This window comes from Danio rerio, chromosome 12, assembly GCF_052040795.2.
Source record: "Danio rerio strain M-AB ecotype USA chromosome 12, GRCz13ab, whole genome shotgun sequence".
Lineage (NCBI taxonomy): Eukaryota > Metazoa > Chordata > Actinopteri > Cypriniformes > Danionidae > Danio > Danio rerio.
The window spans coordinates 18,208,940-18,281,028 of NC_141032.1; the positions used below are offsets into that span (position 1 = coordinate 18,208,940).

Sequence of the window (72,089 nt, forward strand, 5' to 3'; positions counted from 1 at the left end):
AGAGTAACGCACATGCAGATTATTTCTGCGGTTGATTTAAATGTTGAAATATATGATCGTAAGTGCTCTATTTTTACTAAAGCTCTATTTTTGTGAATATTCAAGGGTCATTTGATTATTATCGGTATTTTGTTGTACAAATACTTCTTCGTGGCTTACACATTATGCTAGTCGTGTAATTATGATCATTTTGCTAATATTCGATTCAAATGGTCTCATTAATAGATTTTCCTAATATGCATATTAAGATTTGTAAAAAAAAAATGTGCATTAGGAAAATTTTACTGCTGGCTGAATTGAACATGTTAAAGTAAAAGTGAATATACTCAAACTTTCCCCCTCTTTGTTGTAGTTTTTTAATAAAGAATGATATTGAGACGAACAAATGCAAGTAAAGTCAACAAAGTCCACCCAAACTCTTTTCTGCTGTCTTACGCTATCTGTTAAACTTTTAATTAAGCAACAATCAATTATAACATTATTATTATTATTATTACTATCATGCCTATTATTAAATTGTAGTATTTTCATAGCATATTAAACTACCACTTCAATACAGCATGTACAACAAGAAACAAAAAGGAGCTTTGATACTCTGGGGAAGAAGTTCATCAATTACATCAGGTTTCCACTTTTTTCTTGTGCTTGAATGTTAAAACAGCCCTTTGATGAATTGTCAGTCACTGATATGGCCAATCTGAGTTTAAGACCCGTGCTTTAGAGAGCAACATGAATTGTATATTGAAAGAATTAGACTTTTGCCAGTCTCCCTTGAATCCTATACTAATGGTGGATAATCTGGATGGTTATACAGTAACAAATACTGTGCATATACTTTCAAGTTAAACATACATCTTTCCGCAAGGCCCTAAATGGATCTGACAACTGTTTTGTGCAGTACATATTTACATCCTAAACATAAAACATCTTAAATCTTGAAGCACAAAATTGCCTTTTTATAATAACCTAGTATTATATCAAATAGTATGTTCGATGTTTAAGTGCAATCTTTTAATAAGGACTGACCTTAAGTCATTTGAAATATACGCCAAAAGTAAGCCAAAACTCATTCAACTATACAAATCTAAAGTTTAGGTTGATATTCTGAAGCCAAACAGTATATTTTGGCCATCCACTTTCTACATCTCACTGTGTTTTTGTTTTATTTTTTCCTTTTCCGTCAATTGTTGGAGTTCTGGTTTCTTGCCACTGTCACTGTGGTTTAGTTGGGGACAGTAGAGCTGCTCTGCAGTAATTCACATCCTTCAATAATGACACTTGCATTGAACTGAACTGATTCATCACTAGAACAAAGCAACAACAAAATTAGCTTTTGGACTGAATATGACTAATAAAATTTGAATTTTATGAAGCGTTATAGAAATAAAGGTGACTTGACATGACTGTCCTCATGACAGTTTTCGCCTTTTGTGGCTAAAATAAACAAAATACAGTATAAGATTGCCCTCCTGCTTAAATGCATTGCATCTATTATCCCGAGATACACTGCATTCATCATTCTTAGTATTTTAATATTAGAATAACATGAAAGAACTTTAAAGATGTGAAACCTACCTTATTCAAATAACAATACATTTATCAGAAATATCCCAGGTAGCACAATCTTAATGTCAACTTGCACTGGTTGCCTCATAGTTTTTATAATTCAACTTGGTTTCTTTGGCATGGTTAGGTTCCTGTTTGGTGGATGGTCAAGCTAAATTTGATCACAAATGGAACTTGTTGTAAAAAGCAGATTTCTAGCTTTTTTTTATTTTTATGAATAAATCAAACGTTAATTGACAATGGATCAAATCGTGATCTGGAATAGTTTCTGTGAATTTTAACGCTTAAATGACAGGACTGACTTGGAGAAATATTGTAATGATTATCAACTACAGCTATGCCAACCGTGTGACCAATTTCAACCCAAGGGTGGGATGAACACAATTTCACATGAGGGGAACAGAAAGAATGTGACTATGGTTGTGACGGCATCCTTTTGTAAATTTCGAGTAGCTCATGAAGGCAAATGTCATTATTCCATCTTGTAAAAAAAAAAAAAAAAAAAAAATCTAAATAAAATGCATAACTTAACACATGGAACGATCAACTGGCTTAGCAAAACACTCTAAAAAATTTAAGGGATTGTTCACCCAAAAATGAAAATGTCTTGGTCTTTTTGAATTTGTGAATTGTGCCATAAAGTAGTCTATTCATTTATTTTGTTTGTTTTTATTTCCACTAACAGAAAACTCTCAGTAGATTTTTTTGAAAAAAGTGTGTTATGCTTAAAGGTATGATGCATGAGACTTTGACATGGAAATAATAATAATAATAAAAAAAGTGGTTTTATTTTTGATCTCAGTATATGAACTAGTGGGATAAGGTGTGAATGTACAAGCTTATAATTTGAATAATTCAACTGAAAAGTAAATTGTTTTCTGTTTACTCACCCTAGTTTTTTAAAGCCATTAGATTTTTGTTCAGCCTCAGTCACGATTCACTTTTGTTGAAAAGGTACACAAAAGATGACTGTGAATGGTGATGACTTCTTTTGTGATTCATGAAAATAAATTAAGTCACAGTTGTTGTTGTTTATTAACACAAGGCTAAGAACAAAGAGTTTTTATGTGTAAAGCTATCATGTAAAATCAGAAAATATGTTTGTATTCTTTATGTATAATGTAGATTAATGCATATTTTATTGCTTTGCTAAGTAATGACGTATTTTATGTGCTTGTTTTTCAGAGAAAAACTCCAGACGGCCTCCTCAAGCTTACCTGATCCTGGCTGGTGCAGAGCCACTCACCTTTACCAACATCTTTCCTTACTGGGAGAAAGACCCAAGTATTAAAGTGCAGGTATAAGCCACCACATTTAGCTTTCAGAACACCAGAGATGTGAAGCATAGTTAGTTGTAAACTCCCAATGGTGTGATTAGCTGACAATTTTGCATATTAAAACATTTTCAAAATTTCACAAGGATCCACACCAATATAAACATCTATTTGTTTGTTTGATGGCCAGTATCCTTTGTGGATAGACAGTGCTGTTGTAGCAGAGGAAAACTGGCTAAACCCCTTTAGCATCCTCAGCTCGCCACTTCAAATCTGGCTCAGAGTGAGTCATTATAAAACCCATAAGGAGTCTCTGTGATTTAAGTTAAAACACTATTAAAATACTATAGAAAGGGATCTATAATCAACACACAAGGTGTGAGACCACATAATTAAAGCAGTTGCTCAAATTAGTTGCTTTCAGATCTAATATCGTCAGTACAGCATTGTCTTACTTTATGAAGTGAATGAAAGACCAAGTTCTTACTAACACTGTATGGAACTCTAATAAAAATACAGTTCCTGAACTCTTTCTTAATTCCTGGATCAGAAAGAAGGCTTTGCAAAAACTTGGACTGGGCAGTCTTTTGTCTTTGTCCCAACTTTGACCTTAGTTTTAATTTGCCTCTCTTCTTATTTACCTATGACATGCACTCATCTGTGTAAAAGCAGCCATTGACCTTTTGTGAGCTGCATTGCTATGTTATAAAGTGGCACATTTTACAGCGTGTAGTTTTGACATTTTGGCTTCAAAAAAAGCTGTTTTTAGACTAAGGTTTTGAGATCTGAAACCTGCAGGATGTTTTTATAATGCATTGATCTGTTATATTTAAAAATTAGGTTTGTAATTAGTGAGGCAAAACAATGACAGTTGTGTCATTATTAATTCACCATCATGCCATTCCACACACATAAAACATTCATATATCATCGAAAACCCAAAGGAAGATTTGTTTTATTTAAGAATGTGACATATTGTTGTCCCATTGATACTGCTGACACTTAAAAGCATAAAGAAAATATCCTTATACGTCATGTTTAATCAAGGACACATTGAAAAAACAGTTTGAAGAGATTTCATTTGTCTTTCATTTTATCTATTAGTACTTCTACAAAATAATCTATGTAATTATATTCTCTGTAGTATTTTAAATGCTGCAGATGAGTTGTTGCTTTATTAATTATTGAATAGACCATTGTGTAAATAATGGTCTATTTCAGTACAACCCGAGATGTTTAAATTTGAAGTCTATGGATAATGAAGCTGTGTTTGGATGTCTGTGCAGGTGGAAGGGGCCCGTAATAAAGTTATTCTGGTTAAAGATGCCCTGTCTAAGCTTAGCAGGCAGCAGTACACTGTGGAAGAGCTCACGTCCAAACCCCTGCCAGAGGGAGTGGACCCTCTGCGCCTTGAGTGCTACTTGTCAGATAAAGATTTCCAGGTAATATCCTGCATAAAGATGCTCAAACATGGTCTTTATCGGAGATGTTATCATCCAGACTAACAGTACCACATGAAATTTCGCTGTGATGAAAGAATGAGAGTTTTTCTTTATCCACTTCAAACTTTTTGGTTGATTAATGCATTGTTAATTTTTTTATCAGTATGTACAGTTTTTGTACAGTATGTATGTTTTTCGGAAACACAACATGCGTGAATACTCTAGAAACTTTGAACAAGTGTGGACATTGGAGGGCCCATTGTGCAGCCTCTAAAAAGGTTTTTTCAGGGTTTCTGTAGCTCACATTTTTTGACTCACAGTTAGGCATGGGCCTGTATAAGTTTCTAATGGTATGATAACCTTGGATAAAAATATAATTGTTTCACGATATTGTGATTACTGCTCTAAAATATATTTTATTAAAATGTCTGGGTAAAAAAACAAGATTTTTTTTCAGCTTTGAACACAGTGGTCGCATCCAAAATGGCATACTTCCATACTATATAGAATGCTAAAAACAGTATGCGAGCTGAGTAGTATGTCTGAATTTATAGAATTCGAAAAACAGTATGTGAGAAGTACCAGGATAACCTACTACTTCCGGCGAGATTCTGAAATTTGCACCTGATGCACATTACACTATCCAGTGATGCACCATGTGAGAATATGAATGAGTAAAGCGACACAACTGATGCGGATTTTTCATGTGTTGATGACAAAATGGCATCCATAGTAAGTCCAAGCTCTATTCATACTACATAGAACATATTTTCTAGTGGTCGAGTAGTTAATTCAAATGCACTGAATAGTAGGTGATTTCAGCCAAAGCCAAGATATTTTATTTTGAGAAACATTTACATTTAACAGTAACATTGGAACAGTAAACATGTAAGGCTAAATATTTCTAATGCATCATTGACTTCTGCTGTATTCTTTGGTTTCAAAAACACAGACTTCTTTACAATTTAAAACCGCATCTTTGGATATCTTTTCTGCTGCAGATACTGCTGTGCAAAAAAAAAAAAAAATAACACATGTAAAAAAAGATCTTACATATACCGTAGGAACGGTATAACAAAAAAATTTGGTTTAGTTTTGTAACCTTGACTTTTCCAAACTGTGGTATACCTTGAAAAGGTTGTCATCCAAAAGCCTACTCACAGTCACCAAAATTCACACAATTCTTGATCTCATTATTAGCCATTATTGGCTCAGCATGGATTTAAGACAAGCTAAATTGTGAGCAGATTGTTGATATCTTGACAAGTTTGGCCGTAAGAAGGCAATGAAAAAGGCAAGAAATATGAAACCAAAGGTGTGTAATAATAACTTCTGCATATACAGTAGCAACTGTTAATGATCTGATCTCAGCAGTCTGTTTGTTGGAAGATTTTGATCACATAGATGCGAGCAGTCTGTTTTCAGTCTATATTTATCCAATTTTCTTCAATGCCTGTCAGCTTAATGTCAAAAACTGCAGATGCTGCTTAAATAGTGTGGCCGTTACAACAGAGTTGTTGACTAGTCAGACACTGTCAAAAGATTAGACACGTGTGCAGTAGGGGGATCGCTAATGCCACCTTTCGTCTGAATTGTAAGGTCATGTTTTTAAGTACATTAATAACTCTTTATATAATATTAATATTAAAATGAACAACGTTCTTGTTTAGTCAATTGCTCTGTCCTACAGAAATCCATCTATTTAGATCTAAATGTGAAAATAAAATCTTATACAAAAATAAAGACATTTACTTTTTAAATTCAAACTTCACATTAGTCATTCAAAGTTAACATGAGTATTTTTCCTGAATTGAATTTATTATTTTTTTTTAAGTTGTGAAAATACTAAATAGTAAAGGTGCATAACTAAGGCTTTCCAATAAATGGGGTTATAGAATTAGAAATGTCCTACTAGGCAATGATCCTCCACTCACTCTTCTCCTGGTGTGCGTCACACACTTTCTGAGCTGTAGCACGTTTACGTCATTGCTTGTGTTTTTCATTGTTGTTAGAGGTTGTGCTGGTGCAGTACAGTTTTTCCAAACTGATAACTTTATCTCATTCGTCCTTTTCTTTTTGGCTTAGTCCCTTTGTTAATCTGGGGTCGCCTCAGCAGAATGAACCTTCAATTTATCCAGCACATGTTTTGCATCCTCTCCCACTTGCGATGGCTTCCTGTCACATGAGACAATTATTAGTCTCCAGTTTATTTTTTTTCTCCAATTTCTGAAGCAAATATGTTTTAACACACTTCTAAATATAATTGTTTTAATAACTAATCTCTAATAACTGATTTGTTTTATCTTTGCAATGATGACAGTAAAAAATATTTTACTTTTTCAAGACACTTCTATACAGCTTAACTAGGTTAATTAGGTTAATTAGGCAGGTTAGGGTAATTGGGCAAGTTATTTTATAATGATGGTTTGTTCTGTAGAATATTGGAAAAAAAATATCTTAAAGGGACTAATAATTTTGTTCTTTAAATGGTGTTTAAAAAATTAAAAACTGCTTTTATTTTAGCCGAAATAAAACAAATGAGACTTCCTTCAGAAGACAAAAATATTATCAGACATACTGTGAAAATTCCTTTGCTCTGTTAAACATCATTTGGGAAATATTTAAAAAAGGAAGAAAAATAATTAAAGGGGGGCTAATAATTCTAACTTTAACTGTAGATAGTTCACAAATAAATCAAATATGAGTAAATGTTTAGCGACCCTGATGTTGTGTTCATTTTCTAACAGCTAATTTTTCATACTGTGTGCATTTGATGCTGACAGATTGTGTCTGTTTTGCAGGGACTCTTGGAGATGACTCGGGATGAATTTAATACGCTTCCAAACTGGAAACAGCTGAATCTGAAAAAGAGCAAAGGTCTCTTTTAAATAAAAGAAATGTGCGTGTACGAATGTGACCTCTTGTATATTCATATTATAGAAATATCTATACTTTTTACAATTTATATATGCACATATATCACCTATATGTAAAGATTTTCAAAAGATGATGTTACCGGATACATCAACACTTTTTTTCACGTTTTAACTTGGCAAAAAGTGTACGTTTTGGGAATAGCATAAAGCATTCTGACATAGATCTATATATGCCAAGCTTACATTGTAATAGTGTATCATATTTTTTTATTTTATTTTTTACCGTTTAACTAACTGTGTTGCTATGAACTTAGAATACATTAAACACTAATGCTGACAATTAATGTAGCCAATTGAAAACAAATAGATGCCTTTCGTTAAGTCATTGAGCTTACAAGACTCACAAAAAAAGCTCTTTGATTCATAATTTGAGCTTATATCAAGTGCACTGCTGCCACTGGAACGAATGACAAAATTTAAAATTGTGATATTTTTAAAGTAACAGACAACAAAGGATGAATGTGTGTTGTATTATGCTAGCAAAGCATGTACTATATCAGCTATTGCTTGATAATAAATTCACTTCAAAATCATACCACTTGGTGTCACTGTCCTTTGCTTATATTCATTGTCTGGCTTATTTTTTATTTTTAAGCTGTCATTTCTGTAAAGCATTTTACAGGTTTGCTATTTCAGATCTGTGTTTATTACTATTTGTATCAGTACACTAGTCTAAGTCTTGTCATCGGTCCCCGGTTTAAGAGCAACAAATAATAACTTGACTTCTAGTTAATCATTACAAAAAGTGGTAGAAGGGAGATATTTTAGATGAATCATTTGTTGAACTGCATCCCAATCATCACAAATACTACCTATTGGAGCCCGCATGGACCCAAGATTCTCATAGAACTACGTCAAGTTTGGTGAAGTAAAAATTGTGGTTTGGGGTTAAATTCAGTTTGGAAAATCTACATTTTGGATGGCAACATGCACAGCTTTATGTATCAAAACATTTGTGTTGCCCATTACATTACAAACCACAGGAGAGGGCAAACTCATTCAGCAGGATAGCGCTCCCTCTCATACTTCAGCCTCCACATCAAAGTTCCTGAAAGCAAAGAAGGTTAAGCTGCTAAAGGAGAGGCCAACCCAGTCAACCGTCATGGACATTATTGAGCATATCTGGGGTAAGATGGAGAATCCAAAGAATCTGGATGAACACTGGGAGTCTTGCAAGAATACTTTCTTTGCCATAAACAATATGTTATGATAAGTCATAAACAATATTCATTCTTGTTCCGCTGCACCATGACTTTATATTCTATACTGTACAGTATATGTATTATTTTAAGTGACAGGAGTTTTGCATAAGCAAAGTCAGACCTTACTATACTAATTAAATAATTAAAAATTAAGACATGATCATATTTTATATTGGTAAAATAAGCAAAATCTCGAGGCCTTTGTTTTTGATATTAGCCACATCTGATACTAAATGGTCAACTAAGTTATTAGTCAAGTTATTATTTGTTGTTCCTAAAATTTGCATTGCCGACAAGACGTTTGCCAGGTAATGTAGTAAACACCAGTATTTACATTGTTTGATGGCAATTGCTTTATTAAAAATACAGTAAAACCGCAATATTGCAACTATTAAGTACTGTGGTGTCAAACATAAATTACTGAGTCTTCAATGCGACATAATCTCTCCAAAATAAAGGGATTTAATTTAAGAAGCATGCTGAGTGCTGCAGTTAGTTATTGTCCTTTAAAAACTGTGTTGGAATGTCTGAAAGTTTACCTAATTTACTCAATTATATTTCAGCACCCCAGGTTGCCTTGGTGAACAACAGTGCATTTCTTTTCAGTTATGAAGGCTGTCTCTGTGTAAAAACGTGACCTCTGGTGGTCAACCTTAGGAATGTGATGCAGGGTTGGAGTTATGGAAATCCACATAAGAGTTTTTTTTTTTAGTTTTTTGTGACAAATAATACAAATATAGACATTAGCTGAGCAGTTTACAGCGAAATCCAATAGGTTCACACCAAACGCGAGCATCAAATCACTCTAGTTTACTCACAAGATTTTTGTTCACCTCAAGCTAATTTCCAGTATGTTTGTGGCAGATATGTTGCACATTTTGCTTCAATTGCAACAAACTGCTAAAATGTGCCTTTATTTGTGCATTTTTATTAACTTTGCCTAATCTACTTTTGTGAATGCTTAATTTTGCTCGTTCCTAATACCTAATTAAAAAGTGAATTGGCTCACTACCTGTGTGTGCACCCATCTGAGGATGGGCTGAGTGAAAAAGAAAAATCCAATATTTTGATTATGGACTGAAGTAACATTATCAGTGTTAGGGTAACACATTTGCATTACAAATAATCGAGTTACATAATAATAGTTTTCTTACTTACTAGTAAAATAACACATTACTTAAAAATGATTAATGATATTTGAGTTACATAAAAAAAATATGTACGTTACTTTTTAGTTAAATTAATAAACATAGTTAAACTGAATCATGCAATCAATGGAGAGGGGTCTGGAGCAGTGCAACCTGAGCTGCATTCGCTCAACTCTACCCCTCAAAGTGACGTCACTAGCTCCATTGAGTGCATTGTGTCTGACATTGCATCACTGAGATATGCAGTCTCAGCTTGCATCATCAAGGCTACATCCAGGTACTATTGATTCTGTGGGAACAGACAAATCAATATGGCAGGCCAGAGCCTTACATTTTTGCAATGGAAGTATTCTTATCATTTTAAACACATTGAAAGAAAATGAAAAAGATATTGTCTTTATGAACAATGCTTTGGCTTAAATATTATAACAAAAAGTACTGACACTGCTTCAAAACTGCTAGCTGATTTAAACTTTAAATAAGATGTATACTATATGTATAGCTCTGGGATCAGAAAGTTCTAAGAAGCTAACAGTACCCCAAATTGTTGTTATTTTTTATATGTATGTTTTTAACAGTAAATGAAGGTGTAAGTTATACAGTGTGTTGTTCATTGCAGAGTGTCTTGAAAAAGATCAAGCCTCACCCAGGTAAGAAAAAGTTATGCCAAAATAATCTAAATTTTTTACAGTAAAAAAGTAACTAAGTAACGCAATTTGTTTGTTTTTTGAGTAACTGACTAGTCTAAAGCATTACTTTAACAAGTAACTTTCCCTAATCAGTGTTGAAGGTAATGCATTACAAGTAAGGCGAGTTACGTAATAATATTAGTTTTCTAATATTAGTAACGAGTAAAGTAATACATTCCAAAAAATAAGCTATAATATTGGAGTTACTTTTTTAATAATGTAACGCAAGTTACTTTTTAGTTGAATTAGTTAGCTTTTACAAAATAAATTGCTGAATTTAAATGAAAATAGCCACACGGAATCACACAGTCAGGTAGAGAATGTGTTATTATTTTGAATGCATCGAAGAAAAGAAAAATGGGATCGTCTCAATGGACAGCGAGTTTGTTTTACTTAAAGCAAATAGTACAAAAGTAGTAAAACACTTTGCTTTAAACTGTCAATATTATGTATATACGCCATGTATAGCTCTGGGGTCAGGAAGTTCAAAGATTACATTATCCTAAAATATATTTTTATGTGTTTTTAAAGGTGAATGGAGGTATAGGTTATGCAGTGTGTTGTTAATTGCAGAGTTCCTCTATTAAAAAAAGAAAGAAAGAAATTCTGAAAGAGGTCAAGCATCAGCCAATTAAAGTAATGTAAAAGTAACTTAAAAGTAAAGTAACACATTACTTACCGTAAAAAGTAACTAATGAAACTCCTTTTTTAGGAAGTAACTCAATATTGTAATGGATTACTTCCTAATGTAACTTTTCCCAACACTGCTTATAATAACAAATAATACTGTACCTAAGCAGGTTAGAGCCTTCTATTGAATAATTACTTCATGGATGATGACGTTTAAGCTGGTGTCAAGTTATTTAACCCTAAAATCATGCAGAGAGTAAATACTCATTTTTATAAATAACCATGTTGCAAGACATCCTGTGGTCATCAGAAAATGTTAATCTGTTTCAGAAAGGTCAAATTGGCATATTGACATTCAAGCAAAGAACACATCTAATATTGCAGAAACTACTAAAATTGTCAAGATTTGAGAAAAGCAATGTAAGAAAACTGCAAGGAAAGTGGAGAACCTCATCTTTAAGAAAGAAAAGTGGTCGGAAAAAAAATCTTTATTGATCTACATGGGCTATTGCTGAAATCAAACTGTAAAATAAAAACACAGTAGAACTCAAGTCTAAGTTTATTATTGGTTAAATGTAAGTAAAAGAAAGTATTTCCACACACACACACAAACACACAATTTAAAGGGGACCACAGGGACTGGGAGTAAACAGCTGTGTAGCCTTCAGAAAACCACTTATCACTGGGGCTAATAATAATAAAAAAAGGCTTCAATTTCCTAGGGAGCATAGGGATTGGATCTGGAGCAACAGAAAAAGGTCATGTGTTGCAGATTTACCCTGTTTCAGTGATGGGTATATCAGGGTAAGAGGAGAGGCAGATGAAGCGATGTGCGCGTCATGCCTACCATACCAGCCTGTGTGTGCAAAATAAATATGATATCGCAGATGCATTATGTAATGATGCCATAGTGATATCATGCCGTAATCAAAGCTAAAGGCGGTCCGACATAAATATTGGAATTTTCTTTTTCTGAAAAGGCAGTGTATAACATGTCTTAACGGTTGCTTTTTTTATTTATTGTATCTCTCCTGTCTGATTAGATATGCTGTATATATGCAGTATACACTCATTAGACATTTTATTAGGTAAACCTGTCCAACTGCTTGTTAACAGACATCTTCTGCAGTTTAAACCGAGCATCTGAATGGGGAAGAAAGGTGATTTAAGTTACTTTGAAGTTACTTATTGCATGGTTGTTGGTGCCAGACGGACTGGATTGTATTTCAGAAACTGCTGATCTACTGGGATTTTCACGCACAACCATCTCTAGGATTTACAGGGAATGGTCTGAAAGAGATAAAATATCCAGTAAGCAAATCGTCACCTTAAAATTATACGGTTCTATCTGACATTTTTGTCAAAATTTAGTTATTGGCATAATCTTATTAAATGACAACTTATTTTACAATATGGTATTTTTTAATAAGTTGTTTAACTTTTAAGACTTTTTATTTAGAAAACAAATGTTACACACATACTGTTTGCTATGCAATGCAAAAACTCTGAAGCTCAATATCTCAAAATCCTTCAGAACGCAGATAGAACCTTATAATTTCAAGGTGACAAAATGCCTTGTTGATGCCAGAGGTCAGAGGAGAATGACCAGATTGGTTCCAGCTGATAGAAAGGCAACAGTAACTCAATTAACCACTCGTTACAACCAAGGTATGCAGAAGAGCATCTCTGAATGCACAACATATCAACTCTTGAGGCGGACCACACCGGGTGCCAATTCTGTCAGCTAAAAACAGGAAACTGAGGCTACAATTCACACAAGCTCACCAAAATTGGACAGTAGATGATTGACAAAAGTTGCCTGGTCTGACGAGTCTCGATTTCTGCTGCGACATTCCGAAGGTAGGGTCAGAATTTGGCGTTAACATGTAACCCGCCGGTCTCACACCACCCAACCCACTCCGGGCTGGGACCGAACCGGCACTTCCGCATGGGAGTCAGTTGCTCTACCAAGGAGGCTAAAGACCATGGCCTCTAGCGTTTGTCGCTAGAGCACCTTTAGAGGTCAGAGGAGTGAGGTTTACCTGCACAGCACACACTAGCTGGCCTCCGTTACAAACAGCATGAAAGCATGCATCCATCCAGCCTTGTATCAACGGTTCAGACTGGTGGTGATGGTGGTGTAATGGTGTGGGGGATAATTTCTTAGCACTCTTTGCCCATTAGTAGCAATTGATCATTGTGTCAATTCCACAGCCTCCCTGAACATTGTTGCTAATCATGTCCATCCTTTCAGACAGGTTTCTTGAACGTACTGTAACAATAAGATCACTGTACTTAAATGGCCTCCACAGTCACCAGAGCTCAATCCGATAGAGCACCTTTGGAATGTGGTGGAACGGGAGATTCTGATCATGGATCTGCAGCTGTGTGATGCTTTCATGTCTAAACAAACAAAAATCTCAAATGAATATTTCCAGTACAGCTTGTTGAATCTATGCCTCAAAGGATTAAGGCAGTTCTGAAGGCAAAAGAGGGTCCAACCTCGTACTAATAAGGTGTACCTATCAAGTTGGCCAGTGTATGTATGCAATACCTCTTTTTTTCTCCCCCACTTCACCACATAACAACCACAAACTGAATGTGCCTCACACAGGTGAGTTGGCTTGACAAACCACCTGTAAAAACACTTCTTTCTCCATATATAAAACACTCCTTAATCTAGCACCAAATTCTTTGATCACTAACAGCTCCTTTGTATAATTAGCACTTCTTGTGTGTACTGACTAATCATTTTGAATTGCTGAACTCCACTGTAAGTTGCTTGCTTTGGACGAAAGCATCCACTAAATGTAATTGCATGTTCTTGGGTTGTCTTTATGTAGAAGAGCAGCTTGACGATTTTGCTGAACATCTGCTTGGGGTGAGTAAATGATGATGTATTTATTTTTAATTAGTATTACATAAATGTTACATTATTGTGTGTGTGTGTGTGTGTGTGTGTGTGTGTGTGTGTGTGTGTGTGTGTGTGTGTTTCCCAGAGAGGCTGGAAGGGCATCTGCTGCGTAAAAAACTTGCAGGATAAGTTGGCGGTTCATTCCGCTGTGGCGACCCCAGATAAATAAAGGGACTAAGCCAACAAGAAAATGAATGAATGAATGAATGAATTTATTTGTATTGTGGACTATTTTGTAAATGTTTACCTGCTCACTTTTTTTCACTTTTAACACAACAGTGAACTGAAATATTCTTTTGGTGGTCATTTCTGAGTCAGTTTTATAACATTTAACAAACAATTTGTGCAAAAAATATGCATCAAATCAATTTATTAGGTCACTTTCCTCAAGGCTGTAAGTATTACATGTTTGGTTAAATAAACAATTTATTTAATTAAATAAATAATAAAAATTTCATACATGTGTTTTACTGAAAGTTGACTCGCCCATTTCAAAACACTGAAAGTTTATTTTTTTCCAAAAATGTAAAATATTCTTTCAATAATTATTATTTTTTGAACATGTGTGTGTGTGCGTGTGTGTGTGTATGTGTTATATATATATATATATATATATATATATATATATATATATATATATATATATATATATATATATATATATGTGTGTGTGTGTGTGTGTGTGTGTGTGTGTGTGTGTGAATGTGCGTGTGTTTGCGTGTGTGTGCGTGTGTGTGTGGTGTGTATGTGTGTGTGTGTGTGTGTGTGTGTGTGTGTGTGTGTGTGTGTGTGTGTGTGTGTGTGTGTGTGTGTGATTTTGTAGTTTCTTTTGGCCATTCAGGTGGCATCTTCTGTCTGGAGCATCAGGCCAATCTCCTGCTGTCAAGAATCAGGTGGTTTGCCTTGGTCGGGCATCTCAGCTGAGACCTGTCCACTATGGGTGACCCTGCCGGTAGCTGTGAAGTACCAGTGGCGTAGCTCTCAGCATCAGGCACGTGCACACATAGGGCTCAACCTGTGCAGTGCACATGCCCTTTTTAGTCTTGGATAGAAAGTGCCCTTCCAAAATGATCAAAAGTGCCCCCGCGACGCGGCACACCCTCGGTCCCGCCCTTCAGTAGGCGCGCGACAACACCGCTCTTCAGAACGCGCGCAACAACAACCCCCCCCCCCCGCTCTTCAGAACGCGCGCAACAACAACACCCCCCCCCCCCCGCTCTTCAGAACGCGCGCAACAACAACCCCCCCCCCCGCTCTTCAGAACGCGCGCAACAACAACACCCCCCCCCCGCTCTTCAGAACGCGCGCAACAACAACACCCCCCCCCCCCCCCCGCTCTTCAGAACGCGCGCAACAACAACAACCCCCCCCCCCCCCCACTCTCTTCAGAACGCGCGCAACAACAACAACCCCCCCCCCCCTCTTCAGAACGCGCGCAACCCCCCCCCCCCCGCTCTTCAAAAAAATTCTACTGCACATGCCCTTTGGATGGTCTCTACACGGCCCTGCTCAGCATCACTGATGCACACAAGCCCTCACAGCACGTCAAGCTGCAAACCGTGTGAGGGACCCTAACCTACCCTAACCCAACAGCCAACACTAACAACTAACAACCACTAATGTGCCAAAAACCACTCAGAGGACACCAGCAACACGCAAGAAACCACCTAGACAACCTTGCTAAACGCATGTCAACATCCAGCAAACCATCCAAATGAATCCAACAACCTGAGAGCCGAATATCAGCAGCACTGACCGTCACCAAAACATCCAGCAATGTGATAAAACTTGAATGAAAAGTTAAATTTGATGTCATGCAAACTTATTCTATAACTATATACAATATATACAGTATGTACATACGTGCCCTTGATCCTTCATCTGGCACTTGTATGGCTCAGTGCCTGGGCTTCTTCCTCCGGGGCTCCTTGGGCAGTGGCTCTTTGCTGATGTCCACCCTGAATCTAGGAGCGACGCTGGACTCGGACCTGCTCTCTGTGATGATCACAAGTCCATCTGGTTGCTCGGTCTCCTCCAGTGCAGGCCGGTCCAGCTTCTCCCAGAGCCGCTGCTTGATCTCGAGTCCTTGCTGAAGACTGTATCGGCTAGCGCGTCTCTTCTTGGTGGAGCCCATCACACTGCAGTAGATGTGCTGAAAGTCCTGCACACTCCGACCGTGGATGGAGAGGGGCTCCTCCTGTGGACACTCAACCGCTGAGGAGACTGATGCTGCGGAACGGAGGACAGGTAGAACAGCCGCGTTCCTCAGGTACCTCTCTTCCAGGGAAGTGTCCGACGAGCTGCAGGTGTCCGGCCTGGCCGCCGCTGCTGGCTCCTCAGAGGAAGAGACGCGCTCCAGCAGGAAGTCCTTCAGGTGCCCGGGGCGCGTCCTGGTTCTTCTCGAGCGCCGCAGAGTCATCACGAACAACTTCAAACACTTCTCAAACTGCTGAAACTTTGCCAAGGGAGATTTGTGCAGAAGTTTGTAGCGCGATGATCAGCACTGATTACTTTATAGACAGTGGTGTGGATGTTTAAACCAATTCAAGTTGCCATGGTGACAGAATGACGAGACTCATTTAAATGTAAACAATAATTGATTTCAGCGTTAAGTCAATTAGAGCAGCAAAAGCTGTGTGTTTACAGTACAGTATTTGTTAAATGTTACTAAATACAGAAAATATCTTAATAATCATGCATTACCATAGAAGCCCCATATACCTAAAAATAAATATTGTCACCGTTTTTCTTTATTATATTTTTACTTTTGAACTCTCGTTTCCATGTCAGAAGTCTGCTCACGTTAGCAGTGGCATGGCAGCCCCTTCAATAGTGCGTGTGTGTGTAATGTTTATGTGTTTCCTCATTATCAATAACCAAGCAAGTGCATGATATTTAGTAATAATTACTTTATTCAGTGTCTCACAAAAAATAGTATTTTAACATGTGTTCTCAAGGGACAACACTATTGATCTTATTCTGCAATGCGCTTCTGATTCAGTTCCTTATAGGAGAAATGACTATGAATAATAAAAGGCAGAAAGCGGTCAAACTACTAGTGTGTGTATATGACTATACAGACAAAGTAGAATGATATAATAATAAAATATCAGAGCATCGAGCAGCACAATGGGCTGTTTTAACCTCTAAAAATGTAAAAAGCGGAAGTAAAATTATTAATAGTTTATTGATTCTGAAAATATTTAGTGATCCATGATAAATTTGTCATTTAATAAAGGAATCACAACTCTTAGTTGTATACCCCTTAAACCCAAAATATTTGCTTAAAGTGTTTTATTTTTTACTATTTATTTATTTATTTATTTATTTATTTATTTATTTATTTATTTATTTATTTATTTATTTATTTATTTATTTATTTGTTTGTTTATTTATTTAAAAATTTAGTTACATTTGTTTTATTTAGTATTTTGGTTTGATGTTATATTTAATGATGCTAATAATGAATGGTCTTTATTTATAATAATGATAATGATCCCATTTAAATACAGTTGTGGCAGAAGAAATGAGACCAAGGACTTTCTCTGAATTTATGGGTTTAAGTTAAATGTTATAGGCATTTTATTCTTTAAAGGTCTGATAACATTTCTTCAACATTTCAAATAAAAATATTGTCATTTAGAGCATTTTTAATCAGCCACTGTCAGAAAAATGAACTGTGACTGAAAAGCAAGGATAGTAAACTGACTACTGTAACTCCTCTAAAGCTACTGTAAAACATTAGTATCGTGTTGACTAAAAATGAGCATGTCTGAAATCCTGATACTAGTCTATAAAATACTTCTAATTTACAAAATAAAACAATAATAATGACAAATTACCAGAGAAATTTACAATATCTAAAATTATTTAAATCTATTTTTTAAAATTTTGACAAGTTTTTTTTAGGAAAAACCCACTATCTATTAAGCTAACTTTTTAAAAAAGTCTCTTCTGCTCGCCAAACCTGCATTTGCTCCAAAGCACAGCAAAAACAGTCCAATTATTATTATTATTATTATTATTATTATTATTATTATTATTATTATTATTATTATTATCACTATTATTATTATCATTACTATTATTATCAATATTTACTAGCATTTGATTAGTTTTTTTTAGGATTCTTTGATGATTAAAATATTCAAATAGCTGATGAACCTGAAATAAAAAAGCTTTTGTAGCATTATATTACAATATTAAATAGCTTGGAGCAAGCAGAATTATTTACTTTTTTCTTTTTTTTTTTAAATGAACAGTTTTATTTAACTTGAGCAAATGTGATAATAAAGTCATTTAAAATGTCTTGCATGTTTAATTCTGATAGATGCAGTTCTTCTGAAATTTCTAGTTATCAAAGAAAGCTGAAAATCTTCTCCCTGTAAGCCTGTCCGCTCTGCCCACCAGGATGTAGATGTCTGTCTGAAGGACTGCAGTCCCACCTGAAAGAAGAAGAGCAGGATGCTAAACTACTTAGAAATAGAAATGAATTCATGTGTAAAGTACTGACTATCGTGACCTCAGTTCAGATGAATACAGCAATTTGACCTTATTTTATTGCGCATGTCATGTAAATGTGTTACATCTACTGGGATGAACGAGTTAAACAAATATGTCACCCAAAAATAAAAATCCCCCCATAAACATTTATACACCTGACCTGACTCTGACTTGAGGGTATACTGTATGATGGAGTAAATGTTGGGGTAATTTTCATTTTCGGGTGAATTATTCTTTTAAGCCAAAGTTGTCAATAGACCCTTTTCACATTTCTGTCGTCATAGTAGGGAAAACTTAGAGCGCAGTGAATGAGAGAGTGAGTACAACAAATAACTTAATAAAATAATAAAAGACAAACTCCACAATGGTGTTATAAAGACTTTCAGAAAAGGAAAAAAACTAGTGTGGGACTGATGACAGCAGCCAGAGGAGAGAATAACGTTAATTTTACTCTCAGCCTCGTAGACGCTGCATTGGAAACACATTGCACAAGCGGTAATTCCTTTTTTGTAATTCGAAGCAAGATGATATGATACATTCATAAACACATATAAATGTTCATATGTTTTTAAAAAAAAAAATCAAAATGTTAAAAACTTTTAAAGATTTCAGATGCCTAAGACAGCTAAACACGTCAGGCTTGTGAAAAGGGTACAGTTGTATCAGAAAGCTATCAGTAAATCACTGTGATGTGTTTTGTGTCTGCTGTGTTGTAACTGATATAGTGTATGTTACACTTTATATCCGCATAACTTATTGCTTTAAACAAATAAGACTTTACCTAGAAGAAAAAATATTATAGGAAATACTGTGAAAAATCTGGATAATTGAATAATTTTGAATTCATTTTACAAAGAAGGCATTTTAGTTGGCTATGTGTGAAACAGGCTTAATCCAAAGGTAACCAAAAGCTTGTTTAAAAGCACTGAGTGACAGTGAATAAGTACCCACCTGGTGCTGCATCAGTGTTGAGTTGAGTGCAGGAGAGATGAGATCCAGTCTCTGGCCTGCAGGTACTCTAGAAGCCCGGCAGCAGCAGCAGGACTTCCCAAAGTACAGCTCTCCACCAACTGATCAATTCAAGTCAGGTTTATTTGTACAGCACTTTTTACAATAATTATTTCAGCTTTACAAAAGGTGCACATTACTGCATTACAATCAGATTAAATCAAAAAAGTGGGCCTCAGCAACCCTGCAGGTAGGCCACGATATGACCTCTCAATATTAAACTATAACTTTTTGGATTTCATTATAGTATGCTATATTAAATTGATCGAAGTCATGCGCTTTCTCCTGTTCTCTAATTGATCACTTCAAACTCAAAACAAGCGCACAAACAGCTTGATCGCATCTGCAACTACTTTACGCATGTCTGTTCAATCCGAAACTATGCGGGAAGTGAAAGTGAAAGTCTCTCTTTGTGTATTTTTTGTGAACTATTTAATACATCTGCATAGTTGTCTAAATTAATGTCCTGTGAGTGTTTAATAAGAGACGCGCACCACAGGAGGATCTAGTAAGGCTCAATGCATGTTTCTACCATAGAATGTAAAATAAACTTGGATATGAGCTTCAGACCAATAATATCCTGCAATCTCAACTGGCATCAGATTGACTCGTTTCAACAGATTTAGGTCGTTTAACTTTATTTTACATTTATCTGTATAGTTTGATATATTTAATTAGTAGATTTTCAGTCAGTACAGTTTAAAGTAGAAGCTGTTCTTTTGCAGTCTCCCTGTTGATTTGTGGTTCTCTTTGAATCTGTGTATGTTTTTTAAAAAATAAATTAAATTATATATATTATAAGTTTAGTTGTCTAAAAAATTATATATATATATATATATATATATATATATATATATATATATATATATATATATATATATATATATATAAATAAATAAATTTAATTTTATATACAACCTATAATATATCTAATTTTATTTATTTTTAATATAGTTTATTTTTCCCTCAATTTCTGTTTAACAGAGAGCGGATTTTTTTCAATGCAATACATATGTTTTAATAAATAATTTCTAAGAACTGATTTATTTTATCCTTGACTAGATATTTTTCAAGACACTTCTTTACAGCCTAAAGTGACATTTAAAGGCTTAACTAGCTTAATTAGGTTAACTAGGCGGGTTAGTGTTATTAGGCAAGTTACTGTACAACGATGGTTTGTTCTGTAGACTATCGAGAAAAAAAGTAGGTTAAAGGGGCTAATATTTTTGTCCCTAAAAATGGTGTTTAAAAAAATAAAAACTGCTTTTATTTTAGCCAAAATAAAACAAATATGACTTTTTAGAGAAGAAATAATATTATCAGACATACTGTGAAAATGTGAAAATATATATAAAATGCTGATAATAAAAAATAATAGAAGGCACAACAAATTTATAATATATATTTGTTAAAATAATATAATATATTATTTGTTGATAAATAAATGTTTAAATAAAAAAAAATGTAAATGTTAAAAATTTTAGAGAAAATGTCAGACAGGTGGGCCTTCAAAAACTGATCGGAGAAAGAAGCGGGGCCCGAAGTGAAAAAGGTTGAGAACCCCTGCTATAGGTGATGTCTATGTGTCCATGTTTAATGAAGTTTATCTGTGTATTAAGTGTATGTGTTGTTCAAAGTCCTTGATGGTTGGCTTCATCTCTTCGTATGTGCTGTCCTTGATGGTTGGCATTGTCTCTTCACAGGTTTTGGATCCCATAATGGCGCTGCACGATCTCTAGAGTTCTCGGGATGGGTGTACCCAGGTGGAAAAAGAGAACAAAGAATATAATTAGTGTAGCTGCTCTTCATAGTGTATTTAAACAACAGATATTAATGTCAATGTGAAAATGAAGTGCTATACATAAACATTATATGAACAGACATAAAAACAAACATATAAAGCATATTTGTATTTCTAACAAAATGCCTGGTGCATTAAGAGAGGAGAGTGTCCAACAGGCGGTCTGTCGAGCCCACTCACCTGCATGGAGCACATTCATGCATAATACCATTATGTGATTATGTGATGCATTAAGAGTATGCTTTACTGGGGTTGGGAGTGAGCGACGTATCTGAGTAAAGGCTGATTTATACTTCTGCATCAAACACCGGCATATGCTACGGTGCTGACGCATAGCCCTTCGACGTGGCCGCGGCCATCACTGACGTGCACCGCTCAAAATAATGTAACTACACATCGCAACAACGCATAGTGCAAGCTCTGTGATTGGTCAGCTTGGTATTGCTGACGAGTCGGGCGGGACCGAGAGCCGCGCGAATAGCGCGAACCCAATGTAGCGATTGTTTACAAGTGTGTAGTCCCGTGAAGGAGCTCTGCATAGAAAGTTTTGTTTTGTTTACCTCATAGTTAAAGTTGATGCACGTCCGCCGGTTGCTGCCTCAAAATGAGCGAGTTTGAGCCACTTGTACATCCCGGAAGTGTTCAGGAAAAGCAAAAAAGCAGCGAAGAAACTCGACACAGAGGAACATTTACACCTCACTGCCAACTAGCGTTTCGGAAGTGTTAATGCAGACCAACAGAGACAGCTCGCAGAAGTATAAATGCACAGCTGCGCGCTTTGCCTGCGCCGTGAGTTACGCCAGTCACTTGACGCAGAAGTATAAACCAGGCTTCAGGGCGTGTGCACGCAAGACGTACCTGAAGAGCGGTGGGGGTGAGTTGCGTGCGACATACCTCAAGAGCGGAGGGGGTGAGTTGCGCTTGACATACTGAAAGAGCTGGGAGGGATGCGGTGGAGAGGAGTGTGCAACGTATTTAAGGACTGGGTCAGAGACTATGATTCATTTGCGGGCATTCAGGAGTTACTATGCATTTGCGGGATACTCCCAAACTTCCGGGAGGCTTGGGATGTCTGCATTACAGTAATCCAGCCTAGAAGTCATAAAAGCATGATCTAGCTTTTCTGCATCTGAGATGGATAGTATGCTTCTTAACTTAGCAATATTTCTCAGATGAAAAAAGACATGGGAGATTTGGTTTTCAAAAGTTAAGTTGCTGTCTAATATAACACCCAGATTTTTTTTTAGTAGAGGTAACGCTAACTTTGTTGGTCATCCAGTCTTTAACATCTTTAAAACACTTAGTTAGCTTAAACAGTTCAGACATCTCATCAGGTTTAGTTGAAATATATAATTTAGTATCATCTGCATAGCAGTGAAAGCTGATCCAGTGTCTTCTAATAATGTCTCCCAGGGTTGGCATGTATATTGTAAACAGCAAAGGGCCTAAAACTGATCCTTGAGGCACCCCATTCTTTACTAGCCTGACTTGTGAAAGTTTTCCATTTATTTAAGCAGTTCTGAGTTGAATGTGGTTGGAGCTAAACTATGCAGAGCTGTGGCCCTCGAGGAATTGAGTTTAAGACCACTGACTTAAGCCATCGTAAAGCCTGTCCCTGGACACCTGTAGATTTTATGCAATCTATGACGATATTCTGATCAATGATGTTAAATGCAGCCCTGAGATCAAGTAAAACTAGTAATGAGATGCAGCATCAGGCAGCTAAAAGTGAACTGTTGGTTATTTTTACTAACGCTGTTTCTGTACTGTGATAAGGTCTTAAACACTTCAAAAATTGTCCATTTGCAGATAGCAGCATAATTGGGCAGAAATGGCTTGTTCCAGTATTTTCAGGATAGAGCTCAGGATAGCAGGTACCTTAAAAGAAACATCCTAAACATGAGCACCAGGAAAGCAGTGGGTGCTTCCATTGTTACCTTTATGGATGCAGTGAGGACGTGACGAACGATGGAATTGCCAATCCGCTTGTTAAGTGTGACGTCACGCGAAGCGGCTTCCGGGTCCAAGCGCTCTATTCAACTGAATGGGGAGACTCATGAAATGGTAATAATAAATGTTTACAAAGCAATTTAAGGCTTTCGAAAATCACAATCGCAGTATATATGTCCATGCCTAATATCCGATGGCCAGAAAGTAATTATTTTTTTATAAATTGTTAAAATTTTGGTATTTGTTATGCCGCTGTTGTGAAGAGTCAGACAGCATTGAATCCATTTGCAAGCTTTATTGAAAGCACACATACAAGCAACAACAAGGGGCAAACCAGGAATCAGAGTGAAGTACAGGCTACAGTTCAAGGCAGGCAGATATCTAACTTGGTCTGAATAACAGGCTGAAGTTCGGGGCAGGCAGGCAAAGGGTCAAAACACAGATCAAACAGAGAAGTGGAGTAGGAATCGCTAAGTAATGACAACAGGGCAAATCAAGACTTCGCAATGAACCAGAGCGTGAGTGTGGTATATATGCGCTGGGATGATTAGAGGCACCTGGACCGCAATTAGTGACAGGTAGAAGGGCTTATGGGATTTTGAGTCCGTGAGTCGAATTGGAATTTGGGCGATGGATCCCTCTGGTGGTGCACGAGAGGATTGGCATCGCCCTCATTTACAACAGAACCCCCCTCCTGCGAGCGGCTCCTGAAGCGAGAATGCACCTGATGCCGGGGTCTACCGCGCTGTCGTGGGGGCTGGTTTCTCCGGGAACCTTTGATGAAACTCTTTTGTGAGAGTTGGGTCTAGAATATCTCTAACATTCACCCAGGATCGTCCCTTTGGACCATACCCTTCCCAGTCCACCAGATATTGGAGGGCGCCACCCCGGCGTCGAGAATCCAGCACTTCTTAAACGAGATAGGCTTCTTCGCCCTCGATCATAACAGGTGAGGGGGTCCTTGTTTCCGATCCTTCCTCAACCTCCTCCTCTCGTGGACCACCAGCGGGTTTAAGTAATGACATATGGAAAGTGGGAGAAATACGAAAAATGATTAAGCAAAGCCAAGCGGAAATACACTGGAGTAATTTGACGTAAAATTTTGAATGGCCCTACATACCTGGGACTGAGTTTGCGGCAAGGTAACCTCAGACCAAGATCCCGTGTTGACAACCACACCCACTGCCCTGGATGATACGTGGGTCCCTTGCGCCGATGGCGATTTGCCTGGATCTCTCTCCTCCTAACGGCCCTCATGACATGTCTGTGTGCCTGATTCCAAACATCCTCGCTCAGTTGTAACCAATCCGTGACAGCTGGTAACTCAGTGGGTTCTCCAGACCATGGGAACACCGGTGGTTGATAACCAAGAATGCACTTAAATGGAGTGATACCTGTAGCTGGTTTTATCAATGAGTTCTGTGCATACTCCGCCCACATGAGGTAACGGCTTCACTCATTCTGCTGCTGATGACAGTAGGAATGCAGGAAGCGAATCACCTCTTGATTCAATCGTTTAGTTTGACCGTTAGATTGAGGATGATACCCTGAAGTAAGGCTAACGTTAATATTGAGGTTCTTGCAGAGAGCGGTCCATACCCGAGAAGTGAATTGAGATCCCCGGTCAGATACAATATCATCAGGTAAGCCAAAGATTCGAAATACTTGGTTGCACAGAGCCTCTGCTGTCTCAAAGGCGGAAGGTAGTTTGGGTAATGGAATCAGCCGACAAGCCTTGGAGAAGCGATCGACTACCGTTAGAATGACCGTGTTGTTCTGGGAAACAGGGAGATCAGTAATGAAGTCCACTGCTATGTGGGACCAGGGGCGCTGTGGAACAGGTAACGGTTGTAATAGGCCAGCAGGGGTTTGATGAGATGCCTTCGTCGTTTGACAAACATTACAGTTCTGAACGTAATTGATCACATCCTTAGTGAGAGAAGGCCACCAGAAGCGTGATTTGACTATCTCCAATGTTGCCGTAATGCCTGGATGCCCAGAGCTGGGAGTGTCATGAACGTGTGTAAGTAGTCGTGAACGTATATCATTGGGTACAAAGGTTAGATGAGTTGGACAATCTGCTGGAGGGTTATTCTCTCGGTTCGCCTCTTGAATTTCGGTAAGTATGTCCCACTGCACTGGAGCCACTAATAATTTGGTAGGGAGAATCGTTTTAATCGCTAATGGTGGGTTTGTCCTCTTTTAGCCTGGATAGCGCATCTGCCTTACCATTCTTGCTCCCTGGTCTGTATGTAACGATAAATTTGAATCTGGTAAAGAATAAAGCCCAAGGAGCTTGCCTGGGATTTAGACGTGGAGATATTCCAGATTCTTATGGTCTGTCAGAATGGTGAATTGATGGTTAGCCCCCTCCAGCCAGTGTCGCCACTCTTCCAGAGCTAATTTAATTGCCAATAATTCGCGATTTCCAACATCATAATTTCCTTCTGCGCTGGTCAATTTACGGGAGAAAAAGGCCCATGGATACATTTTAGGTGGTTGACCCTGGCGTTGGGATAACACCGCCCCGACTCCTGTGCTGGATGCATCCACTTCCACTACAAAAGGTAGATTTGGGTTGGGGTGACAGAGAATAGGAGCCGTGATGAATCGGGTCTTGAGATCTGTAAAAGCTTGACGTGCTTCGGAGGACCAGGATAATTTGTGGGAGTTTCTTTTGGTCATGGCAGTTAACGGAGCTGCTATGGAGCTAAAGCCTCTGAAAACCATCTATTAAAGTTAGCAAAGCCCAGAAATCGTTGTAGCTCCTTGAGATTTTGGAGTAAAGGCCATTGTTGTACTGCCTGAACTTTCGCATCGTCCATCGCAATCCCCTCTGCACAGATGACATAGCCCAAAAAGGCGATCTGTGTCTGGTGAAACTCACATTTCTCTAGTTTGGCGTATAGTTGATGTTGAATCATACGTTGTAACACTTTACGCACATGCCTGACATGTTCTTCCATGTTGTTTAAGTAGATAAGGATGTCGTCAATGTAAATGATCACCCAGCGGTCCAGCATATCTCAAAAGACATCGTTCATGAAGGATTGGAACACAGACGGACAGTTTGCCAGGCCGAAGGGCATTACCGTGTACTCATAGTGCCCCCTAGTGGTGGAAAACGCAGTCTTCCACTCGTCACCGGCACGGATTCTAAAAAGATTATATGCACTGCGTAAATCAAGCTTGGTGTAATATTTGGCCTGTCTTAATTGTTCAAGGGCAGGAGGTATGAGAGGCAATGGGTAATGGAACTTAACGGTAATCTCATTGAGCCCTCGGTAATCAATACAGGGACATAAACTGCCATCCTTCTTTTTTACAAAGAAGAACCCAGCTGATGCAGGGGATGTCGATGGTCGGATGAAACCTTTGGCCAGTTCTTCTTCAATATATTCAGACATAGCCTTATGTTCTGGTTGTGAGAGGGGAAATATTCGACCCTTTGGAGGAATTGAGCAGGGGATTAATTCAATGGCACAGTCATTTGACCGATGCGGAGGAAGTTGAGTAGCTTTTTGTTGACTAAAAGCTTTGTGTAGGTTGTGGTACTCGATGGGGATTTGTTCATCATCTGGTGCAGACAGAATGTTAGTGATTCGCAACGGGATCCTATAAATGGGCCGAATACAATGCTTCATGCATGACTCACTCCATTGAAGAATCTGTCCATCCCTCCATGAAATATGAGGATCATGTCGACGTAACCATGGCAACCCCAAGACAAGTAAATGATTGATTAACTGAGTCAATAATGTAGAATTGTACCTCTTCATTGTGTAAAATGCAAACTTGTAATTGTAATTTATTAGTTATCATGCGGATGCGTCCTTCACCCACAGAACGACCATCTAATGCTTCCACTGCAAGACAGGAGTCACATGAGCTGAGAGATAATTCATGATATAATGCAAACTTTTTGGCAATAAAATTTCCAGCAGAACCAGAATCGACCAGAGCAGTGGTATTAATCATTCTTTTACCATACGTAATTGTTACAGGAATAAAAACACTGAATAATGATGGAACATTAGAGGAACTCAGCGATTGAGACGGTGTGGGAGGTTGTACGAGGCATGTGGATTTCATGTGCCCCGCTTGGCCGCAGTAAAGGCAGAGATGATTTGTAATTGGTGCCTTCTTTCTTCCTGAGTTAAGCGTGTGAAACCAAGTTGCATGGGTTCATCAGAGGGTGGATCGAGAGAAACTTGAGACATGGTGCGAGCCGTTCTTCGGCTGCGAATTAGATGATCAAGACGGATGGTAAGTTCAATGAGTTCATTCAGATTTTTTCCCTCGTCACGGCAAGCCAATTCGGATTGTAAAGTGGCTGTTAATCCCCGTCTGAATAGACTCTTTAACGTATCTTCAACCCAGTTAGTTTGTGCAGCGAGAGTGCGAAATGACAAGGCATACTCTGCAGCTGTGTTGCGCCCCTGAATAAGAGTAAGTAACTGTTCACCGGGGCTTCTTCCGTCTGCTGGATGTTCAAATACTTCGCGGAACTGTTTAAGAAAATTTTCGAACGTGGGGTAATTACTTTCATCATCCTTCCATATCGCTGTAGCCCATTCCAGTGCTTTACCCGTTAACAGATTGCATACAAAAGCCACCCGGCTAGTATCAGTGGGATATAATGCGGGTTGTTGATTAACAAACAGTTTGCATTTTAAGAGAAAGCCTTTGCAGCGAAAAGCTAATCGGGGACTTACGGTAGCTGGAACACTGGAGACAGTCGTTGGCTGAGGAGTTGTCATGGTGGCAGACAGGGAAACTGCAGGATTGGGATCGAGGAGTTGTTGCATAGCTCTCACCAGTTCCTCCGTGAGGAATGTTAAATGAGTAAGTTGTTGATGGTGAGTGGCTAGCTGTGTAGCTTGAGCGAAAAGTTCAGTAGAGACCTGTGCTAAAGCTGCTGTATTCTGTATTGGCGAAGTCTTCTGTTGTGAAGAGTCAGACGGCATTGAATCCATTTGCAAGCTTTATTGAAAGCACACATACAAGCAACAACAAGGGGCAAACCAGGAATCAGAGTGAAGTACAGGCTACAGTTCAACCAGGCAGATATCTTACTTGGTCGGAATAACAGGCTGGGGTTCGGGGCAGGCAGATGTCTTTCTTAGTCGTTGAGTCAGGCAAAGGGTCAAAACACAGATCGAACAGAGAAGTGGAGTAGGAATCGCTCAGTAATGACAGCAGGGCAAATCAAGACTTCGCAATGAACCAGAGCGTGAGTGTAGTATATATGCGCTGGGATGATGAGAGGCACCTGGACCGCAATTAGTGACAGGTAGAAGGGCTTATGGGATTTTGAGTCCGTGAGTCGAATTAGAATTCGGGCGATGGGTCCCTCTGGTGGTGCACGAGAGGATTGGCATCGCCCTCATTTACAACAGCAGCAAGCCCAGAGACTGTTGTGTACACTATGATTTTATATAAAATCAACTTTAATGTGTGATAGGAATAAAATGTGATCATAAACGAATGATTTCTCCACTCAAATGAGTGGTGGCTTGGACCCGGAAACAGTATTACATACGTCACAAACACGTCATCACTTAACAAGCGGATGATTGCGACGCCACGTCCCATCTCGTGGAGGGGGCAAATCGGTTCTTTGTGGGGATCCCGAACACTGGATGCAGCAGCGGAGGAGAGCCCCTGCACCAGGTCCTGTCTCATGTTGCGTCACTGCTGCACCCAGGGGCCTGTGCTGGAGTAAACCACACCTGAGTGTGCCGCATCCCTGGTGCGCTGGGCCTGGATAGAGAAACACAAGGGGTTGAGGCGGATGGAGTGTTGAGATTGTATCACACACTTAACTTAAGTGACTTAAGTAACTTAAGCGAGCAGCAGCTCGGGAGACGTCAAGCAAAGCCCATTGTTCCCAGAGCTATGCCCGCTTCATCTCGAGGTCACAGATCTGTGCTTCCACTGCCTCCAGCTCCAGCTCCAACACCTCCACCAATGCTTCTCCTGCACACAAAGATGGACACAAAAGCGGAATTATTCAGGGTGAAGAGCCAAGACTATAAAAACTAGGTCAATAGTACAATATAGTAATAACTAATAACAGTGGCGAGGCTACATAAGGGCCAGGGTGGCACTGGCACATTCAGATTAAGGGTGGCCCAGAGAGACAAAAATATTTTAAAGCTTAAAATTCTTTATTGAAAACATGTAACGAATGTAAGGTGGAATATAAATGATATTGAATGTCGATGATTAACAGCATCCTTTAGTTATTCTTAGTTTGTCAATCAAATTTAAAGTCCCCCTACTATTGCACAAAATGGAACTGTCCAACTGTTGCACTTTATGCTGATAAGTGCTTTTGTTTTTGACTTGATTTGATTGAGCTCAAAATTAGCTCGTTAATGCGCATGATTAGTTTGAAATATTTAAAACGTTTAAAAAAAAAAACGCAAATAACACAGTTATTCTGTAGTAACCGACGTTTTGGGTTGAGGGCAGCGCGGTTGTCATTTGCCTAGCAGCCTAGCATCAGTTAAGCTTTCTCTGGCCCTGCGTGGGTTTACTGTGCAAAGAAATTTAGATTAGACCAAGGACACACTTTTAGAAGGAAAGTTTCAGTATAAAACAATTAATGTCGCATCACCAGGCTATCTTGCGTTTCCTCCAGAGTTTGATGCAATTTTGGGTGTTTCATGTTTAATCTTTAGAGTCTAACTGCAGTTCAGCAGTTCACTCTCATTCACAGTCCACTTAGAATCCAACATGGAAATCATTTTTGTTTGTTATTGGCATTGATTATTTTGAAATTCAAATATCACTTCCATGCCTTTGTTTTATTTCTGTAATAAATATGCCGTTTTGTGATTAATCATGATTAATTACAAAAAAAGTGTGATTAATTACATTAATTTTTTTATCATTTGAAAGGACATTTATTGATCTTATTTGCAGAAGAGTAGTATCAGAATCAGTTTAAAAATGAGAGGGTGCTCGCTGCAGAGCCATTTGAGGAGAGCTGAGCTCCAGCGAGGGGGAGCATGAGCTGTCGCTCCTCCTCCTGTAAGCTGTTTTAATGCGTACACCAACCCCACCCCTAACCCTACCCCCAGTGACATCACTCGTAGAAGAAGTGCAAAAAAAGGTGGAGCTCAAGCTTAAGCTCCCCCTCGCTGGAGCTCAGCTCTCCTCAAACGGCTCTGCAGCGAGCACCACTTGTTAAAAATGCTTATATGGGCACTTAAGTGTAAATGTATTGTTTACAATTTTATATTTTTGCTTAAATTTTTAGATGATATTATATGTGCAATTGAATTTATGGTAATTTATTTTAAAAATTCTACTTGTAATATTATATGTAAGGCACCTAGGGTCTGAGAGTAACCCAATATGATTCTCTGTGTTTCCTGTACTTGTGGTTAAATTGACAATAAAGCTGACTTTGACTTATATTTATATGTTTATTGCTGAACGACAAGGTTAGTGTTCTACTTACCTCATGACAAAAGTGAATGATTTCAGATTCTCTGCACATTTTGCAATTTATTCAATTAAAAAATGAGGATTAATACTCAAAATTGTCACTTGTTAAGTCAATGACCACATTATCAATTATCATAAATATAAGAAACTAGTGATTATACTGTACACTTAGTTTAAGAGTAGGCACTAAGGCCCAATCCTATTTCAGCAAGGTCCACTTATTTTGACATTTCTGGCCTCGCTCCTCACTAATAGTAGTAGTAATATAGTAAATAAAAATACTTCAAGCAAAGTTAATACAACAAATACAAATCAACAATCATTTAGGATTGTCTAGGCAGTTAAACATTATTCAGCAACACAATTTAAATCACCACCGTATAATAATAATAATAATCCTGTATCTTTTTCATTGAGTAAATATTTATATAATGTACAATTAATCTTTAAGCTGTACACATTTAATTTGCTATGTCCAAATGGCTTCAATTTGCTGGAAATGCTTACACAGTCACAGGCCTTAAAAACACATGCAAATAATAAACATTTAGTATTTAAAGTTTAAATGACTCCAGAATATTGTTAACTAATGTCTGGTCAACTATTATCCCAACTACATTGCAGATGCCTGCAATTCGACTATTACGGACTTGCACATTGCAATATCGATGATACAACGACATATTGTGCAGTCCTATTGTAAATTAGATCAAATTAACTTTTTTGAAAAAGTACTGAGAATTGCATTAAACATGAACTTAATAGTCACATGAGATATTTAGTGTGTCTTAATGAATGCATGTTTTAAAGACAGCAGTTTACCTCTTTGTTTGAATAATTCAGTTGTTTGACAGAATCATCTCATTCATTAGACTTTACTACCACCTACTGGAAGATTTAGATTCTTATTTTCAGGATTATTCTCATTTGAAAAAAATAAATTTTTTTATATTAAAATGCAATTAAAACACAATAAACTATATTCTTTGAAATAAAGGAATAGTTCACACAGAAAATAATTTCATCAAAATTTACACACTTTTGTGCCATTTAAATTTGTATGAATTTATTTGAGGGGTGAAACAGTGGCGCAGTGGGTGGCACGTTCACCTCACAGCAAGAAGGTCGCTGGTTCGATCCTCGGCTCAGTTGGCATTTCTGAGTGTGGAGTTTGCATGTTCTCCCTACGTTTGCGTGGGTTTCCTCCGGGTACTCCGGTTTCCCCCAAAGACGTGGTACAGGTGAATTGGGTAGGCTAAATTGTGTGTGTGTGTGTGTGTGTGTGTGTGTGTGTGTGTGTGTGGATGTTTCCCAGAGATGGGTTGCGGCTGGAAGGGCATCCACTGCGTAAAAACTTGCTAGATAAGTTGGCGGTTCATTCCGCTGTAGCGACCCTGGATTAATAAAGGGACTAAGCCGACAAGAAAATGAATGAATGAAAGAATGAATTTATTTGTATTGTGGACTATTTTTGTAAATGTTTACCTGCTCACTTCTTTTCACTTTTAACAGAACAGTGAACTGAAATCTTTTTTCGGTGGTCATTTCTGAGTCAGTTTTATAACATTTAACATAAAATTAATTTATTAGGTCACTTTCCTTAGGGATGTAAGTATTACATGTTTGGTTAAATAAACAACTTATTTGATTAAATAAATAAGGAAATTGCATACATGTGTTTTACTGAAAGTTGACTTGCCCATTTCAAGACACTGAAAAGTAAATTTTTTTCCAAAAATGTAAAATATTCTTTCAATTAATTATTATTTTTTGAACTGGTGTGTGTGTGTTCATATATATGGGTGATTCTCACGAAAATGTGGTTTAAAAATTTTCAAACATGAATTTTTAAAAAATGTTTAAATTAAATTTTGGTTTTGCAGATAATTGAAACAAAGTCTGGAGTATTTGTCAACATTAATTTAAAAATATATACACATCATTTAGTACCTTTTTGAGCATAATTTCCAAAACAACTAATAAAAGATCTCATTACCGCAACAGTCTGCTAAATTGATTCTTACAAAAAAGCTAATTCATTTAGAAATGTTTTAAAAAGGGATTATTAACAGTGATGTGGAGTTACTTGAGATTCTGCAATAACGTTTATTTTTAAATTAACAGGGTTTTTTATTTTTATTGTTTTTTCTTATTACCGAAACACTGTACATTTTTTACAACACTTTTTTAAATGTATTTTGATAAAACCTGATGTGTTTTCAAAATAATGTAGCTAACCTGAAAGGACATAATTTATAGATTATGCACATGCATTGAAAAGCAAACGATTAAAAAATATTAATAAAATATCACTTAAGGAACATTGGTTGTGGTAATGATAAATAGGTTGCAGAATTTAGGTTAATCATTTCTACATTGATTTTAAGTATATTATTAGATTTTGTTAAACATTTAATGTAGAATATTAGTGCTTTAAAACATAACTTTAATTTCAAAGAAAAATGTCCACTTGCTTGGATAAACTGAAATAAATCATCATTCTCACTAGATAGTGTGGTCTCTAGTACAGCTTTAACCCTCTGGTGTCCCTTGTTTGGGAATCAAATTTGTGGGCTTAGCCAGTTAAAAATGGATGAACAACTAAAGTACCCAAAGTTTTTTAGCTTATCATATTTAGCTAAAATGATGTAGCAATCATTTTTATGTAGTACATGGTTTCTGCTACATTCATTCTTCCATGGCGGGACCCCACGCCAAAATTCATCCCGCCACAGCTACATTACAGCTTCTCATTCAAAACATTTTATTGTTTTAATAGCAGGTGATACTCGCACCAAAACGTACTAAACGGTAAGTGAATTATAACAGTGCAAACTTTTTTGTAACAATAGTAGTGCTGTGCATCATTTGTTTACCCTTAAAGTTATGTGCTGACTGTCTGACTGACAGGTGCATGATGCGTGAGGCCAGCAAACACGATGTATAGCCGTTTCACTTGAATTCAGGATACATTAATATCGCTTTGTAGGTCTGTTAGAGACATTCATAAATATTCCTAGCAAATCTAATAAATGCTAGAGACATAAACGCACTAAATGGCACTTCAGCAGCATTTATTTGAGAGCGCACAAGAAGATCTGCATGCTCTTGAAGTGGCTTATATTTGAGGGGGTGTGCAAGAAGAAGGGGATGTGTACGAGCAGAGGAAATCGGCATGCAAGCAAAGAGATCCCCATGCTGTAGGATATTACATAAATGCGATCTTGACTTCTAATACTGCGCTTACGACATTTGTCATTGAAATAAAGCCACAGGTTGTTGATAGATTTGTGTAAAAGGCCTGCCGCCACAGCTGGAAAAAATCCTAGAGGAAACACTGTAATATTTTTATTATTTTAAATCTTGTTTGGGGGGATTGTGGTAAAAATGTATATTTATGCAGTAATTAACATAAATTTCCCCAATTGAAAACAATGGAATTTCTGTAATTTTTATTTTTAATTAAGTTTAAGTTAGTGCTGTATTTCTGAGTAGGGTCTGTCCACGGACTGCAAGACAGGGGCATAACATGAAGGGGGCATAACTTGTAGTAGAGGCAGAATTTAAATTTATGGAGACCCACATGTCACTCTATGTTGTCGGCATGATGGCGATGTACCCATCAGTTATTAACATCTACACCTACTCCACAACTAAATCTAACCATCACAGTGATTAACGCCTATACCTACCACAACCCTAAACCCAACCGTATACTTCATACTTGTTGTGCTCAAAGTTGTAACTGAGTTGCTAAATGAATGAATATTATAATATATCAAATTAATCGGGTGTGGATAAATTTGTTGAAAACTCATGAAAACATTTGGTGAAAATGATCTCTTGTAAGTATTTCCACCATCTTGCCAACAAAATCTCGTTGTGACATCTCACATGGTTCAATGGGATCTCCATTACTGCAAATTGCGCCTCTCTAACTTACTACAAGTCACGCACCTTCATGTTACGCCTGTCTTGCAGTCCACAGACAGATACACTTGGTATTTCCAGGTAAAGTAAAGACTGCCATTTAAAAACAAATTCAAAAAGAAGATTAGCACCCTTTGGTCATGCAATGACACGGTGCAAACACTAGGTTCTAGTATTACTATCTCTACAATGCTGCTTGGGAATTCCTATTTTGGAATTTTGGAACTCTATTTTGACGGTCCATGCACAAAATGCAAAGCGCAGGGCGCAAACGCATTCAGGGCGTGTCAGAATCCACTTTTGCTAATATAAGGATGGAAAAATCTGCTTTGCGTCGTAATGCATGATCTAATGGGGAAACCTTTTATGCACAGACATCAATTAGCCTATAAATAATTAATTTTGTTTGTTAAGCGCAAAGATTTGTTTCAAAACTATTTCTAAATTCAGTTCTATTTTCCAGCAAACGAATAAATGAACAATAATAATGAAGTGTGTTCAAAAACCTGAGTTATATCCTAATATACATGCTGTGCCCCATATGGTCTAAAACATGACAGGTGGGCAAATAATCAAAAAGTCGTGTAACCATTTTTACAGGAGAAAACTTTACATTAAACTGGAAAAATATAAAAGATTTTCTTTCCTGGCAGTCATCTTAAAACAACTGGCCCATGTGCTTCTTTATACAAAATTAAACTTTATTTAAACTCTTTATGTGTGTTTAAACAGCACTTTAAAAAGGTTGCGGAGGATGAGAACATCTGTCACAGACACCTAATTTTTCATTTTTTTCTAATTGTCATTATACATGAATATTCTGTAAACTATTTGCTTTGTCATGTATATTAAAACAACTCATTTGTTTTTATTAAAAAAAAATATGCTAATTTGTTTAAATTACAACATAACACACATTCAAACATGCATGGACACGTTTCGGTAATGAGAATTTCAGTAGAAAATGCAGTAAAATGATTAAAATAAATAAATTATGTTGAAATTACACATTGTGCTTCGTAGAAAACAGCGTTGTCTTTATTATGTTTTTTTGTTAACAAATTACAATTACAAATTACAAGTTTTATATTTAAAATCTTAAGTGCCACGTTGTTTTACTGGTTTTATGAGAATAACCCATATATATATATATATATATATATATATATATATATATATATACATATATATATATATATATATATATATACATATATATATATATATATATATATATATACATATATATATATATATATATATATATATATATATATATATATATATATATATATATATATGTGTGTGTGTGTGTGTGTGTGTGTGTGTGTGTGTGTGTGTGTGTGTGTGTGTGTGTGTGTTTGTGTGTGTGTGTGGTGTGTATGTGTGTGTGTGTGTGTGTGCTTGTGTGTTTTTGTGTGTGATTTTGTAGTTTCTTTTGGCCATTCAGGTGGCATCTTCTGTCTGGAGCATCAGGCCAATCTCCTGCTGTCAAGAATCAGGTGGTTTGCCTTGGTCGGGCATCTCAGCTGAGACCTGTCCACTATGGGTGACCCTACCGGTAGCTGTGAAGTACCAGTGGCGTAGCTCTCAGCATCACTGATGCACACAAGCCCTCACAGCACGTCAAGCTGCAAACCGTGTGAGGGACCCTAACCTACCCTAACCCAACAGCCAACACTAACAACTAACAACCACTAATGTGCCAAAAACCACTCAGATGAGACCAGCAACACGCAAGAAACCGCCTAGACAACCTTGCTAAACGCATGTCAACATCCAACAAACCATCCAAAAGAACCCAACAACCTGAGAGCCGAATATCAGCAGCACTGACCGTCACCAAAACATCCAGCAATGTAATAAAACTTGAATGAAAAGTTAAATTTGATGTCATGCAAACTTATTCTATAACTATATACAATATATACAGTATGTACATACGTGCCCTTGATCCTTCATCTGGCACTTGTATGGCTCAGTGCCTGGGCTTCTTCCTCCGGGGTTCCTTGGGCAGTGGCTCTTTGCTGATGTCCACCCTGAATCTAGGAGCGACGCTGGACTCGGACCTGCTCTCTGTGATGATCACAAGTCCATCTGGTTGCTCGGTCTCCTCCAGTGCAGGCCGGTCCAGCTTCTCCCAGAGCCGCTGCTTGATCTCGAGTCCTTGCTGAAGACTGTATCGGCAAGCGCGTCTCTTCTTGGTGGAGCCCATCACACTGAAGTAGATGTGCTGAAAGTCCTGCACACTCCGACCGTGGATGGAGAGGGGCTCCTCCTGTGGACACTCACCCGCTGAGGAGACTGATGCTGCGGAACGGAGGACAGGAAGAACAGCCGCGTTCCTCAGGTACCTCTCCTCCAGGGAAGTGTCCGACGAGCTGCAGGTGTCCGGCCTGGCCGCCGCTGCTGGCTCCTCAGAGGAAGAGACGCGCTCCAGCAGGAAGTCCTTCAGGTGCCCGGGGCGCGTCCTGGTTCTTCTCGAGCGCCGCAGAGTCATCACGAACAACTTCAAACACTTCTCAAACTGCTGAAACTTTGCCAAGGGAGATTTGTGCAGAAGTTTGTAGCGCGATGATCAGCACTGATTACTTTATAGACAGTGGTGTGGATGTTTAAACCAATTCAAGTTGCCATGGTGACAGAATGACGAGACTCATTTAAATGTAAACAATAATTGATTTCAGCGTTAAGTCAATTAGAGCAGCAAAAGCTGTGTGTTTACAGTACAGTATTTGTTAAATGTTACTAAATACAGAAAATATCTTAATAATCATGCATTACCATAGAAGCCCCATATACCTACAAAATAAATATTGTCACCGTTTTTCTTTATTATATTTTTACTTTTGAACTTCGTCGTAAGTTTCCACGTCAGAAGGCTGCTCACGTTAGCAGTGGCGTGGCAGCCCCTTCAATAGTGCGTGTGTGTGTAATGTTTATGTGTTTCCTCATTATCAACCAAGCAAGTGCATATTTAGTAATAATTACTTTATTCAGTGTCTCACAAAAAAATAGTATTTTAACATGTGTTCTCAAGGGACAACACTATTGATCTTATTCTGCAATGCGCTTCTAATTCAGTTCCTTATAGGAGAAATGACTATGAATAATAAAAGGCAGAAAGCGGTCAAACTACTAGTGTGTGTACATGACTATACAGACAAAGTGGAATGATATAATAATAAAATATCAGAGCATCGAGCAGCACAATGGGCTGTTTTAACCTCTAAAAATGTAAAAAGCGGAAGTAAAATTATTAATAGTTTATTGATTCTGAAAATATTTAGTGATCCATGATAAATTTGTCATTTAATAAAGGAATCACAACTCTTAGTTGTATACCCCTTAAACCCAAAATATTTGCTTAAAGTGTTTTATTTATTTATTTATTTATTTATTTATTTATTTATTTATTTATTTATTTATTTATTTATTTATTTATTTGTTTATTTATTTAAAAATTTAGTTACATTTGTTTTATTTAGTGTTTTGGTTTGATGTTATATTTAATGATGCTAATAATGAATGGTCTTTATTTATAATAATGATAATGATCCCATTTAAATACAGTTGTGGCAGAAGAAATGAGACCAAGGACTTTCTCTGAATTTATGGGTTTAAGTTAAATGTTATAGGCATTTTATTCTCTAAAGGTCTGATAACATTTCTTCAACATTTCAAATGAAAATATTGTCATTTAGAGCATTTTTAATCAGCCACTGTCAGAAAAATGAACTGTGACTGAAAAGCAAGGATAGTAAACTGACTACTGTAACTCCTCTAAAGCTACTGTAAAACATTAGTATCGTGTTGACTAAAATGAGCATGTCTGAAATCCTGATACTATACTATACTTCTAATTTACAAAATAAAACAATAATAATGACAAATTACCAGAGAAATTTACAATATCTAAAATTATTTAAATCTATTTTTTTTAAATTTTGACAAGTTTTTTTTAGGAAAAACCCACTATCTATTAAGCTAACTTTTTAAAGAAGTCTCTTCTGCTCGCCAAACCTGCATTGCTCCAAAGCACAGCAAAAACAGTCCAATTATTATTATTATTATTATTATTATTATTATCAATATTTACTAGCATTTGATTAGTTTTTTTTTTTTAGGATTCTTTGATGATTAAAATATTCAAATAGCTGATGAACCTGAAATAAAAAAGCTTTTGTAGCATTATATTACAATATTAAATACATTGAAAAAAGTGTTGCATGCAGAACTGTTGCAAACAATTTATTTGTGTTGAATTTAAACAAACAAATTAAGTTTAATAATGTTCAACTTAATTTGTTTCTTTAAATTCAACACAAATAAATTGTTTACAACCACTTAACGTAAACAAATTGAGTAAATCCAAGGAATCATCTCTGAATAATTTTTTTCAGTGTAGCTTGGAGCAAGCAGAATTATTGACTTTTTTTCTTTTTTTTTGTAAATGAACAGTTTTATTTAACAAGGATATTTTAACTTGAGCAAATGTGACGATAAAGTCATTTAAAATGTCTTGCATGTTTAATTCTGATAAATGCAGTTCTTCTGAAATTTCTAGTTATCAAAAAAGCTGAAAATCTTCTCCCTGTAAGCCTGTCCGCTCTGCCCACCAGGATGTAGATGTCTGTCTGAAGGACTGCAGTCCCACCTGAAAGAAGAAGAACAGGATGCTAAACTACTTAGAAATAGAAATGAATTCATGTGTAAAGTACTGACTATCGTGACCTCAGTTCAGATGAATACAGTAATTTGACCTTATTTTATTGCGCATGTCATGCAAATGTGTTACATCTACTGGGATGAACGAGTTAAACAAATATGTCACCCAAAAATAAAAATCCCCCATAAACATTTATACACCTGACCTGAGTCTGACATGAGGGTATACTGTATGATGGAGTAAATGTTGGGGTAAATTTCATTTTTGGGTGAACTATTCTTTTAAGCCAAAGTTGTCAATAGACCCTTTTCACATTTCTGTCGTCATAGTAGGGAAAACTTAGAGCGCAGTGAATGAGAGAGTGAGTACAACAAATAACTTAATAAAATAATAAAAGACAAACTCCACAATGGTGTTATAAAGACTTTCAGAAAAGGAAAAAAACTAGTGTGGGACTGATGACAGCAGCCAGAGGAGAGAAAAACGTTAATTTTACTCTCAGCCTCGTAGACGCTGCATTGGAAACACATTGCACAAGCAGTAATTCCTTTTTTGTAATTCGAAGCAAGATGATATGATACATTCATAAACACATATAAATGTTCATATGTTTTAAAAAAAAAATCAAAATGTTAAAAACTTTTAAAGATTTCAGATGCCTAAGACAGCTAAACACGTCAGGCTTGTGAAAAGGGTACAGTAGTATCAGAAAGCTATCAGTAAATCGCTGTGATGTGTTTTGTGTCTGCTGTGTTGTAACTGATATAGTGTATGTTACACTTTATATCCGCATAACTTATTGCTTTAAACAAATAAGACTTTACCTAGAAGAAGAAATATTATAGGAAATACTGTGAAAAATCTGGATAATTGAATAATTTTGAATTCATTTTACAAAGAAGGCATTTTAGTTGGCTATGTGTGAAACAGGCTTAATCCAAAGGTAACCAAAAGCTTGTTTAAAAGGACTGAGCGACAGTGAATAAGTACCCACCTGGTGCTGCATCAGTGTTGAGTTGAGTGTAGGTGAGAAAAGATCCAGTCTCTGGCCTGCAGGTGCTCTAGAAGCCCGGCAGCAGCAGCAGGACTTCCCAAAGTACAGCTCTCCACCAACTGATCAATTCAAGTCAGGTTTATTTGTACAGCACTTTTTACAATAATTATTTCAGCTTTACAAAAGGTGCACATTACTGCATTACAATCAGATTAAGTAAAAAAAAAAGTGGGCCTCAGCAACCCTGCAGGTAGGCCACTATATGACCTCTCAATATTATGCTATAACTTTTTGGATTTCATTATAGTATGCTATATTACATTGATCGAAGTCATGCGCTTTCTCCTGTTCTCTCATTGATCACTTCAAACTCAAAACAAGCGCACAAACAGCTTGATCGCGTCTGCAACTACTTTACGCATGTCTGTTCAATCCCAAACAATGCGGGAAGTGAAAGTGAAAGTCTCTCTTTGTGTATTTTTTGTGAACTATTTAATACATCTGCATAGTTGTCTAAATTAATGTCCTGTAAGTGTTTAAGAGACGCGCACCACAGGAGGATCTAGCAAGGCTCAATGCATGTTTCTACCATAGAATGTAAAATAAACTTGGACATGAGCTTCAGACCAATAATATCCTGCAATCTCAACTGGCATCAGATTGACTCGTTTGAACAGATTTAGGTCGTTTAACTTTATTTTACATTTATCTGCATAGTTTTGATATATTTAATAGTAGATTTTCAGTCAGTACAGTTTAAAGTAGAAGCTGTTCTTTTGCAGTCTCCCTGTTTATTTGTGGTTCTCTTTGAATCTGTGTATGTTTTTAAAAAAATAAATAAAATTATGTATAAGTTTAGTTGTCTATAAATGTATATATATAAATAAATTTAATTTTATATACAACCTATAATATATCTAATTTTATTTATTTTTAATATAGTTTATTTTTCCCTCAATTTCTGTTTAACAGAGAGCGGATTTTTTTCAATGCAATACATATGTTTTAATAAATAATTTCTAAGAACTGATTTATTTTATCCTTGCCACGATGACGATATTTTTCAAGACACTTCTATACCGCTTAAAGTGACATTTAAAGGCTTAACTAGCTTAATTAGGTTAACTAGGTTGGTGTTATTAGGCAAGTCATTGTACAACGATGGTTTGTTCTGTAGACTATCGAGAAAAAAAGTAGGTTAAAGGGGCTAATATTTTTGTCCCTAAAATGGTGTTTAAAAAATTAAAAACTGCTTTTATTTTAGCCAAAATAAAACAAATATGACTTTTTAGAGAAGAAAAAATATTATCAGACATACTGTGAAAATGTGAAAATACAACAAATGTATAATATATATTTGTTAAAATAATATAATATATTATTTGTTGAAAAATAAAAGTTTAAATGAAAAAAAATGTAAATGTTAAAAATTTTAGAGAAAATGTCAGACAGGTGGGCCTTCAAAAACTGATCGGAGAAAGAAGCGGGGCCCGAAGTGAAAAAGGTTGAGAACCCCTGCTATAGGTGATGTCTATGTGTCCATGTTTAATGAAGTTTATCTGTGTATTAAGTGTATGTGTTGTTCAAAGTCCTTGATGGTTGGCTTCATCTCTTCGTATGTGCTGTCCTTGATGGTTGGCATTGTCTCTTCACAGGTTTTGGATCCCGTAATGCCGCTGCACGATCTCTAGAGTTCTCGGGATGGGTGACCCCAGGTGGAAAAAGAGAACAAAGATTATAATTAGAGTAGCTGCTCTTCATAGTGTATTTAAACAAGAGATATTAATGTCATCGTGAAAATGAAGTGCTATACATAAACATTATATGAACAGACATAAAAACAAACATATAAAGCATATTTGTATTTCTAACAAAATGCCTGGTGCATTAAGAGAGGAGAGTGTCCAACAGGCGGTCTGTCGAGCCCACTCACCTGCATGGAGCACATTCATGCATAATACCATTATGTGATTATGTGATGCATTAAGAGTATGCTTTACTGGGGTTGGGAGTGAGCGACGTATCTGAGTAAAGGCTGATTTATACTTCTGCATCAAACACCGGCATATGCTACGGTGCTGATGCATAGCCCTTCAACGTGGCCGTGGCCGTCACTGACGTGCACCTCTCAAAATAATTTAACTACACGTCGCAACAACACGTAGTGCAAGCTCTGTGATTGGTCAGCTTGGTATTGCTGACGAGTCGGGGCGGGACCGAGAGCCGCGCGAATAGCGCGAACCCAATGTAGCGATTGTTTACAAGTGTGTAGTCCCGTGAAGGAGCTCTGCATAGAAAGTTTTGTTTTGTTTACCTCATAGTTAAAGTTGCTGCACGTCCGCCGGTTGCTGCCTCAAAATGAGCGAGTTTGAGCCACTTGTACATCCCGGAAGTGTTCAGGAAAAGCAAAAAAGCAGCGAAGAAACTCGACACAGAGGAACATTTACACCTCACTGCCAACTAGCGTTTCGGAAGTGTTAATGCAGACCAACAGAGACAGCTCGCAGAAGTATAAATGCACAGCTGCGCGCTTTGCCTGCGCCGTGAGTTACGCCGGTCACTTGACGCAGAAGTATAAACCAGGCTTCAGGGCGTGTGCACGCAAGACGTACCTGAAGAGCGGTGGGGGTGAGTTGCGTGCGACATACCTCAAGAGCGGTGGGGGCGAGTTGCGCTTGACATACTGAAAGAGCTGGGAGGGATGCGGTGGAGAGGAGTGTGCAACGTATTTAAGGACTGGGTCAGAGACTATGATTCATTTGCGGGCATTCAGGAGTTACTATGCATTTGCGGGATACTCCCAAACTTCCGGGAGGCTTGGGATGTCTGCATTACAGTAATCCAGCCTAGAAGTCATAAAAGCATGAACTAGCTTTTCTGCATCTGAGATGGATAGTATGCTTCTTAACTTAGCAATATTTCTCAGATGAAAAAAGACATGGGAGATTTGGTTTTCAAAAGTTAAGTTGCTGTCTAATATAACACCCAGATTTTTTTTTAGTAGAGGTAACGCTAACTTTGTTGGTCATCCAGTCTTTAACATCTTTAAAACACTTAGTTAGCTTAAACAGTTCAGACATCTCATCAGGTTTAGTTGAAATATATAATTTAGTATCATCTGCATAGCAGTGAAAGCTGATCCAGTGTCTTCTAATAATGTCTCCCAGGGTTGGCATGTATTTTGTAAACAGCAAAGGGCCTAAAACTGATCCTTGAGGCACCCCATTCTTTACTAGCCTGACTTGTGAAAGCTTTCCATTTATTTAAGCAGTTCTGAGTTGAATGTGGTTGGAGCTAAACTATGCAGAGCTGTGGCCCTCGAGGAATTGAGTTTAAGACCACTGACTTAAGCCATCGTAAAGCCTGTCCCTGGACACCTGTAGATTTTATGCGATCTATGACGATATTGTGATCAATGATGTTAAATGCAGCCCTGAGATCAAGTAAAACTAGTAATGAGATGCAGCATCAGGCAGCTAAAAGTGAACTGTTGGTTATTTTTACTAACGCTGTTTCTGTACTGTGATAAGGTCTTAAACACTTCAAAAATTGTCCATTTGCAGATAGCAGCATAATTGGGCAGAAATGGCTTGTTCCAGTATTTTCAGGATGTAGCTCAGGATAGCAGGTACCTTAAAAGAAACATCCTAAACATGAGCACCAGGAAAGCAGTGGGTGCTTCCATTGTTACCTTTATGGATGCAGTGAGGACGTGACGAACGATGGAATTGCCAATCCGCTTGTTAAGTGTGACGTCACGCGAAGCGGCTTCCGGGTCCAAGCGCTCTATTCAACTGAATGGGGAGACTCATGAAATGGTAATAATAAATGTTTACAAAGCAATTTAAGGCTTTCGAAAATCACAATCGCAGTATATATGTCCATGCCTAATATCCGATGGCCAGAAAGTAATTATTTTTTTATAAATTGTTAAAATTTTGGTATTTGTTATGCCGCTGTTGTGAAGAGTCAGACAGCATTGAATCCATTTGCAAGCTTTTTTGAAAGCACACATACAAGCAACAACAAGGGGCAAACCAGGAATCAGAGTGAAGTACAGGCTACAGTTCAAGGCAGGCAGATATCTAACTTGGTCTGAATAACAGGCTGGAGTTCGGGGCAGGCAGGCAAAGGGTCAAAACACAGATCAAACAGAGAAGTGGAGTAGGAATCGCTAAGTAATGACAACAGGGCAAATCAAGACTTCGCAATGAACCAGAGCGTGAGTGTGGTATATATGCGCTGGGATGATGAAAGGCACCTGGACCGCAATTAGTGACAGGTAGAAGGGCTTATGGGATTTTGAGTCCGTGAGTCGAATTGGAATTTGGGCGATGGATCCCTCTGGTGGTGCACGAGAGGATTGGCATCGCCCTCATTTACAACAGAACCCCCCTCCTGCGAGCGGCTCCTGAAGCGAGAATGCACCTGATGCCGGGGTCTACCGCGCTGTCGTGGGGGCTGGTTTCTCCGGGAACCTTTGATGAAACTCTTTTGTGAGAGTTGGGTCTAGAATATCTCTAGCATTCACCCAGGATCGTCCCTTTGGACCATACCCTTCCCAGTCCACCAGATATTGGAGGGCGCCACCCCGGCGTTGAGAATCCAGCACTTCTTAAACGAGATAGGCTTCTTCGCCCTCGATCATAACAGGTGAGGGGGTCCTTGTTTCCGATCCTTCCTCAACCTCCTCCTCTCGTGGACCACCAGCGGGTTTAAGTAATGACATATGGAAAGTGGGAGAAATACGAAAAATGATTAAGCAAAGCCAAGCGGAAAGACACTGGAGTAATTTGACGTAAAATTTTGAATGGCCCTGCATACCTGGGACTGAGTTTGCGGCAAGGTAACCTCAGACCAAGATCCCGTGTTGACAACCACACCCACTGCCCTGGATGATACGTGGGTCCCTTGCGCCGATGGCGATTTGCCTGGATCTCTCTCCTCCTAACGGCCCTCATGACATGTCTGTGTGCCTGATTCCAAACATCCTCGCTCAGTTGTAACCAATCCGTGACAGCTGGTAACTCAGTGGGTTCTCCAGACCATGGGAACACCGGTGGTTGATAACCAAGAATGCACTTAAATGGAGTGATACCTGTAGCTGGTTTTATCAATGAGTTCTGTGCATACTCCGCCCACATGAGGTAACGGCTTCACTCATTCTGCTGCTGATGACAGTAGGAATGCAGGAAGCGAATCACCTCTTGATTCAATCGTTTAGTTTGACCGTTAGATTGAGGATGATACCCTGAAGTAAGGCTAACGTTAATATTGAGGTTCTTGCAGAGAGCGGTCCATACCCGAGAAGTGAATTGAGATCCCCGGTCAGATACAATATCATCAGGTAAGCCAAAGATTCGAAATACTTGGTTGCACAGAGCCTCTGCTGTCTCAAAGGCGGAAGGTAGTTTGGGTAATGGAATCAGCCGACAAGCCTTGGAGAAGCGATCGACTACCGTTAGAATGACCGTGTTGTTCTGGGAAATAGGGAGATCAGTAATGAAGTCCACTGCTATGTGGGACCAGGGGCGCTGTGGAACAGGTAACGGTTGTAATAGGCCAGCAGGGGTTTGATGAGATGCCTTCGTCGTTTGACAAACATTACAGTTCTGAACGTAATTGATCACATCCTTAGTGAGAGAAGGCCACCAGAAGCGTGATTTGACTATCTCCAATGTTGCCGTAATGCCTGGATGCCCAGAGCTGGGAGTGTCATGAACGTGTGTAAGTAGTCGTGAACGTATATCATTGGGTACAAAGGTTAGATGAGTTGGACAATCTGCTGGAGGGTTATTCTCTCGGTTCGCCTCTTGAATTTCGGTAAGTATGTCCCACTGCACTGGAGCCACTAATAATTTGGTAGGGAGAATCGTTTTAATCGCTAATGGTGGGTTTGTCCTCTTTTAGCCTGGATAGCGCATCTGCCTTACCATTCTTGCTCCCTGGTCTGTATGTAATGATAAATTTGAATCTGGTAAAGAATAAAGCCCAAGGAGCTTGCCTGGTTAGCCCCCTCCAGCCAGTGTCGCCACTCTTCCAGAGCTAATTTAATTGCCAATAATTCGCGATTTCCAACATCATAATTTCCTTCTGCGCTGGTCAATTTACGGGAGAAAAAGGCCCATGGATACATTTTAGGTGGTTGACCCTGGCGTTGGGATAACACCGCCCCTACTCCTGTGCTGGATGCATCCACTTCCACTACAAAAGGTAGATTTGGGTTGGGGTGACAGAGAATAGGAGCTGTGATGAATCGGGTCTTGAGATCTGTAAAAGCTTGACGTGCTTCGGAGGACCAGGATAATTTGTGGGAGTTTCTTTTGGTCATGGCAGTTAACGGAGCTGCTATGGAGCTAAAGCCTCTGAAAACCATCTATTAAAGTTAGCAAAGGCCAGAAATCGTTGTAGCTCCTTGAGATTTTGGAGTAAAGGCCATAGTTGTACTGCCTGAACTTTCGCATCGTCCATCGCAATCCCCTCTGCACAGATGACATAGCCCAAAAAGGCGATCTGTGTCTGGTGAAACTCACATTTCTCTAGTTTGGCGTATAGTTGATGTTGAATCATACGTTGTAACACTTTACGCACATGCCTGACATGTTCTTCCATGTTGTTTGAGTAGATAAGGATGTCGTCAATGTAAATGATCACCCAGTGGTCCAGCATATCTCAAAAGACATCGTTCATGAAGGATTGGAACACAGACGGACAGTTTGCCAGGCCGAAGGGCATTACCGTGTACTCATAGTGCCCCCTAGTGGTGGAAAACGCAGTCTTCCACTCGTCACCGGCACGGATTCTAAAAAGATTATATGCACTGCGTAAATCAAGCTTGGTGTAATATTTGGCCTGTCTTAATTGTTCAAGGGCAGGAGGTATGAGAAGCAATGGGTAATGGAACTTAACGGTAATCTCATTGAGCCCTCGGTAATCAATACAGGGACGTAAACTGCCATCCTTCTTTTTTACAAAGAAGAACCCAGCTGATGCAGGGGATGTCGATGGTCGGATGAAACCTTTGGCCAGTTCTTCTTCAATATATTCAGACATAGCCTTATGTTCTGGTTGTGAGAGGGGAAATATTCGACCCTTCGGAGGAATTGAGCAGGGGATTAATTCAATGGCACAGTCATTTGACCGATGCGGAGGAAGTTGAGTAGCTTTTTGTTGACTAAAAGCTTTGTGTAGGTTGTGGTACTCGATGGGGATTTGTTCATCATCTGGTGCAGACAGAATGTTAGTGATTCGCAACGGGATCCTATAAATGGGCCGAATACAATGCTTCATGCATGACTCACTCCATTGAAGAATCTGTCCATCCCTCCATGAAATATGAGGATCATGTCGACGTAACCATGGCAACCCCAAGACAAGTAAATGATTGATTAACTGAGTCAATAATGTAGAATTGTACCTCTTCATTGTGTAAAATGCCAACTTGTAATTGTAATTTATTAGTTATCATGCGGATGCGTCCTTCACCCACAGAACGACCATCTAATGCTTCCACTGCAAGACAGGAGTCACATGAGCTGAGAGATAATTCATGATATAATGCAAACTTTTTGGCAATAAAATTTCCAGCAGAACCAGAATCGACCAGAGCAGTGGTATTAATCATTCTTTTACCATACGTAATTGTTTCAGGAATAAAAACACTGAATAATGATGGAACATTAGAGGAACTCAGCGATTGAGACGGTGTGGGAGGTTGTACGAGGCATGTGGATTTCATGTGCCCCGCTTGGCCGCAGTAAAGGCAGAGATGATTTGTAATTGGTGCCTTCTTTCTTCCTGAGTTAAGCGTGTGAAACCAAGTTGCATGGGTTCATCAGAGGGTGGATCGAGAGAAACTTGAGACATGGTGCGAGCCGTTCTTCGGCTGCGAATTAGATGATCAAGACGGATGGTAAGTTCAATGAGTTCATTCAGATTTTTTCCCTCGTCACGGCAAGCCAATTCGGATTGTAAAGTGGCTGTTAATCCCCGTCTGAATAGAGTCTTTAACGTATCTTCAACCCAGTTAGTTTGTGCAGCGAGAGTGCGAAATGACAAGGCATACTCTGCAGCTGTGTTGCGCCCCTGAATAAGAGTAAGTAACTGTTCACCGGGGCTTCTTCCGTCTGCTGGATGTTCAAATACTTTGCGGAACTGTTTAAGAAAATTTTCGAACGTGGGGTAATTACTTTCATCATCCTTCCATATCGCTGTAGCCCATTCCAGTGCTTTACCCGTTAACAGATTGCATACAAAAGCCACCCGGCTAGTATCAGTGGGATATAATGCGGGTTGTTGATTAACAAACAGTTTGCATTTTAAGAGAAAGCCTTTGCAGCGAAAAGCTAATCGGGGACTTACGGTAGCTGGAACACTGGAGACAGTCGTTGGCTGAGGAGTTGTCATGGTGGCAGACGGGGAAACTGCAGGATTGGGATCGAGGAGTTGTTGCATAGCTCTCACCAGTTCCTCCGTGAGGAATGTTAAATGAGTAAGTTGTTGATGGTGAGTGGCTAGCTGTGTAGCTTGAGCGAAAAGTTCAGTAGAGACCTGTGCTAAAGCTGCTGTATTCTGTATTGGCGAAGTCTTCTGTTGTGAAGAGTCAGACGGCATTGAATCCATTTGCAAGCTTTATTGAAAGCACACATACAAGCAACAACAAGGGGCAAACCAGGAATCAGAGTGAAGTACAGGCTACAGTTCAACCAGGCAGATATCTTACTTGGTCGGAATAACAGGCTGGGGTTCGGGGCAGGCAGATGTCTTTCTTAGTCGTTGAGTCAGGCAAAGGGTCAAAACACAGATCGAACAGAGAAGTGGAGTAGGAATCGCTCAGTAATGACAGCAGGGCAAATCAAGACTTCGCAATGAACCAGAGCGTGAGTGTAGTATATATGCGCTGGGATGATGAGAGGCACCTGGACCGCAATTAGTGACAGGTAGAAGGGCTTATGGGATTTTGAGTCCGTGAGTCGAATTAGAATTCGGGCGATGGGTCCCTCTGGTGGTGCACGAGAGGATTGGCATCGCCCTCATTTACAACAGCAGCAAGCCCAGAGACTGTTGTGTACACTATGATTTTATATAAAATCAACTTTAATGTGTGATAGGAATAAAATGTGATCATAAACGAATGATTTCTCCACTCAAATGAGTGGCGGCTTGGACCCGGAAACAGTATTACATACGTCACAAACACGTCATCACTTAACAAGCGGATGATTGCGACGCCACGTCCCATCTCGTGGAGGGGGCAAATCGGTTCTTTGTGGGGATCCCGAACACTGGAGGCAGCAGCGGAGGAGAGCCCCTGCACCAGGTCCTGTCTCATGTTGCGTCACTGCTGCACCCAGGGGCCTGTGCTGGAGTAAACCACACCTGAGTGTGCCGCATCCCTGGTGCGCTGGGCCTGGATAGAGAAACACAAGGGGTTGAGGCGGATGGAGTGTTGAGATTGTATCACACACTTAACTTAAGTGACTTAAGTAACTTAAGCGAGCAGCAGCTCGGGAGACGTCAAGCAAAGCCCATTGTTCCCAGAGCTATGCCCGCTTCATCTCGAGGTCACAGATCTGTGCTTCCACTGCCTCCAGCTCCAGCACCTCCACCAATGCTTCTCCTGCACACAAAGATGGACACAAAAGCGGAATTATTCAGGGTGAAGAGCCAAGACTATAAAAACTAGGTCAATAGTACAATATAGTAATAACTAATAACAGTGGCGAGGCTACATAAGGGCCAGGGTGGCACTGGCACATTCAGATTAAGGGTGGCCCAGAGAGACAAAAATATTTTAAAGCTTAAAATTCTTTATTGAAAACATGTAACGAATGTAAGGTGGAATATAAATGATATTGAATGTCGATGATTAACAGCATCCTTTAGTTATTCTTAGTTTGTCAATCAAATTTAAAGTCCCCCTACTATTGCACAAAATGGAACTGTCCAACTGTTGCACTTTATGCTGATAAGTGCTTTTGTTTTTGACTTGATTTGATTGAGCTCAAAATTAGCTCGTTAATGCGCGTGATTAGTTTGAAATATTTAAAACGTTTAAAAAAAAACGCAAATAACACAGTTATTCTGTAGTAACCAACGTTTTGGGTTGAGGGCAGCGCGGTTGTCATTTGCCTAGCATCAGTTAAGCTTTCTCTGGCCCTGTGTGGGTTTACTGTGCAAAGAAATTTAGATTAGACCAAGGACACACTTTTAGAAGGAAAGTTTCAGTATAAAACAATTAATGTCGCATCACTAGGCTATCTTGCGTTTCCTCCAGAGTTTGATGCAATTTTGGGTGTTTCATTTTTAATCTTTAGAGTCTAACTGCAGTTCAGCAGTTCACTCTCATTCACAGTCCACTTAGAATCCAACATGGAAATCATTTTTGTTTGTTATTGGCATTGATTATTTTGAAATTCAAATATCACTTCCATGCCTTTGTTTTATTTCTGTAATAAATATGCCGTTTTGTGATTAATCATGATTAATTACAAAAAAAGTGTGATTAATTACATTAATTTTTTTTATCATTTGAAAGGACATTTATTGATCTTATTTGCAGAAGAGTAGTATCAGAATCAGTTTAAAAATGAGAGGGTGCTCGCTGCAGAGCCATTTGAGGAGAGCTGAGCTCCAGCGAGGGGGAGCATGAGCTGTCGCTCCTCCTCCTGTAAGCTGTTTTAATGCGTACACCAACCCCACCCCTAACCCTACCCCCAGTCACATCACTCGTAGAAGAAGTGCAAAAAAAGGTGGAGCTCAAGCTTAAGCTCCCCCTCGCTGGAGCTCAGCTCTCCTCAAACGGCTCTGCAGCGAGCACCACTTGTTAAAAATGCTTATACGGGCACTTAAGTGTAAATGTATTGTTTACAATTTTATATTTTTGCTTAAATTTTTAGATGATATTATATGTGCAATTGAATTTATGGTAATTTATTTTAAAAATTCTACTTGTAATATTATATGTAAGGCACCTAGGGTCTGAGAGTAACCCAATATGATTCTCTGTGTTTCCTGTACTTGTGGTTAAATTGACAATAAAGCTGACTTTGACTTATATTTATATGTTTATTGCTGAACGACAAGGTTAGTGTTCTACTTACCTCATGACAAAAGTGAATGATTTCAGATTCTCTGCACATTTTGCAATTTATTCAATTAAAAAATGAGGATTAATACTCAAAATTGTCACTTGTTAAGTCAATGACCACATTATCAATTATCATAAATATAAGAAACTAGTGATTATACTGTACACTTAGTTTAAGAGTAGGCACTAAGGCCCAATCCTATTTCAGCAAGGTCCACTTATTTTGACATTTCTGGCCTCGCTCCTCACTAATAGTAGTAGTAATATAGTAAATAAAAATACTTCAAGCAAAGTTAATACAACAAATACAAATCAACAATCATTTAGGATTGTCTAGGCAGTTAAACATTATTTAGCAACACAATTTAAATCACCACCGTATAATAATAATAATAATCCTGTATCTTTTTCATTGAGTAAATATTTATATAATGTACAATTAATCTTTAAGCTGTACACATTTAATTTGCTATGTCCAAATGGCTTCAATTTGCTGGAAATGCTTACACAGTCACAGGCCTTAAAAACACATGCAAATAATAAACATTTAGTATTTAAAGTTTAAATGACTCCAGAATATTGTTAACTAATGTCTGGTCAACTATTATCCCAACTACATTGCAGATGCCTGCAATTCGACTATTACGGACTTGCACATTGCGATATCGATAATACAACGACATATTGTGCAGTCCTATTGTAAATTAGATCAAATTAACTTTTTTGAAAAAGTACTGAGAATTGCATTAAACATGACCTTAATAGTCACATAAGATATTTAGTGTGTCTTAATGAATGCATGTTTTAAAGACAGCAGTTTACCTCTTTGTTTGAATAATTCAGTTGTTTGACAGAATCATCTCATTCATTAGACTTTACTACCACCTACTGGAAGATTTAGATTCTTATTTTCAGGATTATTCTCATTTGAAAAAAATAAATTTTTTTTATATAAAAATGCAATTAAAACACAATAAACTATATTTGAAATAAAGGAATAGTTCACACAGAAAATAATTTCATCAAAATTTACACACTTTTGTGCCATTTAAATTTGTATGAATTTATTTGAGGGGTGAAACAGTGGCGCAGTGGGTGGCACGTTCACCTCACAGCAAGAAGGTCGCTGGTTCGATCCTCGGCTCAGTTGGCATTTCTGAGTGTGGAGTTTGCATGTTCTCCCTACGTTCGCGTGGGTTTCCTCCGGGTACTCCGGTTTCCCCCAAAGACGTGGTACAGGTGAATTGGGTAGGCTAAATTGTCCGGTGTGTGTGTGTGTGTGTGTGTGTGTGTGTGTGTGTGTGTGTGTGTGTGTTTGTGTGTGTGTGTGTGGTGTGTATGTGTGCGTGTGTGTGTGTGCGTGATTTTGTTGTTTCTTTTGGCCATTCAGGTGGCATCTTCTGTCTGGAGCATCAGGCCAATCTCCTGCTGTCAAGAATCAGGTGGTTTGCCTTGGTCGGGCATCTCAGCTGAGACCTGTCCACTATGGGTGACCCTACCGGTAGCTGTGAAGTACCAGTGGCGTAGCTCTCAGCATCACTGATGCACACAAGCCCTCACAGCACGTCAAGCTGCAAACCGTGTGAGGGACCCTAACCTACCCTAACCCAACAGCCAACACTAACAACTAACAACCACTAATGTGCCAAAAACCACTCAGATGAGACCAGCAACACGCAAGAAACCGCCTAGACAACCTTGCTAAACGCATGTCAACATCCAGCAAACCATCCAAATGAATCCAACAACCTGAGAGCCGAATATCAGCAGCACTGACCGTCACCAAAACATCCAGCAATGTGATAAAACTTGAATGAAAAGTTAAATTTGATGTCATGCAAACTTATTCTACAACTATATACAATATATACAGTATGTACATACGTGCCCTTGATCCTTCATCTGGCACTTGTATGGCTCAGTGCCTGGGCTTCTTCCTCCGGGGTTCCTTGGGCAGTGGCTCTTTGCTGATGTCCACCCTGAATCTAGGAGCGACGCTGGACTCGGACCTGCTCTCTGTGATGATCACAAGTCCATCTGGTTGCTCGGTCTCCTCCAGTGCAGGCCGGTCCAGCTTCTCCCAGAGCCGCTGCTTGATCTCGAGTCCTTGCTGAAGACTGTATCGGCTAGCGCGTCTCTTCTTGGTGGAGCCCATCACACTGAAGTAGATGTGCTGAAAGTCCTGCACACTCCGACCGTGGATGGAGAGGGGCTCCTCCTGTGGACACTCACCCGCTGAGGAGACTGATGCTGCGGAACGGAGGACAGGAAGAACAGCCGCGTTCCTCAGGTACCTCTCCTCCAGGGAAGTGTCCGACGAGCTGCAGGTGTCCGGCCTGGCCGCCGCTACTGGCTCCTCAGAGGAAGAGACGCGCTCCAGCAGGAAGTCCTTCAGGTGCCCGGGGCGCGTCCTGGTTCTTCTCGAGCGCCGCAGAGTCATCACGAACAACTTCAAACACTTCTCAAACTGCTGAAACTTTGCCAAGGGAGATTTGTGCAGAAGTTTGTAGCGCGATGATCAGCAATGATTACTTTATAGACAGTGGTGTGGATGTTTAAACCAATTCAAGTTGCCATGGTGACAGAATGACGAGACTCATTTAAATGTAAACAATAATTGATTTCAGCGTTAAGTCAATTAGAGCAGCAAAAGCTGTGTGTTTACAGTACAGTATTTGTTAAATGTTACTAAATACAGAAAATATCTTACTAATCATGCATTACCATAGAAGCCCCATATCCCTAAAAAATAAATATTATCCCCGTTTTTCTTTATTATATTTTTACTTTTGAACTTCGTCATTTCCACGTCAGAAGTCTGCTCACAGTGACATGGCAGCCCCTTCAATAGTGCGTGTGTGTGTGTGGTGATGTGACCCGTTTATATAATCACTTTTTAAGGACTTAAATAAATGTATACGTCCTTAAAACATTGGTAATTAGTTCCAAAACACTACCTTACAATAGCCACAGCAGGGGTGGGCTGGGTTGTGTTAACCTGTGAATGTTTAAAATTTCAGTTTAAGACTGATGGTGTGTGTGTGTGTGTGTGTTTCTGATCTTGTTGACTGTTGTGTATATTGTGCGTTCAGCTGGAGGGCTTACTGTGCTGGGTTCTGTCAGGAGCGCTGGGTCTCTCTCTGGTCTTCTCCTTCATTCTGGTTCCTCTTCCGTGTTTTTCATTCGAGCCGAGCCTATATGGCATGTTTTTTATGTGTTTATGTTTCCTCATTATCAATAACCAAGCAAGTGATATGTAACCCAGGTTACTAGTGGGTAGTATACAGCAATAGAGCAAATAGAAATATAAGGAAAAAACATTGGCAGAATACTCGATTAAATAATATACATTAAAATTATTTACTTATATAAATAATTTATAATAGAGTATTATACAGCATTCAAGGGAATAGTGCTTTAGAATGACATCATCGTGCCTTACACTACAGCAGCAGATCAGCTTTCCAAACAATAACAAATCTCGCTTGTCTGTTAGCTTGTGTTTACCGTTGCTATGGTGATTCAGTGTTCGCAAGGGAAAGCAGAGATGTAAGTTGTTATATTAATAACAGCAGAAAACTATTAGATTTACATCTTTTAATGTTTTAATGCGTATTAACTGTGAAAATTGACCATTAATAAGATGCTGACATGATTTCAATCATATATTTTTAATGAAGGATTGAGAGAAAAAGACAAGATTTGTCTCTGAGAGTGAAATCTGCACACGAGTGCCACCTGGAGTTTTCCTATTTTTTTCGCTTTGATTTTGAATGATTTCCTTGGTGAGTTCGTGTTTTTATTATTTATTATTGTATTCATTATAACATGATTTAAACTAGTGTCGAAAAATGTGTTTCATTAATTAACCATTTGTTTGGTCTAGTAAAAACTCAAAGTATTATACAGAGTATTATACAAGTGATTGTGTAAAGTTTAAGTGAGAAAAGTTTAAGTAAAATGCTGTCATTTGTAAAAAGAAAATGCCAAATAGGAGAGAGAAATAGGAAAAACACAGAAATTCAGCAGAGAGAAGCATATACATGGTTATTTACTGTTGCTGTTTATTTAGAAATGTGTTTATCTGAGATAATGCATACACTGTAAAATGCTAATGGTTTCTTTGGCCTTGTGTTTTCAAGGCCAGGTTTTTTTTTTTTCTTTTCCTTGGTTTTGTTCGTTTGTGCATCTTCTTCTGATTTTTCATCGGTGAGATGTTCTATTGACGTCAGTTGCTGGATGTGATCTGCTCTGGATTCGAATTAATTGAAGTTTGAACTCTTTTCTGGATTTGGATTGTCTCAACTTCCATCGGCGTGTCTAATTGTGGAGTTGGACTGGCGAGCCTCCCATTGAGTGGATTCTTTGGATACACCTGTTGAAAAGATACAAAGTAAAACCTATTCAGCGTCATGGTAGGAGTGTAAATTTACAACACACTCACAAGTGCAACATCCTGGATCTCTGGAACTGAATTTGCAACCTAGTTGTTTTGCAAAAGAATCTTTTTGAAAGTTTATCACCTTTACTGGACTTTTGGAACATTTTGAAATGTTTTAAGTGAATGTTTTATTTTCATTTTTATTTTATTTGTACATTGTTCCTTTAGAGTGTTCATTCGTTGCAATTTTTGAATCTTTATAGAGAGAGGTTAACTGGTTTAAGAAGGGAAATCTTGATTATATGTTAAATAATAATACAATTTTAATATTGTATTATTAACTTACACTTGCAAACCTTTAATATAGTACTGTTATTAGCATATTAATATTATATTATTGTTATGATAGTAACCAAAATATAATATTAGCCTTAACAATAGAAAAAACAGAAAAATAACAATATTAACTTACCTTATTAGTGATATAGCCTGTGAAGAAAGAGAAGTGTTATTAGAGAGTGTAAATAAGATTGAGGTCATAAGATACGTGTGAAAAAAAACCTAGAATTTGTTTTATTTATTTTTATTTTTATTTTTTTTTATATTTCTGTGAACATTTTACAATACAATCTTTTATTATTCTTACCTCTGTGTCCGAGTCCTTCACTGTTGTTGTATCTTCTCTCTCTTTGGAGGAATTTAGACTTCTGAGCATCTGGTCCATTGATTAAAAGCTTATAATACATTTGTGTATCAAGGGTTACATACCAAAAAGTGGCGAGAGCCAGCCAGGAGAGAGATTGCAACAACAGTGTCTAATTACAGTATTCGAGTTCACTATAAATATTACAAATCGGAGAGAACTTTAACGTCATGGATATCATAGAAAAAGAGAATGTAGATATCTCAAAAACAGTGATTGTGGGTGGAATGACACTGACTGAGACAGACTCAGATTTAGAGTCATGGCTTTTAAGATATGGTAGTATTAACCGACATCTTCTCATTGATGACCCTGACTGTGAGTTTCATCGACATGCTATCATAGAGTTTACACATAACTCCGCGATGAAAACATTGATGCCTCTTTTGCCTTTAACTGTAGTTAGTATGTCAAACCCAAGTACCACTTTCATGGTACGTGCTTTAAGCTGCGTTTACCCCCATATTGCTAGTGATAGTGCTACTAATGGATATCTGGAGGAATTGCAAAACATTGCTAGTTTTAGTGGGAAATCCATTGAGGAAGTACTCCAAACAGAGTTACTGAAGATTAAATTTGGTCCTTCTCATGCTGAGTCACTACCTGTTTTGGATAAAAAGCTTGAATTTCCAAATGCAGCACGTTCTCAAATACTTGATCGTAGCACAGTCAGTTCACCAAATAGACTGCTGTCCCCAGTCATATCACAAAGTATGATTACTGAACAAACAGCTTTTCCTTCATCTAGAATTTCACCATTTCATGAAGTTGAGTCAACAAATTCAAAAAACCTGTCCAAGGAAAGCCTTAACCATAGAAGTACTAAACCCACAGTAACAGTGTCATCCCATCCAGCACTTACCATGGATATAATTGATCCTCCTAGCGTGCAAAAGGTAGTAGTTGAGCACATTGTCCGCACAAATGACACAGCTCCAATGCACCATACCTCTTTTCGCCTCCGATCTTTCTCTGGAAAAATTCCTAGACCTGTTAATGAGCCAGATTTTGACACTTGGCGTGCCAGTGTTGATCTCCTACTGACAGATCCTTCTATATCTGACTTAAATCGAGCTAGAAAAATCATAGACAGTCTGCTTTCCCCTGCTGCAGATATTGTTAAACATGTCTCCCCTAACAGTTTACCTGCAGTATATCTGGAATTGCTGGAGTCTGTATATGGCTCTGTAGAAGACGGAGATGAGTTATTAGCCAGATTTATGAATAGCTTCCAAAACAATGGTGAGAAGCCTTCAACTTACCTGCACAGATTACAAGTACTCTTAAGCACAGCTATTCGACGAGGTGGGATATTTGAAGAAGAGAGAAACCGATATCTTCTAAAGCAGTTTTGTCGCGGCTGTTGGGACAGTTCCCTCATTGCTGAACTTCAATTAGAAAGGAGAAAAGCCACTCCTCCTTCATTTGCAGAATTAGTAGTACTTATCCGTACAGAAGAAGATAAAAATGCCTCTAAAGAAGAAAGAATGAGAAAACATTTAGGGCTAAATAAACACTATCCTGCCCCCTCGAAATTCAGACTGTCAGCTCACCAGATATCTGCCCACCAAAGTGAAACGCAGGATGATCAAACTGACACATCTCTCGCAAAGCAAGTGTGTGAACTTCAAGCTCAAGTTGTTGCACTGCAAAAGCCTTCAAGCCAGAAAGAAAAGAAAAAAAATGCAAAACCAGATGAAGTGAGTGAGCTGAGAAATGTTGTCACTGAGTTACAGGCACAGATTACAGCCATGCAAACTACAGCCACTCCAAAAATTAAAAGTGATGTAGAAGCAACTGAAATTGCTGACTTAAAGAAACAGATTGCTGATTTAAAGGTTCAACTGACTGCCCCTGATATGTATAGAAACCGCACCAGAAACTTGCTGCCTGAACCTAGAGCAACAGATTGTTACAGAGCTAGTAAACTACCTGAAAGTAGACCTCGTCCGGGGTATTGTTTTAGATGTGCGAAAGATGGTCATCTTGCCAGCAGCTGTAGTAATGCTCCTGACCCTACTAAAGTTGCTGAGAAAAAACGCAAGTTAAGGGAGCGACAAGCCCAGTTGGATACCCAACAAGTAGCAATCATGAATCCTTTAAACTGAGGACGGTCTCTGTAGAGGGGCATACAGAGACTAAAAGAAATAATAATTGCCCTGAGAAACGTAAACAATTGTTCAACCAAAATGCGTGTGACGCACCCCCTTTGAGAAATTTACCAAGAGGATTAGTGGGAGTGAAGTGTACTGCCCAAATAACTGTTGGTGATAAAAGAGTTTCCTGCCTTCTGGACACAGGGTCCCAAGTAACTACTGTTCCCTGGTCATTTTATCAAGAGAATTTATCAAATTGTCCACTTAAATCATTGGACAACTTGCTGGAAGTGGAAGGGGCAAATGGTCAAACAGTGCCTTATCTTGGATATGTGGAATTGACTCTTAAGTTTCCCAGAGAGTTCCTTGGAACAGAGACAGAAGTGCCCACTTTAGCCCTGGTAGTCCCAGATTTGATGAACACTCCCCAAGTTCTAATTGGCACAAATTCATTAGATGCTCTTTACAGTAACTATGTCCAACAATCTGCTTCCTTTCCTCAATCTAACTTCCATGGTTACCGTGCAGTGCAAAAAGTTTTAGAAGCAAGATACAAACAAGCAAGTGCTGATGTAGTGGGCTGTATCAAATTCAAGGGACATGTTCCAGAGGTAGTACCTGCAGGATGTACAGTGGTTCTTGATGGACATGTTCTAGTTAATTGTCCTCACGTAGGAAAATGTGTAGCTCTAGAGTCACCAACTTCACCCGCTTTACCTGGTGGTTTGCTAGTTGCCAGCTGTTTGCATTCCTTACCCAGCAAAAGGCATCAACAGTTACCAGTTGTGTTACGGAATGAAACTCAGACCGACATTACCATCTATCCCAGAACTATAATTGCTGAATTGCGGGCAGTCCAAGAAGTAATAAAGAGTGGGCCAGTAAATTCCAGCACTGTCAATAAAGAACTTTGTGCTTGTTCCAATCTCAAATTTGACTTTGAAAATTCCCCATTGACACCTGAATGGAAGAAACGAATAATGGATCAATTAAATTCCATGCCTGAAGTCTTCGCCTTGCATGACTTAGATTATGGACATACAAACAAAGTCACTCACCGAATAAAGCTTAATGATGAGACTCCTTTCAAACACAGACCTCGACCCATACATCCTCAGGACATTGATGCAGTACGAAAACATTTGCAAGACTTGTTAGCAGCTGGAATTATCCGAGAGTCAGAATCCCCCTTTGCCTCCCCCATAGTAGTTGTAAGAAAGAAAGACAATTCTGTACGTCTTTGCATTGACTTCAGAAAGCTAAACTCACAAACCATTAAAGATGCCTATGCCCTGCCAAATCTGGAAGAGGTCTTTTCAGCACTAACTGGTTCGAAATGGTTCTCTGTCCTTGACTTAAAATCAGGATATTATCAGATTGAGATGGAGGAAGCTGACAAAAGTAAAACTGCCTTTGTGTGTCCCTTGGGGTTCTGGGAGTTCAATAGGATGCCCCAAGGCATTACCAATGCCCCAAGTACGTTTCAAAGGCTGATGGAAAGATGCATGGGTGACTTGAATAGAAAAGAGGTGTTGGTCTTCATCGATGATCTGATCATTTTCTCTGAAAGTTTAGAAGAGCATGAATCAAGGCTGATGCACGTTTTGAAAAGGCTCAAAGAATATGGACTGAAGCTATCGCCTGAAAAGTGCAAGTTTTTCCAGACTTCTGTTCGATACCTTGGTCATATTGTATCAGAAAATGGAGTGGAGACTGATCCAGTGAAAATTGAGGCCCTAAAAACCTGGCCAAGACCAAGAAATCTCAAAGAATTAAGATCTTTTCTGGGATTTTCTGGATACTATAGGAGGTTCATTCAGGATTATTCCAAGATAATCAAACCCCTTAATGACCTCACAGTAGGGTATCCACCTCTTCAAAAACGTCACCTACAAGAGAACAAGAATAAGCAATATCTGGACCCCAAAAAGGAATTCGGAGACAGATGGAATCAGCCCTGTCAACAGGCCTTTGACATGATTATTGAGAAACTCACCTCTGCACCTGTTCTGGGATTTGCAGACCCAAAGCTTCCTTATGTTCTGCATACTGACGCCAGTACCACTGGGCTCGGGGCAGCCTTATACCAGAAACAAGAGGGACAAATGCGGGTCATTGCTTTTGCAAGCAGAGGGTTGACAAGAAGTGAAAGCCGGTATCCAGCTCACAAGCTAGAATTTCTAGCTCTTAAATGGGCAGTCACATCTAAATTCAGTGACTATTTGTATGGAACAGAATTTGTGGTCGTAACTGATAGCAACCCTTTAACTTACATTCTGACATCTGCAAAGCTTGATGCTACCAGTTATCGCTGGTTGTCAAGTCTGTCCACTTACAATTTCAAGCTCCAGTATAGGGCTGGAAGTCAAAACTGTGATGCAGATGGCCTTTCAAGACGACCACATGGTGAGCTTTTAGATGACCCTGTATCCCAGAAAGAGAGAGAGAGAATTAAACAGTTTACCCTTCATCATTTAGATGAATTTGGAGTTGAAGATTCTCTTATCCTCCCAGAGGCCATAAAAGCCATCTGTGATCGACATCAGATTGGAAATTCCTCACATAAATGCAAATTTTCCAACCCTTCCATTGCCCTTGTTGAGTCCTTAGCCCTGCATGCAGATGTATTACCAAATGCGTTTGAACAAGAAAATGAGCATGGTCTTCCAGTCATTCCTTACCTGTCTAACGAGGAGTTAAAGAGACAGCAGAGAATGGATCCTGATCTCAAATTCATTATCGATTGTTTACAGCGGAATGAAAAACCTTCTAGTTCAAAAGACCAGTCGCTTGCTGTTACTCTGTGGATAAGGGAATGGAACAGATTAGAATTAAGGGATGGATTGCTTTATAGGAAGAAGCAAGATCAGGAAAGCACTCACTATCAATTAGCCTTACCTGTAGCTTTACGTGGAACAGTGTTGAAGAGTCTCCATAATGATATGGGACACATGGGCATGGAGAGGACACTTGACCTTGTCAGAACCAGATTCTTTTGGCCAAAAATGTCATCATCTGTGGAAGAGAAAATTAAGACATGTGAGAGATGTGTACGTAGAAAAGCGTTTCCTGAAAAAGCAGCTGAAATGATGAACATCAAGACTACCAGACCATTGGAGTTGGTCTGTATGGACTTCTTGTCTTTAGAGCCAGATCAGAGTAACACCAAAGATATATTAGTTATTACAGATCACTTCACCAAATATGCGGTGGCTGTGCCTACCAGAAACCAGAAGGCACAGACTGTGGCTAGATGTTTATGGGAAAACTTTCTAGTACATTATGGATTTCCGGAAAGACTGCACAGTGATCAAGGACGAGATTTTGAGTCAAGCCTCATCAAAGAGCTATGTCTCGTCGCAGGTATACACAAAGTGAGAACTACTCCTTACCACCCAAGAGGAAATCCAGTGGAGAGATTCAATAGGACCCTTCTCCAAATGTTGGGTACTCTTGAAAACAAAAAGAAGTCATGCTGGAAGGAGTTTGTCAAGCCTTTGGTGCATGCCTACAATTGCACTCGAAATGATGTAACAGGATACACTCCCTATGAACTTATGTTTGGTAGACAGCCCAGGCTGCCAGTCGACCTAGCCTTTGGGTTACCTGTGGATCGTTCTACCAAATCCCACTCTCAGTATGTAAAAGATCTGAAAGAAGGTTTAAGAGAGAGCTATGAAATTGCCATCAAAAACTCTGCAAAAGTAGCCCAACGTAACAAGCGCAGATTTGACAAACATGTGGTTGTTTCTACTCTTGACGTGGGAGATAAAGTCCTTGTGCGAAATTTGAGGCTAAGAGGCAAGAACAAACTGGCAGACAAATGGGAACCAGATGTCTATGTAGTTATCCGTAAAGCTGGAGATCTCCCAGTATATGTAGTCCAGCCTGACGGAAAGACCGGTCCAGTTCGAACTTTACACAGAGACTTACTTCGACCTTGTGGATATTTGTCTGAAAATGAAATTGAAGAAATGAGTCCTCCAAATGTTCAACGTAAGCCCAGAACTAGGTCTAGCTCTGCTCTAGAATATGCTCCCAAAGAACATCAAATGAGTGATCAGTCAGAATCTGAGGATGACTCTCTATATATTAGAAATGCAGGACACCAGTTGGAATCCATTACAACGACTGTGTTACCTTCATCACAAAGTCCAGTGCTTGTAAGGAACTTACCTGGCATAGAGCCCATTGAACCACTCCCTGTCGTGGTGAACCCTGAAAAAGAAACCTTACCTGATTCCAGACTAGAAGAAGACTTAACAGAAAATCAAAGAGATGATGTCAATGAGAATTTCTTACCTGTGCTGAACCCTGCTGATATTGACCCCAAAGAAATTGAACCTGAAAGAAGTGGAAATAGTGTTGAAGGACAGATCCATAGAAGGGCGCTTGAATTAGATCCTGTTGATGTATCCCATTCTAATGATCAAAATCCACATGTCAAAAATGTTTCAAGTAACCAGCCAATAGTGGATGAAGACCTAGATACAAGTGGCCCTAGACGCTCAAAAAGGCAATGTAGACCTCCTAATAAGCTTGAATATCATAAACTAGGAAATCCCTTGACACTAGTCATTCAGTCCTTACTACAAGGTCTGAGTTCTGCCTTTACCACATCGTTAGAAGAACCCATACTCACTAGAGATCAGCCCTTTGTTGTGCCAGACCCTTTTCCAATTGCAGTGACAACCCAACCCCGTACATGCCCGAGGACGTGCCTGAATTCAGGGGGGGAATGTGTAACCCAGGTTACTAGTGGGTAGTATACAGCAATAGAGCAAATAGAAATATAAGGAAAAAACATTGGCAGAATACTCGATTAAATAATATACATTAAAATTATTTACTTATATAAATAATTTATAATAGAGTATTATACAGCATTCAAGGGAATAGTGCTTTAGAATGACATCATCGTGCCTTACACTACAGCAGCAGATCAGCTTTCCAAACAATAACAAATCTCGCTTGTCTGTTAGCTTGTGTTTACCGTTGCTATGGTGATTCAGTGTTCGCAAGGGAAAGCAGAGATGTAAGTTGTTATATTAATAACAGCAGAAAACTATTAGATTTACATCTTTTAATGTTTTAATGCGTATTAACTGTGAAAATTGACCATTAATAAGATGCTGACATGATTTCAATCATATATTTTTAATGAAGGATTGAGAGAAAAAGACAAGATTTGTCTCTGAGAGTGAAATCTGCACACGAGTGCCACCTGGAGTTTTCCTATTTTTTTCGCTTTGATTTTGAATGATTTCCTTGGTGAGTTCGTGTTTTTATTATTTATTATTGTATTCATTATAACATGATTTAAACTAGTGTCGAAAAATGTGTTTCATTAATTAACCATTTGTTTGGTCTAGTAAAAACTCAAAGTATTATACAGAGTATTATACAAGTGATTGTGTAAAGTTTAAGTGAGAAAAGTTTAAGTAAAATGCTGTCATTTGTAAAAAGAAAATGCCAAATAGGAGAGAGAAATAGGAAAAACACAGAAATTCAGCAGAGAGAAGCATATACATGGTTATTTACTGTTGCTGTTTATTTAGAAATGTGTTTATCTGAGATAATGCATACACTGTAAAATGCTAATGGTTTCTTTGGCCTTGTGTTTTCAAGGCCAGGTTTTTTTTTTTTCTTTTCCTTGGTTTTGTTCGTTTGTGCATCTTCTTCTGATTTTTCATCGGTGAGATGTTCTATTGACGTCAGTTGCTGGATGTGATCTGCTCTGGATTCGAATTAATTGAAGTTTGAACTCTTTTCTGGATTTGGATTGTCTCAACTTCCATCGGCGTGTCTAATTGTGGAGTTGGACTGGCGAGCCTCCCATTGAGTGGATTCTTTGGATACACCTGTTGAAAAGATACAAAGTAAAACCTATTCAGCGTCATGGTAGGAGTGTAAATTTACAACACACTCACAAGTGCAACATCCTGGATCTCTGGAACTGAATTTGCAACCTAGTTGTTTTGCAAAAGAATCTTTTTGAAAGTTTATCACCTTTACTGGACTTTTGGAACATTTTGAAATGTTTTAAGTGAATGTTTTATTTTCATTTTTATTTTATTTGTACATTGTTCCTTTAGAGTGTTCATTCGTTGCAATTTTTGAATCTTTATAGAGAGAGGTTAACTGGTTTAAGAAGGGAAATCTTGATTATATGTTAAATAATAATACAATTTTAATATTGTATTATTAACTTACACTTGCAAACCTTTAATATAGTACTGTTATTAGCATATTAATATTATATTATTGTTATGATAGTAACCAAAATATAATATTAGCCTTAACAATAGAAAAAACAGAAAAATAACAATATTAACTTACCTTATTAGTGATATAGCCTGTGAAGAAAGAGAAGTGTTATTAGAGAGTGTAAATAAGATTGAGGTCATAAGATACGTGTGAAAAAAAACCTAGAATTTGTTTTATTTATTTTTATTTTTATTTTTTTTTATATTTCTGTGAACATTTTACAATACAATCTTTTATTATTCTTACCTCTGTGTCCGAGTCCTTCACTGTTGTTGTATCTTCTCTCTCTTTGGAGGAATTTAGACTTCTGAGCATCTGGTCCATTGATTAAAAGCTTATAATACATTTGTGTATCAAGGGTTACAGATATTTAGTAATAATTACTTTATTCAGTGTCTCACAAAAAATAGTATTTTAACATGTGTTCTCAAGGGACAACACTATTGATCTTATTCTGCAATGCGCTTCTGATTCAGTTCCTTATAGGAGAAATGACTATGAAAAATAAAAGGCAGAAAGCGGTCAAACTACTAGTGTGTGTACATGACTATACAGACAAAGTAGAATGATATAATAATAAAATATCGGAGCATCGAGCAGCACAATGGGCTGTTTTAACCTCTAAAAATGTAAAAAGCGGCAGTAAAATTATTAATAGTTTATTGATTCTGAAAATATTTAGTGATCCATGCATAAATTTGTCATTTAATAAAGGAATCACAACTCTTAGTTGTACCCCTTAAACCCAAAATATTTGCTTAAAGTGTTTTTTTTTTTTTACTATTTATTTATTTATTTATTTAAATTTTAGTTACATTTGTTTTATTTAGTATTTTGGTTTGATGTTATATTTAATGATGCTAATATTGAATGGTCTTTATTTATAATAATGATAATAATCCCATTTAAATACAGTTGTAGCAGAAGAAATAAGAGACCAAGGACTTTCTCTGGATTTATGGGTTTAAGTTAAATGTTTTAGGCATTTTATTCTCTAAAGGTCTGATAACATTTCTTCAACATTTCAAATAAAAATATTGTCATTTAGAGCATTTTTAATCAGCCACTGTCAGAAAAATGAACTGTGACTGAAAAGCAAGGATAGTAAACTGACTACTGTAACTCCTCTAAAGCTACTGTAAAACATTAGTATCGTGTTGACTAAAATGAGCATGTCTGAAATCCTGATACTATACTATACTTCTAATTTAAAAAATAAAACAATAATAATGACAAATTACCAGAGAAATTTACAATATCTAAAATTATTTAAATCTTTTTTTTTTTTTAATTCTGACAATCAATTTTTTATAGGAAAAACCCACTATCTATTAAGCTAACTTTTTAAAGAAGTCTCTTCTACTCGCCAAACCTGCATTTGCTCCAAATAGCTGATAAACCTGAAATAAAAAAAGCTTTTGTAGCATTATATTACAATATTAAATAGCTTGGAGCAAGCAGAATTATTGACTTTTTTCTTTGTTTTAAATGAACAGTTTTATTTAACAAGGATATTTTAACTTGAGCAAATGTGACGATAAAGTCATTTAAAATGTCTTGCATGTTTAATTCTGATAAATGAAGTTCTTCTGAAATTTCTAGTTATCAAAAAAAGCTGAAAATCTTCTCCCTGTAAGCCTGTCCGCTCTGCCCACCAGGATGTAGATGTCTGTCTGAAGGACTGCAGTCCCACCTGAAAGAAGAAGAGCAGGATGCTAAACTACTTAGAAATATATTATATCCGTGTGGATAATAAACGTTGCATAAGGAATAAGATGACACACAGACTGTTTTACTGCTCTTCGTTTTTACTTCGCTATATTCGATGACAACTACAACAACCGGCATTTCCGGTTCACGTCACAATGCATTCTGGGTGCTGTAGTGAAATAACAATGCCACGAATATACAACATTTCCTTCCCCTTAAATTTGAAGGTCAACATTTTAATTTTGAACTAGCACCATGCAGAATGAATGTATAACATTCAGTTTACCATTATAACATTCTGTAAACACACATTTATTTATTTATTTATCTGAACGTTTCTTGATTAAATGTCTTAAATGTCCTTGGTAATTTAACACAACTAAATCCCTGGGAATGAGGGTGGACTACCTCAAACCCTGGCTTACCCTTAGGGGATTATTCTGCCCCAACTCAAATACTGTAAGGGTAGCCCCTAACTAAGTATAATCCAAAAAACGCTGAGGTTGACGTCGCTCTCTTATTGGATACCGGCGGCTTACTTGGTCCCCATTTTCAGTCGAAACAACAGGAGGTGACAGTTCTTTAGTAGGTGGGGAATCTGTAATCTTGCTAGGCTCTGTAGTGACAGTCGCAGAATCTGGTGAGCTGCCAACTGAATCACAGACGTCGGTACCTTCAGGAAGGTCAGTGAATGTACTGGCTCCACTCAGTAACTGATCAGTATGTCTCCTCCATAGAAGATTACCAGCAGTTTTAACCCTGTAGGACACGGGACCCGTCTGGGTTTCCACAGTAGCTGGAACCCATTTTGGACCGGTGCCATAGTTCCGGGCCAGCACCGATGAGCCTATCAAAAAGGATCTGTCTTTGGCTCGCAGTTTCCGTCGCTGTACCTGATTTTCTTGTTGTTGTAGGACCGTTTCTTTGAGTGTTGCTGGTTTAAGTAGCTCAAAGCTTGTCCTGAGCTCTCGATTAAACAACAAGTAGGCTGGTGACACTTTAGTAGTTGCGTGTGGAGTACTGCGATAGCACAGCAAGAAGTTATGAAGGCGTTGATGCAATGTGCCTTGTCCAATTGAAGCTTTTAAAGCATGTTTCATGGTCTGCACGAACCTCTCCGCAAGCCCATTTGTTGCAGGATGGTAGGGTGATGACTTGATATGTTGCACTCCATTTGCAAGTAGAAATGTGCCCATTTCATGCGAAATAAATTGAGGTCCATTGTCTGAAACAAACTGCACTGGTGGTCCAAATCTACTGAAAATTTCTCCCAATTTCTCAATGGTCTTTTCTGCTGACGTAGATTTCATTATGGCTACTTCAGGCCACTTACTGTGTGCATCAATGACGACCAGCAGCATTTTGTCCTCGACCGGACCTGCAAAATCAGCATGAATGCGATGCCACGGTTTCTCTGGATATTCCCAGGGGTGCAGCGGTGCCAGTTGTGGTACGTTGCGTATGCTTTGACATGACGTACATGTTCTTGCCTTCTCTTCAATTTCTCGATCCACTCCTGGCCACCAGAAGTAACTCCTGGCAATCTCCTTCATGCGGACCATTCCACAGTGTCCCGCATGCAGCTGTTTTAACACTGATTTGCGCAATGTTGGTGGAATGATCACTCTCCTTCCCCACAATAAACAGCCTGTCTGCACTGAGAGTTCATGACGTCGAGTAAGATATGGTTTTAGCTCTAGGTCATGGTTCTCATCTTTTCCTGTCATGACGATATCCATGACCTTGGACAAGACAGGATCATTACGTGTGCCCTTGCGCACTTGTGCAGCTGTTATAGGGGTTCTTTCCACTTGGCTAAAGTAGAAAATTTCAGCTACTTTTGTTTCTTTTACTTGGTCAGCGAGAGGCAATCTGGACAGTCCATCTGCGTTTCTGTGCAATTCTGACTTCCGGTACTTGATGTCATAGGTATGAGCAGACAATAACAAAGCCCATCTTTGCATCCTACTAGCAGCAAGAGAGGGGATGCCATGATAAGGACCAAAAATCGCAGTCAGTGGGCGATGATCGGTCAGCAAAGTAAACTTCCTTCCGAAAATATACTGGTAAAACTTGCGCACTCCAAACACAATGCTCAATGCTTCACGTTCAATTTGAGCATAATTTGCTTCGGCTTTGCTCAGACTTCTAGAAGCAAATGCGATCGGTTTCTCTTGACCGTTCGGCATGATGTGGGACAAGACAGCTCCCACAACATATGGGGAGGCGTCGCAGGCCAGCTGAATTGGCAGAGAAGGATCAAAATGAGTGAGGACTTCTGACTTCAGCATGGTCTCCTTTGCTCTTTGGAAAGTCTCCTGACATTCAGTGGTCCACCTCCAGCTATTCTCCTGACACAACAATTTGTGCAGGGGTTTCAACAGAGTAGCGATGTTTGCAATAAAACGTCCATAATAATTAAGCAAGCCGAGGAATGAACGCAGTTGGGTGACATTTTTAGGTGTCGGAGCATCCACTATGGCCTTAACCTTTGCTGGGGACGTATGCAGGCCAGAGGCATCAATGACATGGCCTAGGTACTCAACTGCAGACTGGAAAAATTCACATTTGTCCTTCCGCACTCTCAATCCGTACTCTTTCAGTCTTTTTAGGGTAGCGTCCAGATGCTGCAGGTGTGATTCATCGTCAGTACCAGTCACAAGAATGTCGTCTAAGTAACATACTACTCCCGGGAGTCCTGCCAGAATCTGGTCCATCGCTCGCTGAAACAGGGACGGAGCCGAAGTGATTCCAAATGGTAAGCGCTGATACCGAAATAGGCCCTTGTGTGTATTTATGGTCAATAGTTCTCTGGACTGCTCCTCAACATGCATTTGCAGGTATGCCTGGTTGAGATCAATTTTACTGAATTTTTGTCCTCCAGTCAGTCCTGCAAAGATGTCATTTATGAGCGGTAAGGGGTATTGTTCCACCGACAACACTGGGTTCACAGTGACTTTAAAATCTCCGCAAATTCTTATGCTACCGTCTTTCTTTAAAACGGGAACAATAGGTGTTGCCCACTTGCTTACACTGACTGGTTCCAGGACACCATCTTTTACAAGTTCAGTTAAGCTTGCCTCCACTTTGGGTTTGAGTGCATATGGCAAAGGTCGGGCCTTTAAGAATTTTGGCTGGCATTCCGGCTCAACGGTCAATTTCACTTTGATCCCCTGCATGCTGCCTAACTCCTTTTTGAAAACGTCACTGTTTTTCTGAAGAACATCCTCTAAATCCAATGTATTAGATGTCATCATGTGAAAGACCTGCCAGTTCACCTGCAGTTGTTCCAGCCAGGAACGTCCCATCAGTGAGGGGTAATCACCCGAAACCACATACAATGGCAGCTTTTTTATTTGTTTGTTTAGTTCAACGGTAACCTGGAGAAGCCCTTTCATGGTCACTGATTCGCCAGTGTAAGTTTTAAGGGTCACATCGGGTGGTTTTAGTGGCAGGTGGCTCAGAATTTCACGGTATACCACATCTGACACAAGCGACACCGCAGCACCAGTGTCAATCTCCATCTTCACTGGTTGTCCTTCCACCAGCGCTGTGACCTTGTATGACTTGTTTCCCCCTGCCACGGTGAGCACATGCAAAGAAAATTCATCATCTGATGTGTCTGTATTCTTCTTGTTCTCTTGGTCAACTGTGAATACTTGTTTCTTTTGTTTTCTTCTAAATGTTGTTTTGTGCTGCATTTTCCCTTTTTCTGTTTTATTTCTACATGCACGCTCTATGTGTCCTTTCTTTTTACAGCTGCGGCACTCCATGTCCTTAAACCAACACGTGACAGGTGTATGTCCAGTTTTTCCACAACGAAAACAAGGGCCCTTCATTTCTGTTTGTTTTTCCGTGACCATTTTATACACTTTACTGTTTGAGCTCAGTTGCTGAGCTTCTTTAGCAGCCAATTCCATAGCCACACTCAGTTCAATCGCTCTTTGTAGTGTCAAGTTGCTCTCTGTTAATAGCCTTTTTTGAATTCCCTCACAGCGAAGTCCACACACTAATCTGTCCCGTAGTGTGTCATTTAATGTATCACCAAATTCGCAATGTTCAGCTAATTTTTTTAACACTGCCCCAAACATTGTAACAGTTTCTCCTTCTAGCTGATTTCGTCGGTGAAACCTAAATCTCTCTGCTATTACTAATGGCTTCGGGGAGAAATGAGCTTTGAGAGTGTTTACTATTTGCTCATACGTTTTCTCCCCCGGTTTCTCTGGTTGTAGGAGGTTACGCAGTAGTGTGAATGTCTTTGGACCTATCACACTTAAAAAGGTGGGTACCAATTTATCATCAGCAATTGAATTTGCTGCCACAAAGTACTCAAATCGTTCTGTATAAGAACTCCACTGTTCACTGCTTTCATCAAACGGACACATATTGCCAAAAACTGTTGCCATTTTGTCCCGTTTTCGGTCATCAACAATCAATTCAGTCACTTATCTGAATCGCTGTCGGTCCTCTCCCTTTAGAAGACGTGAAAGCAGCCGGCTCGTACTTTTTTTTTTTTTTCTCTCTCTCGCTCTCGTGTCACTCACGCTGCTTCACTTCCGCGTTGTCATAACACACGCGCGAGTGCTTCAATCCTCGTCGCCACTTTATTATATCCGTGTGGATAATAAACGTTGCATAAGGAATAAGATGACACACAGACTGTTTTACTGCTCTTCGTTTTTACTTCGCTATATTCGATGACAACTACAACAACCGGCATTTCCGGTTCACGTCACAATGCATTCTGGGTGCTGTAGTGAAATAACAATGCCACGAATATACAACAAAATAGAAATGAATTCATGTGTAAAGTACTGACTATCGTGACCTCAGTTCAGATGAATACAGTAATTTGACCTTATTTTATTGCGCATGTCATGTAAATGTGTTACATCTACTGGGATGAACGAGTTAAACAAATATGTCACCCAAAAATAAAAATCCCCCATAAACATTTATACACCTGACCTGAGTCTGACATGAGGGTATACTGTATGATGGAGTAAATGTTGGGGTAAATTTCATTTTCGGGTGAACTATTCTTTTAAGCCAAAGTTGTCAATAGACCCTTTTCACATTTCTGTCGTCATAGTAGGGAAAACTTAGAGCGCAGTGAATGAGAGAGTGAGTACAACAAATAACTTAATAAAATAATAAAAGACAAACTCCACAATGGTGTTATAAAGACTTTCAGAAAAGGAAAAAAACTAGTGTGGGACTGATGACAGCAGCCAGAGGAGAGAAAAACGTTAATTTTACTCTCAGCCTCGTAGATGCTGCATTGGAAACACATTGCACAAGCAGTAATTCCTTTTTTGTAATTCGAAGCAAGATGATATGATACATTCATAAACACATATAAATGTTCATATGTTTTTCTTAAAAATTAAAATGTTAAAAACTTTTAAGGATTTCAAATGCTGAAGACAGCTAAACACGTCAGGCTTGTGAAAAGGGTACAGTAGTATCAGAAAGCTATCAGTAAATCGTTGTGATGTGTGTTGTGTCTGCTGTGTTGTCCAACAGAGGGTTCCAGAAACTGGCGGATGGTTTTTGAAGGTGTCTGTCGCTTTCAAGATGGCCAGCCATTCTGGATCAAACTCAAGCTTCTGGTAGGAGTTTCCTACACAATCTGCAATGACAAAACAACGGAATCTACTTCTGGATCTCACTAAACTTGCGGAATGATGGGAACAGCAGGAATCGAGTGCAGGTGAGAAGAGATCCAG

At 38.5% G+C, this 72,089-nt stretch overlaps 3 protein-coding genes and 2 long non-coding RNA genes across 10 annotated transcripts in view; 3 read left to right on the top strand and 2 right to left on the bottom strand.

Annotated features, from left to right (window-relative positions):
• Positions 1-7,753, top strand: part of svild (supervillin d) — a 135,404-nt gene extending 127,651 nt beyond the window's left edge. For all 6 annotated transcript variants that reach the window (XM_087276008.1, XM_087276009.1, XM_087276010.1 and 3 more), the window contains 3 exons: positions 2,752-2,864; positions 4,127-4,282; positions 7,084-7,753. In XM_087276008.1, coding sequence (XP_087132134.1) covers positions 2,752-2,864; positions 4,127-4,282; positions 7,084-7,170 — 356 coding nt within the window. In that variant the 3' untranslated portion in view covers positions 7,171-7,753. The remainder of the gene's footprint in view (positions 1-2,751; positions 2,865-4,126; positions 4,283-7,083) is intronic.
• A 10,346-nt stretch (positions 7,754-18,099) lies between these two features.
• On the bottom strand, positions 18,100-19,809 carry LOC147841353 (uncharacterized). The gene is made up of 2 exons (XR_015503998.1): positions 19,256-19,809; positions 18,100-18,246 (listed from the first exon to the last, which is right to left on the bottom strand). It is a non-coding gene; the product is annotated as an uncharacterized LOC147841353 (long non-coding RNA).
• An 8,226-nt stretch (positions 19,810-28,035) lies between these two features.
• On the bottom strand, positions 28,036-37,231 carry LOC147834430 (uncharacterized). Its single transcript, XM_087276028.1, has 2 exons — positions 36,396-37,231; positions 28,036-29,042 (listed from the first exon to the last, which is right to left on the bottom strand). Exon 1 carries the CDS (start codon positions 36,949-36,951, stop codon positions 36,430-36,432), a length of 522 nt encoding a protein of 173 aa, XP_087132154.1. The 5' UTR covers positions 36,952-37,231; the 3' UTR covers positions 28,036-29,042; positions 36,396-36,429.
• A 17,486-nt stretch (positions 37,232-54,717) lies between these two features.
• On the top strand, positions 54,718-62,700 carry LOC147841354 (uncharacterized). Its single transcript, XM_087276019.1, has 3 exons — positions 54,718-54,752; positions 54,884-54,988; positions 55,346-62,700. The coding sequence occupies exon 3, from the start codon at positions 56,458-56,460 to the stop codon at positions 58,393-58,395; it is 1,938 nt and encodes a 645-aa protein (XP_087132145.1). The 5' UTR covers positions 54,718-54,752; positions 54,884-54,988; positions 55,346-56,457; the 3' UTR covers positions 58,396-62,700.
• A 683-nt stretch (positions 62,701-63,383) lies between these two features.
• On the top strand, positions 63,384-64,895 carry LOC147841355 (uncharacterized). Its single transcript, XR_015503993.1, has 3 exons — positions 63,384-63,418; positions 63,550-63,654; positions 64,012-64,895. It is a non-coding gene; the product is annotated as an uncharacterized LOC147841355 (long non-coding RNA).
• Positions 64,896-72,089: the final 7,194 nt, after the last annotated feature.

What these genes read in the sequence shown, in the direction of transcription:
- LOC147834430 (XM_087276028.1), bottom strand. Translation starts at nt 36,951, where the DNA reads ATGACTCTGCGGCGCTCGAGAAGAACCAGGACGCGCCCCGGGCACCTG.
- LOC147841354 (XM_087276019.1), top strand. Translation starts at nt 56,458, where the DNA reads ATGGATATCATAGAAAAAGAGAATGTAGATATCTCAAAAACAGTGATT.